Source organism: Phoenix dactylifera, chromosome 18 (genome assembly GCF_051530095.1).
Source record: "Phoenix dactylifera cultivar Ajwa chromosome 18, Ajwa_hap1_PhDact_Kaust_v1.1, whole genome shotgun sequence".
Lineage (NCBI taxonomy): Eukaryota > Viridiplantae > Streptophyta > Magnoliopsida > Arecales > Arecaceae > Phoenix > Phoenix dactylifera.
Window position 1 is genome coordinate 10,732,755 of NC_143207.1, and position 72,089 is coordinate 10,804,843.

A 72,089-nucleotide genomic window follows, 5' to 3' on the forward strand; every position below is an offset into this window, starting at 1 on the left:
TCCAGAGGAACGCCACCTCCAAGGGATATTCCGGTCCTCCCCAGGAGAAGGGGAGGGAAGGAATACAAGGGAGAAGAGCGCGAGGAGGCGCGATCCCGGAAGAAGCGTCTGGCGCAGAGCTCAATCGGGAGGCGGGGCTGAAAGGAGGGGGGATGTGATCCCGGATGAAACGCCTAGAGCGGAGTTCCGCCGGGGAGAACCTCCTTGTTGATCCCAGATGAAACGGCTAGTTGGCGGAAGTCGCGAGGGGCGCGCCTCCCATTCCTCCGGCAGGGGTTTCCCAGCCACACGCCGGAGAGGAGGTCCACGATCCATGGCAACCTGAATAGCTCCGGCTTGGGAGGCTCCACCGCACCTGCACTTATATTTATAGCCAAACTGTGGCCCCCCGGTCGTTCCGATGCGGGTGGCTCCAATAAAGGCGGGCGCACCGAATCCGGAGCCGTTCCAGCTCTCGAGGCGTATCCTCCCACGATCTCCTAAGCGTCGTTCTCCTTAATTGCATTCTTCATGCAGGACACTCCGGGCGGTGTGTATCCCACGGCCCACGTATCTCCGCTCGCGCCCAGGCCGCATCCGCCTTGAAGAGCGCGCGTATCGCGGCCGCTTAACTGACACTCCTTGCAAGCAGCAACTGGCGATCCGATTTCCCAGGTAACGCCTCAATTAGCATTTAATACCCTTCTGGTGTTCCCCAGGCGACGCTTGGAGAATAGGAGAAACACGACCGTAGCTGGCCACGGAGAAATCCCGTCGAGCGGCAAGCGACAGGCGCGTGGCCAACGAGCGGAATTTCCCGAGGCTCGGCCCTCGGATGCCAGGCTAACCCGATGATCATCCCGGGAGCAGACTAGCCTGAAGCCCCGACCGGTCACCTCGGCTTGCGCCAGCCTTGGCCGACCAACGAGCGGAATTTCCCGAGGCTCGGCCCTCGGATGCCAGGCTAACCCGATGATCATCCCGGGAGCAGACTAGCCTGAAGCCCCGACCGGTCACCTCGGCTTGCGCCAGCCTTGGCCGACCAACGAGCGGAATTTTTCGAGGCTCGGCCCTCGGATGCCAGGCTAACCCGATGATCATCCCGGGAGCAGACTAGCCTGAAGCCCCGACCGGTCGCCTCGGCTTGCGCCAGCCTTGGCCGACCAACGAGCGGAATTTCCCGAGGCTCGGCCCTCGGATGCCAGGCTAACCCGATGATCATCCCGGGAGCAGACTAGCCTGAAGCCCCGACCGGTCACCTCGGCTTGCGCCAGCCTTGGCCGACCAACGAGCGGAATTTCCCGAGGCTCGGCCCTCGGATGCCAGGCTAACCCGATGATCATCCCGGGAGCAGACTAGCCTGAAGCCCCGACCGGTCACCTCGGCTTGCGCCAGCCTTGGCCGACCAACGAGCGGAATTTTCCGAGGCTCGGCCCTCGGATGCCAGGCTAACCCGATGATCATCCCGGGAGCAGACTAGCCTGAAGCCCCGACCGGTCCCCTCGGCTTGCGCCAGCCTTGGCCGACCAACGAGCGGAATTTCCCGAGGCTCGGCCCTCGAATGCCAGGCTAACCCGATGATCATCCCGGGAGCAGACTAGCCTGAAGCCCCGACCGGTCCCCTCGGCTTGCGCCAGCCTTGGCCGACCAACGAGCGGAATTTCCCGAGGCTCGGCCCTCGGATGCCAGGCTAACCCGATGATCATCCCGGGAGCAGACTAGCCTGAAGCCCCGACCGGTCGCCTCGGCTTGCGCCAGCCTTGGCCGACCAACGAGCGGAATTTTCCGAGGCTCGGCCCTCGGATGCCAGGCTAACCCGATGATCATCCCGGGAGCAGACTAGCCTGAAGCCCCGACCGGTCCCCTCGGCTTGCGCCAGCCTTGGCCGACCAACGAGCGGAATTTCCCGAGGCTCGGCCCTCGGATGCCAGGCTAACCCGATGATCATCCCGGGAGCTGACTAGCCTGAAGCCCCGACCGGTCACCTCGGCTTGCGCCAGCCTTGGCAGACCAACGAGCGGAATTTTCCGAGGCTCGGCCTTCGGATGCCAGGCTAACCCGATGACCATCCCGGGGGCAGACTAGCCTGAAGCCCCGACCGGTCGCCTCGGCTTGCGCCAGCCTTGGCCGACCAACGAGCGGAATTTCCTGAGGCCTAACCCTCGGATGCCTGGCCTAGCGCCGGAAGAATTTCCTGAGGCCTAACCCTCGGATGCCTGGCCTAGTGCCGGAAGAATTTCCTGAGGCCTAATCCTCGGATGCCTGGCCTAGCGCCGGATGAATTTCCTGAGGCCTAACCCTCGGATGCCTGGCCTAGCGCCGGAAGAATTTCCTGAGGCCTAACCCTCGGATGCCTGGCCTAGTGCCAGAAGAATTTTCTGAGGCCTAATCCTCGGATGCCTGGCTTAGCGCCGGATGAATTTCCTGAGGCCTAACCCTCGGATGCCTGGCCTAGCGCCGGAAGAATTTCCTGAGGCCTAACCCTCGAATGCCTGGCCTAGCGCCGGATGAATTTCCTGAGGCCTAACCCTCGGATGCCTGGCCTAGCGCCGGAAGAATTTCCTGAGGCCTAACCCTCGGATGCCTGGCCTAGCGCCGGAAGAATTTCCTGAGGCCTAACCCTCGGATGCCTGGCCTAGCGCCGGATGAATTTCCTGAGGCCTAACCCTCGGATGCCTGGCCTAGCGCCGGAAGAATTTCCTGAGGCCTAACCCTCGGATGCCTGGCCTAGCGCCGGATGAATTTTCTGAGGCCTAACCCTCGGATGCCTGGCCTAGCGCCGGAGGAACTTCAAGAGTCAGGAGTCGGCGAGGCGCTACCGAGAGTTAAAAAGAGGAAGGATGAAAGTGAAATGAGGAAACACTCTGTTTGCATTAACTTTCGTTGCACCAGGGCCGAGACCCATACAACATGGCAAAACGCCAACATACAAAGAAAAGAACAAAGAAAAATACAGAGGGTCAGCTTGGAGGAACCCCTGGGTCGGGAACGGCGAGCACACCCGCAAGGGGTAGGGAGACAGTTGGAGAATCAGCAGGCAATGGCATCGAAGGGGAGTCGAGGAGGGAGACCCCACTCAGGTCAATTTCGGGGTATCTAGCGGACACCCTCGCCAGGCCTTCATCGAAGCCTAAGACAAAGGAGTCGGACCCCGCGTCCGACATGTCACGGATGAACTCGGCGGACTGACGATAGGCCTGTACCGCCTGACGCCCGATTTCCGCGCTCTTCTCGACCAGCGCCGCCTCCGCTCGCTCCGTAATCTGAGCTTTCGCCTCCATGACCTTCGCCACAATCCGGTCGTCCGCCTCGGAGGAGACCCTCAGCAGATCGGCCCGAGCCTCCATGTGCTTCGCCTCGGCAGCAACGCGAGCAGCCTCAGCCTCCTCCAGGCGCGAATGAAGCTCCTGGTTGCTCGCGCGGGACTCCTCCAAGGCCGATTCCAATTCGGCCAGCTTGGCTTCAAGAGATCGGGCTCGGTTGCGGGCGTTGTCGGCTGACTGCTGGGCCTTCTCCCACCTCTCCCGGAAGTCGGCAGCCTTCCGGGACTGCTCTTCGGCCCGCTCCTCCGCCTTCCTGATCTCGCCTTCGAGACCCGAGGCAACCTTGAGTTGCTCCTGAGTCTCCAACAGTTGCCTCTCGAGGGCGGCGAAGCCGAGTACCCGCTCTTCGGCCACCTGGAGCCTCGTCTCGAGGTCCCTGGTCGTCCTCCCCGCCGCAGCCTGGCCTCCCTCCTCTACAGCTTTCAGTCGGCTCTCGGCCCTCGCCAGAAGCCTCGCCTGTTCCTCGTGGCTCTCCTCCAGACGGATCATGTACTGGGCGAGCTAAGAGATAGGAAAAATGAGGGCGTCAGGCGGGGATCAATAGAGCCTATAAATGACGAAAGCGGCCAGAAGAACACTCACCGACATGAGACAGACGCAGCTGGCAGCTCCGACGTCAGGGATCCCCATCTGCCGGACCCGCCTACGGTCACTCTCCAGCAGCACCGTCTTGATGAGGTTTCGGGCGCCGGCGAAAGTGAAGGCTGACCCCGACTTCGCTCCGGAGCCGGACGGTGGTTCTGCGGCCTTACCCTTACCCATTGCTTGGGGGAGAGTCATGCTGACCGTGCTCGGGGCGGGGGCCGCTCCAGAAATCGACAGGGTCCCGCTCGGCCGGGGCCTCGGCGCGCTCCTTCTCGTATCATCCGAAGCCGACCGAGTCGAAGGCCGGGCTGGGGACCGATCGCGTCCGACCCGGCCGTCTCGGGCGCGCCCGGGTGACGCCTCCGGAAAAGCGGTAGTCTCATCACCGGAGGGCTGATACGGCGTCAACTGTCGGTCCGAGCCCGCGGCGTCCCCCTGATCGGTGGGTCCGGACCCGTCTGTCGGCGTCGGAGTCGCCTGCTGGCGGGACTTCTTCGCCGGTGGGACCCCGCTCGGAGGAGTCCGTTTCTTCCTCCGGACCGCTTCCAGTAGGGACGCCCTACTGACAGCCATCGCCTTGTCCGACCGCATGACGTCGTCGATTTCTGCAAAAAGGACGAGATGGTCGGAGACTGAGAAACTGATGGAAAGAAGAAACGAAAGAGGAGAAAAGAGCTAAAAAAGAAGTGGTGGTGGGCTCACGGTCGGCGGGGACCGAGCTCAGACCGACGTTCACCAAGGCATCCTCGGAAATAAGGCGGGCCACCGGGGGAAGCCGGCCCTCGGCAACCAGCCCCCTCAAGACGGCAACGCCATCGGACTCCTCCCTCGACAACCTCGATAAGCCGATCGGGGACTTCATCGGCGTCTCCCAGGTTGTCCCGATTCTCCAAGAGGGATCTACGTCAATGAAAAAGAAACGCTCCTTCCAGCCGTGAATGGAGGAAGGAGCATCCTTGACGAGGCCGCACCCTCGCCGCGCCGTGAAGCACCACCACCCTCTGTCCCGGGGGTGGCCGTTTAGGCCGTAGCATTCCCAAAAGACATTCAGGGTGGCGGGAACCTCATGCATGCGGCAGAGAACCTGGAAGGCCGTCAGGGTGCGCCATGAGTTCGGCACCAGTTGCGTCGGCGCCACTCTTAAACCCCGAAGCACCTGCACGACTAAGTCCGAGGGGGGAAAGCGGAACCCAGCCCGAAGGATGTCCTCATTGATGGCGACCTTCCCTGGAGGAGGATGGGACATCCTCTCCTCAGGCCCCGGGAGCGTAATGTTGCAGGCTTCGGGAAGGTGGTACCGGGCCACGAACCTATCTAGGTCTTCAGGGACCAGCTCCGACTGAATGCGGTCCGCCCTTACTTCGTCCATCCCTAATGGCCAGTGAACCTACGGTCAGGACGGGGTCAAGAGGGGGGAAGGCACCGGAACGACTGGAGTACACTAACACGAAAGGAGAAAGTACGGAGAGCCCTAAATTGAAGAGTGGGGCAACTCACCGGAAAGGAAGGAAGAACGGCTCCGAGAGCGTCAAAGGAGGAGCGAACGAACAGTTCGGTGGCAACGGCAGTGGCACAAGGGAGAAACTTGAAGATGCCTGTGAAGAGAAAGGCGGACGGGGGAGGGCCCCCGGTTAAATAGGCGGAAAGGCGGGTGATGCCTCGGTGACGCCAGAGGACGCCTGGCTGCCGAAAGTTTGTTCGCGCCCCAAAGGCGAATCGACGCCATTAAGGAAGGATGTCCGCCGAAATCCGCAGACCGCCAGATCAGCGACAACTGCCATACGCCATAAAGAAGGCGGGAAGCTCGGAGCGCGCGCGCCTTTCCGAGGGATGGCGGCAATCTCGAAGCATCACTCCCTTCACCCGTTCCCCTCCTGGTTCCAGGCTCGGGAGTGGAGGGCTACTGTTACGGGGGAACTTAGCCACCATGCCCCACGTGACCGGCACGCACGCCCAGGAAGACTACGGCTGCCCCTTGATCCAGCAATCCGACCTCGGGTCGGATATCTTCGGCTCCGCAGCCCGACCCCGAGTCGGCTGCCCCTTGATCCAGCAATCCGACCTCGGGTCGGATATCTTCGGCTCCGCAGCCCGACCCCGAGTCGGCTGCCCCTTGATCCAGCAATCCGACCCCGGGTCGGATATCTTCGGCTCCGCAGCCCAACCCCGAGTCGGCTGCCCCTTGATCCAGCAATCCGACCCCGAGTCGGCAATCTCTCGACAACAACAGACTGTTCCTCTGAGGCACGCCGCGGCCCCCTGCTCCACTACTCCCTGCAACGGCCGTATCCGGCGCTGCCCCACGATCCCCTGTAACAGCCGTACAAAGCGGAGCTCCACTATGCCCTGCCATGGCTGTACCCAGCGCTGCCCCACGACGCCCTGTAACGGCCATGTCAGTGGCAGCCCCATCGTGCCACACGATGACGAATCCCCGGAAAAACCCCCCAGCCTGATATATATGAGGCTGGGGGGAAGGGGGAGGGTAAGATATATCTTCCAGAGTATCATCTCACCTGCTACCTTCTCCTTCTCCTTCTCCTTCGATCTCCTCTGACTTGATCGTCGGAGGGCCCCCACTACCCCGGTGGTGGTGCGAGGCTTGCTTGCAGGTTTCACGGCGGAGGGCGGAGCGCAACCAAAGCAACTCAAAGGGAACCCCGTTCACACCGCTGTGCCAATCGTTCTCGGTTTGGACCACCAGCAACACAACCAATTTAAAAATCCTATTGTATATTTTTGTTATATTCATGATAAAGAAAGAGGCCTCTGGTACAACCAAATACATTTCCTAATAAATACTGAATTATAAAGGCTATCACATTAATTAATGTACAAATTCTTTCCATCTACTAGAATTTTTTTTGCGTATATACCCTTCTAAATATAGAAAATTGTATGAATATTCTTGCAAATTTACTATTTACTTGTATACCCTTATAAAAAATTTCTATTTGTATGCCTACCCATTAAGGGCATTTTAGTCATTTTAATTTGAAACTGTTAATTCTTTAACAGCGTTAGATGGTATGGGCATATATGCAAAAATAAAAATAAAAAAGGTAGAACAGCAAAATAAGTATTTTACAAGGGTATACATGCAAATATCAATTTTGGAAGAGTATTCACGCAAAATCTGATATTTAGAAGGGTATCCATTCAAAAAAACCCTTTAATATATTACTTCATTTGCCTTATTTTCCTAATCAAAATAATTATTAGTAATTAAAACATAATATATTATAAGTATAAATGAAAATATTAATTCTATAATAATAATAATAATTAATATATCTTAATAAGATTAATAATTTATAAGACTAATAAATATATTTTTTATAAAATATATTAATAATTAATATATAACTAAATATATTAATATTTATTATAATATATTTTATATGATTAATAAATATATTTTATGGAATATATGAAGAATAATTTTGGTATTATATAGTGAATGCTTGTAGAATACCAAATAGGTTACTCATAAATATTTGGAAATCTTTAATCATTAGGATGTAGCATTACCAAACTGATCTTAAATTATTAGAAATCAAATTATCTCTGGATAGGGATCACCAAAAAACCACCCTAAGTAGGGGTGCAAATGGGTCGGGTCGGTTCCTGGGTGACCCCGATCCGACCCGATTTTTTGTTCGGATTCTAATTTTGGATCTAGACCCGATCCAGTTGAAGATCGGGTCGGATCCAAGTCGGATCTGAATCCGAATCGGGTCTATTTATTTTGTGCTTTTGGGATAGAATTTGGGCAAATCTAATTTGGTCATATCATAATTATGAGGTGCTGGGTGACCCATGACACGAAAGACTTGCAATTGACCTCCAGTCGGATGACCCATGGCTTACCAACTAAGTGGGTCTACAAGCCAAATTTCATATCACACTATTTTTTGTCCATATGACGGATTGGACGGAACTTGGTGTCTCCCATCTCCCCTCTCACGAGGACAAAACAAATCCCAAACCTTCTTCCAAAATCCAATTCCATTGTAGAAAACTGGCACATGACCCATATTCAGTTCAGTGTTCCCTCACTTCCTCCCTGCAAAAGTTAAAAAAAACAAAAACCAAAAAACAGAAAAAAAAAAAAAAAAAAAGCCAGCTACCGAGACACCAAAGATATCAACAGTGTAATGGATCGAAAAAGAATCCTGGCAGACTAATAATGCCACGACCCACCAAAAAAAAAAAAAAAAAACTCTCTTCTGCTTTTCTTTCTTTCTCTCTCTTCGAGTCGGATCAGATCATGTCTATTTGGTAAATCCAGATCCGACCCAGAAAATGATTCGGATCCAGTTTTAGGATCCAACCCGACCCGCGGGTCCTAAAATTCGGGCCGAGTCGGGTCTACCCGGGTCGGGCCAGGTCGGATCTCAGATCGATCCGACCCATTTGCTGTCTTACCCTAAAGTTTGTTAATTTAATTTAAAAGGCCAATATAATTCGAGATCCGGCCCATTTACAGCCTTACCCTAAAGTTTATTAATTTAATTTAAAAGGCCAATATAAAACAAAGGCAATTAATTTAAAAAATCCCACCCCCGCACACCCCGGGGGGAAAAAGAACTGGATATAATCCGACCCGTCCACACTACCAAACGAAGCATTTGCATTCAATCTGCGCCGTCCATTGGGTGCAAACCAGGCTCCGCAGTTACAGTGATTTCTCTTCCGGAACGCGATGGTCCGACGCAACGGACCCGAGAGCCCAAGCGACCTCATACGCTAAATCCAAACGCATATGCGCATATCCGTCTCCGAGAGTCCAAACGCCCACGCCTCTGTTCGAAGACCCCTCTCTCGCTCAAAATCTTCATCGCAAGAAATCGACGGAATTGGGCATCAGGAATTCGCTTCCGGTAGAATCTCGCTCCTCTCCACATTTCTGTAGTTGTTTTTTGTAAGACAAAGGATGTCGAATTCCCGGAAATTCTTTGTAATTTCTGATCAAGATCTCAAACCGATAAATGCCCAGTGGTTTTAGAGGTGAACTCGAGGTGGGTTTAGCTCCAATTCGGTAGGGGGCTTTACGGTTTTGGATGTTTTGTTTGTAATTTTAGAATATTAGTATGCTTCAGGATGGGAGTTTTTGTGTGCGGTTGTGCAGTCCTTCCGTTGCGATAAGTTTCGGGCTTGATGAGGGTTTTTCTTTTTCATGTTCCTTGGTTAGATTCCTTTTCCTTTTCTTGGTTTAATTTGACGATGGCCCTCTTTGTTTGGACTACTTTTATTTGGCATTGATGGAATTTTGATATGATACCTATTGAACAACCAAGAAATTTCAATTCATTTCATGTAAAATGTAATCTTTTTAAGTTGTATGTCCATCACCTGTTTGTTTTCCCCGTTTGTTTAGATATGATGCCTGCTGCTTCCTAACCAAATTGGAACGCATGTCTGGAATTCGTGATGTGAGTTGTCCAGAAATTTATGGAAATATATCTTGACCGTTCTTTTCTAGGAACTCTTTCAGAATTTGTGTATTTTTCGTTGCATGGGATTTTATATCTATAACTGGAAATATTGGGTTTGATTGTTAACTCTTTTTTTTTGGGGGGGTGTTGATGTTTATTGTTATTCTGAAGGAAATTAAACTTTCATTCTATGATCTTAAGATTTCTTCTCTAACTGGATCTTTCAATCAGAAAACAACATAATTGGTTGATTAAAGGTTTTCTATTTTCACAGGCTTTCACATAATTTTTTTTTTTGTGATCCCTATATCATTTACTAACAATTCCTTTCTATATTTTTTCCTTTTTTTTTCTTTGTTGCATGATTGTCTCTTGATAAGTCGACAGATGATTTAGTAGAACTGATGATGCTATTGTTGAAAACATTGTCACATCAAACCAGCTCTCCCCCCCCCCCCCTTCCCCCCCCCCCCCCCCCCCCCCCAAAACAAAACAAAAATTTCCAATGGAGAATCTCACAGGGCATTTCCTAGGGTTTTTACCTTTATTTTCAAAAATGAGTGATGGTATATGACTTATAAATCAGTATCTCAAGGACCCACCTTCTGTGATATCCTTATAAACAATATTCAGGGAATTTGGACCACCAATGGTTAAAATGCAAGATCAACCGTGGTTAGCACATGTAGAAAATATGCTTTTCATTTACTTCTTTGGCTGGCATTAGAATTTTTGTTCATATCTCCATTCAAGCCAACATTTTGAATGTCTTACTTTTCTCATGATGCCTTCATGTTCATTGTTTCGCAGGACGTAACATCCACAGTTGAGTATGATAAGTACTTACTCTATGTCCCATATCTCCTCATTGAAAAAGCTTCAATTTCCAAACTCATTTTTTTTCATCACATTGCCTGACTTCTCCCCCAAACTGTTTAAGTTGCTTTTCTAGAGTTGATTAGAGGCATCTAGTAGTACCATATAGGAGATGGCACAACCTTGGAAGTTGTCCTTGATTTGCGCTGGTCCTTTCGACACCCATAGACTAAAACATGACGGCTCATCTTGTTTGAATACCCTCCTTCCAAATCTATGCTTCAAAGAGAAGGAAATCTCTCTTCATGTACTCAGCACCTGCACAGAAGATCACTTTTGCACCAGCAGAATGATGTGAATCCAGATTGTTATTAGTCCATAAAAAAAAAAGCCTCCAACTTTCCTTTCATCCTATCTCATGTAGCAATTTCACCTCTTTCATGTGCTTCTTTGCATTCTAAGTGCCAGTCCACCATGTCTGCTTCCCACCTGAGATGCTGATTTATGAGCCCACCATGCCTTTCAACTCAATCAAAAGATGCCATGCATACTCCTATCTGCAAGAGAACCAATCTAAGAAAATGTTGGGGTACATCTTCCATGGAACATGCAATTTTCAAATTCAACCCCTTTTAGCTTGACACATATCATTAATTCATAATCATGGATTTCAATTAACCACAAGGAAGTCCTTGGTAACATGCACATAAGGATATATGATGCCACGTTTTTGTCATTCTAAATATATAATATGTGCGTATTGCCTTTACCTTCAAAACCAATATTTTGCTGTTCATGGTCAACAAAACACCATCATTGCAGTCCCCATAAACAAACACAACAGTATGATGCGAAAATTTCTTTATTGTTTATGAATTGATGAACAGCTAGCTCATTGTTGTGCATGACTTATAAATTTTGCCAGGTGCTGTCCTTAGAATGAAATATCAGCATGTTTCTGTTAATCTGTTTTGATTGATCAACTTGAATGTTGGGCAACAGAGTTCTTTTTCCTTCTAAATTAATCAAAAAGAATGCACTTTTGAATTCAGCAGGTGAATTTTGCCTTTTATCATGAGAGAGAGAGAGGACCCATTTAATCATTTTTGTATTCTTGCTGATTTCTTTCTGCATTTTTGGTAGTAGTGCAGTCAAAATGTTGAAATCTCTCACCATGCTTCTTATCACAAATTGTTTGGTCACCATGTTAAAGAGGGTATTAGGTGCTTGCAATGATGGATCTTGCTTCGTAGATGCCAAACTGATGTAGAGTGATTGGTTTTCATATTTACACTAGTGGATAATTTGATTTCTCTAGACTTTTGATGAAAAACTACAAAAAATCCTAGACACCACCGAAGGTTTTTTCTGCAAACAAAAGGGATAATTAGAAAAAAGAAAAATATAAGGAAAAGCTTGAGGCAGAATATATTTGCATTGTTGTTCATTTGATATCTTTTTTCTCTTCAATATATAGTATTACATTCTATGTACATTACCCAAAGCCTTAGGTAGTAGGGTGCTCCCAAATAACCTACAAGAAAAAAAGATAGAAATGGGAATTAATAGAAACATTTTGTGGCTTGTGTTTAGAAGAAGAGAGGGAAAGATGTTGGGGCTATTCATGGGGTTCCCCAGTGGCCAATCCCCTAGTAAATTTCCACCTTCTCTGGTTGCTTTTAGGAGCCCTAAATATTCATGTAACTGGCCAGTCATTTTGTCTTGCCTAAGTGGGAAACCATCACTCTAATACTGGAAACCAGATCACATCCCATGGTTCCCAAATCAACTTTATTCCCGTGCCTCCATCAAAATTGGATCACAATTTGTAATATTTGTTTCCTAACCCCTTAAAATAAAAGAAAACTTGATTCTGACCCATCTTAATCCAGAAGCTTTAGCAAAACAGCTAACATGCTCAAAGAATATCATGTAGTACATGTTTGAAAAATGTCATCTATCTGAGTGGACAATAACGTGTTATTTTTTAACTCGTAAGCCTAAAAAAATAATCTAGGTAATTTTAAGGGAGGGAATCACTGCATCATGAATTACATTGTAAATGCACAACTTAAATTATGTTGATATTATAAATCTTTGATGTTGATTTATATGTATCAAGTATTGACAGTTGAAGACTGTATTACAAAACAAATTAGGTAAAAATTCAATTGAACCCAACTTTATCCAACCATGCTTTTATGATGTGCATAATTCATTCCATGGGTATTTTATTTTGTTGTTGAGAGAACTAGATTTTTAGAATGCAAAATAATTTCTAGTGATGTTTAAATGGAAAATTTGTACTAATGTTGAACTTGTGAGGATGGATGATAGACTTAAGTATATAGGTTACACTCAACCAATAAAATTTCTTGCTTGTTCAGGCTGACCAGTTATTTGCAGTAGACATGACTTTTCTAGTATTTTATTGGCCAGTGATGGCAACCTTACTCTTAGTTTAATATTTGAGATATCTTTTAGGTAGATTATATCTGGAAGTGGTCTTAATTTTACCTCATTCAATTGCTAGCAAAACATGTTCTATCCACTCTAGCTATCAATTACATCTCAAGCCTTGATCCGAAGAAAAAACTTATGATCTATTATGCTATGCAATTATGATTTTTCAATCCTTGTTAATGTTCTTGTTGTGTTGGAAACTTAACTTCTTTTAATGCTTCTGAGATTTGCAATCCCTATAATTTCTCTACATAATTCCATGTGGATCCAAATCTTCCATGTGAAGTTAATTAATATGACGAATATCTTTAGTAATTGATCTAATGACGTGGACAGAAAATAAATCAAAAATGATTGCTAAATTTTGGGTTCAAAAATGATCTTACCTTTATACTAGGAGGCAGACTGAGAAGGGGGATATGCCTACTCTGGGACCACCACTCTCTGGTACCCATGCTTCCCTGCCCTTGTGCAAGGATCCTCCCTTTTTGGCACAGTTTATAAAGCATGGCAAGGGGACTAACAGTCATGCTGGACCAATTAAACTTTGCAACCATTTTGACAATCTGGTCTGCATTAGACAAAATCTGGTTGTGCAAAATGGAGTTCTTTGCTTCTTGGATAGTTATTTCTGTTGGATTCCTGTAGCTAACCTTAAACTTGATGATGCCACCCACAAACAGTCCTTGTCATGCTATTGCTCTGCTCCTTGTGTTTGGCCAAATAAATCTTTACTGTTGTTGACGATGCATGATCTATACCTTCTATAGCTAAATTTTTTTTGAAATTGGCTTATGGATTTACCAGCTGATCTGAAATTATTGGGACAAGGCTTGGTTATGATTACGGTTATTACATGGATTAATTAGATCTGTCTCCCGACAAACGAGGTTGTCATTTTAAACATCAACTTCGACTGATCATCAAATTTTAATGACTTTTTTCATATAAATCCAAGTATGCTTTGTTAGGTGTATGCCCTTCTCTTAGTTTAAGTTTAAGCATGCTTGACTGATCGAAGGAAGCCAAACCACCTTAATTATCTTTCATGAAAGTGGTAATATTATTTTTCTCTTGGTTTACTACTTTGCTAACATATCCTATATGCTGAGGGGTATGCAACGAATACCCAGGTCAACTAAATGACCTTGAACATTATCCACATAATGTATCCAGCATTAGTGATCAACTTGTGCTTCAGACATAGCAGCCAAGAAAAGATGAGTGCAATATCTAGCCAATCATTATGCATCCGCCATAGTATTTGTATTGTTTATTAATTAAGTAGGCATGTAGAAAGTATCCTTAGGAAGCTTTTTTTTAAATTTGTTAATTCACAAAGATTTCCCTTTTATTTATTTTTTTTTATATGTACTAGAAATTTGGACTACCACATGCTACTCCTTTTAAGTAGGTTGCTGGATTGTTAATTTTTTTTTCTTTAGGTTCTTTACATGTGCTTCTATACTGTATGCCTTGTTGTAGGTCATTGAAGAGCCCGAAGTATTCTAACTAACATCAATAAACATGCTGGAAAACAATTATACATTTTGGTTTTTGGGTTAATTGAATTGAAATAGATTGTTGAAACAAGCACCTGCTTATTCTAGGTTTGTTTTATTGTTTCAAGTTAAAAACATTGGTTTCATTCAAGGACTAAATTTTATTAAACTAGTAAAATCTTTTTCAAAATGTATAAGATCAAATCTTAAGCCTAATTCAGTCATGATCGAGAACAACTTGTAGGAGATATAAATATTGCAAGGTTATAGTAAGAACAAGGATAAGATGATGAAGAAAAATGGGCTATTTAGAAGGCTAATGCATATAAAATACGATACTGTCATCTCTGAGAGGTTTTGTTTCTCAGTTTGAAGAAAAATTCTCTATGGTTACTCCTCTATGTATCTATCTATACACAAGGGGAGTGGATTAATATTGGAGTAATTTTTTGCTTTCTTTTATTGATTTCAGGTGTTCTCATTCTCTTGCTAATGATGGATAACTGTCTTTCAGAGTATAAATAATAGCTATTGCTAAAGTTTCCTATTTCAGCTGTCTTTATACTGATGAGCACTATGTCCCACTTTCAGGTTCTGTGCTTCACAAAGAAGAATTTATTATGATGAATTGTCTGAATGATTAAGGCACTATGTCTCGCCTAATTGATGGTCTCCCTGATGAAGTTGCTATCCAGTGCCTTGCACGTGTGCCTTTCTACTTCCATTCCAAGCTGCAGCTAGTTTGTCACTCGTGGAGAGCTGCCCTTCAAAGCCCTGAGCTCTTTAAGACTCGCTGCGAGGTTGGTGCTTCAGAAGAGCTGCTTTGTGCGTTGGCATTTGAGCCTGAAAACATTTGGCAGTTCTATGACCCTCTTAGAGACTGTTGGATGACACTTCCTGTCATGCCATCAGAAATAAGGCATCTTGCTCGTTTTGGTGTGGCCTCTGTTGCTGGGAAACTCTTTGTGATCGGCGGTGGCAGCGACCGGGTCGACCCATTGACCGGAGACCACGATGGAATCTTCGCTAGCAATGAAGTTTGGTCATATGACCCCCTCCGTCGTGAGTGGGCACGACGGGCTCCCATGCTTGTTCACCGTGCCATGTTTGCCTGTTGTGCATTGAATGGCAAGATAGTCGTAGCAGGGGGGTTCACAAACTGCAGGAAATCGATATCGAAGGCTGAGATTTATGATCCTGAGGCAGATGTGTGGGAACCCCTCCCGGATCTCCGCCATACCCATACCTCTACTTGCTCTGGGGTTGTCATTGGAGGGAAGATGCATGTCTTGCACAAAGGGTTATCGACCATGCAGATATTGGAGGACGGCGGGCAGCAATGGACTGTCAAGGACTATGGTTGGCTTCAGGGTCCGATGGCAGTGGTCCATGGGGAGCTGTATGTGTTGAGCAACGGCTGCATTTCAAAGCAGCCAGCAGAGAATGTGCCAGATAAAGTGGTATCATCTGCATCGGAGTTTCAGAGACGGATTGGGTTTGGTATGATTGGAGTGGGTGATGAGATTTATGTGATAGGAGGAGTGATTGGTCCTGGTCCAAGGAATCAATGTATCAAGCAGCTATCTGATGTAGATGTTCTCAATGTGAGGAGCGAGAGGCCAACCTGGCGCTCGGTGTCACCCATGACCCATTGCTGTGGGAGCATTCTGGGGTGTGCTTTGCTAAGGATTTAGATTCTGCGAGGTCTTGGTGGGATTCTTGTTGGTGACAGTTGCTTCTCTTTATTGGAGGATGGGAAAACAGAGAGCTTATGATTTGTCTGTGATTGTTTTTTTCAATTTCTCTGGGCTCTTCTGTTTCCATGTTGTCCTAATGTAATATCTTTGTGAGGCGTCGTTTTAGCCTCAGTGATGGAAACTTGGGGTCGTTCAGGCCCTGAAAGACAGTCATCTGTTGTTGTAACTCAATGTGAATCATCATACATACCTTTTGCGTTGGGCATAAATCAATCTATAAGGTTTGAATGCAAGAACTTATGCACGGGTTTGCGCCTTTATTTCCATCTATCTGTGATGCAACCTCGTGAAGACTGCTATTTTCAAAATGGACTTGCTCAAATGTTTGTTTGTTGCTGTGGTGCTCAGTTTTAGGAATGGTTGGTTCTTTGGAGTGGACGGCGATGCTATATTTTCGAAAATTAACACATGCTGGTGAAATCTTCTGATTTGATCAGATATGCATGCATCATGCCTCCTGTAATTGATACCTTCATATCTTTGCACTTTGTACTTTGAATGCTTGCAGTATATAGAAAAAATGCACATAGATAAATTTTCTAGTAAGAAAGATCAATCATTTTATTCAAATATGAGCAATGCCATAGGAAAACTATTTTATTTTCTGCATTATTAGAAAGTCTTTGCACAAAGAGGGGCCTTGTTAGTCCTACTAGGTTTATCCTAGCTAATACTTCCAGCTAGTGCATGTAACATAGAAGCAGCTGCAGTTTCTTGGAACCTTCAGCACCATCATCTTCTTCAGCCACAAACATGTTGCAACCCACCAGAGACATCGACAGCCGAGTTGAGCAACTAAAAGCAACAATGGTCACCTATCAGCTTGATGTTCAGACATATATATATATATCACCCTCTCCAGGATCTGTGAACTAGGATGGTGATGATGATGACCATTGAGACTTTTGAATAAATCTCTAAGCATTTCATTTGGAGGTTAGTGACTACAATGGGCATGCCGATCTAGCTTCCTTCCAAGATTGGATCCTTTCTATTGATGATTATTTTGCCTGGCACAACATTCCGAAGCCAAGAAAAGTCCAATCTGTGATGTCCAAGCTCAAGAGTTCTGCTTGCCTTTGGCGAGAGACCCTAGACCTAAATCATGTGATGACCTGTAAGCCCCCAGTTGCCATTGGGGAACACACGAAGAGAACGCTTCAAGAGCATTTCTTGCGATCTTATCATGCACAATAGTAATAGATGCTCTTCAAGCAATGTAGCTTTTTAGTCTACGAATATATTGATGAGTTCGAGGTCTTGACAATTAGAAATATGATAACCTCATTGAGGTTGAGCTGCAGAGGATTGAAAGACTTAGAAAAGGACTTCATCCTGAGATCCAGCAAGAGTTTTTCCTGTCTGATCCAGGCATCCAGTCATACCTGACGAATCTTATCATTTAGCCTCCTAGGTTGAGGACTACGTGAAAAACCCACACTAAGACGCTCGCCTTTTAGGCTCCACGATAGCTAGAGTACCGTGGGACCGATTTTACAGTTCTGATGGTAAGGAACCCAACCTCTGGCTTTCTCAAGATAAATTTTGATGGTAGCGTGGCGGACGATGGGAGATGTGGAGGTGTAGATTTTGTCATCAGAGATCATGAGTCCAGACTAGTGGCGACAGGTGGTCAACGGATCTTCGATGCCTCGGTGGTGTGTGCTGAGCTCAGAGCAGTCTGGGAGGGCATCTCTTTTGCCCGTCGGACTTTGGGTGTACATCGGCTTATTCTAGAGGGCGACTCAGCTACGGTGATCGATTGGATCCGGGGTCGGAGTCGTGCGGGGGAGGGTAGGCCACTGCTCCTCGATATTCGCAGATTGCTGCAGGTGTGTGATGCCCATCAGGCCACATATACCTATAGAGAAGCGAATGGAGTAGCTGATTAGGTTACCTCCTATGCGGCCCATCACTCTGGTGGTTTTGTGTGGATGGAGGGTGACAGATTGCCGACTTCTTTTTCTGCCATGTTGTTTTCTGATTTTTTTGGTCGTATCCATATCCATAGGGTGTGAACTGCCGCTGTAACAAAAAAAAAACCTATTTCTGCATCCAAAATGCTTATAAGGTGTGAGAATTGGGGGGGGGGGGGGGGGGGGGATTGGGCCCCCTTTCCACCAGAGAATGTTCGATGCATGCCGCAAGTTTCTGCGTACCCTTTTTGATCCGTGGGCTCCCTCCACTGGGATCAACATCCACATGTGAGTGCATTATCCCAACGCCACCTCAGTATCAGTAGCACTTCCATCGAAAGCGTCCAGGCGTAAGGCATCCGGTCCCCAAATTTAATCGATGCTCGCGCGTTTCGAACCTGGACCAGCCCGGTGGAAACAAGCCTTGTTCCATCTATGCTACCGCCTTGGTAGCTAATCCCCATTGGGCCCCCTTTCCACCAGAGAATGTTCGATGCATGCCGCAAGTTTCTGCGTACCCTTTCCGATCTGTGGGCTCCCTCCACTGGGATCAACATCCACATGTGAGTGCATCATCCCAACGCCACCTCAGTATCAGTAGCACTCTCATCGAAAGCGTCCAGACGTAAAGCATCCGGTCCTCAAATTTAATTGATGCTCGCGCGTTTCGAACCTAGACTAGCCCGGTGGAAACAAGCCCCGTTCCATCTATGCTACCGCCTTGGTAGCTTTAGTTTGCTTTCTTGATTCTAGTACATTAGATTTTTTTTACATTTATATTTTTCTCTTTTATAATTATTTGAATTTTCAAAAAAAAAGAAAAGTATGCTATTTTACTTTTTGCATTATTAAAAAATGCTAATTTCTATCTCGCGCAATCCCAATGGCGAGAATACCATAAGTTGTCTCTTATCTGTAGGTAACTATTGCTGAATGCTTCTGCAACTGAATTAGAATAACATTTTTACTTCTGCAAACGCACCCTCACTTCACACAATAACTGTCCTGACCAACGTCGGTGAGACAAAAAATCTACAGTATCGTTGGCTTAAAAAGTAAATCAGTGCCGTCCACAAATTGTAAGGACAGAATTTCCTTCAGTCTCCCAAATTTCTTAGCCTCCGTGAGGTATATGCCCCACTAGCAATTATGCGGACATCAAAAGAGAGGCGACCGATCTTTTCTAAGAGAAAGTAGAATAACATTTGGGAATGCAAAAGGTGAAAATATGAAGAGGCCTGCTGACGAAGTTGAAGCAACAAACTCCTATTCAAAATGTGAAAGCTTGTCTATAGATTTAGAGTGTTTAAGGAGACTATTTTAGGAGAGAAAAACAAGGGGCTTTGAGACATATTTTCTCCACTAATTATCCAAGCAAAAAGAAATATGATTCCAATCAAAAGGGATCATACAAAGTAAAACAAAGCAATGGAAAAGCTAAATAGGCAAGATGTAATCAAAGAATGGCTTCATTCATCGAGCAAATTAGGGATACATGAGCAGTAAATGAAAAAGTAAGCAGAAAAGCATCATATAGTAATCAAAATAAAGAAGGAAGAATATGATAGCTTCAATTAGATGGGCTGTCGGAGACAATTCGTGTAGAAAAAGAAGAGGCCCCTATGGGCCCAGCCCCTTAAGGTATTACTGTAGATCTCTTGCATTCTTGGTTAACGGCTCCCGAAGGTAGTAGAGAGGTAGCAGAAGTACCGGAAATCAAATTAGAATAGTGTGGGGTGCTAGATCAAAGGCTTGAAGGCATAAATGGTGTGAGAGCCGGCCCAATTGGGCCCGTCCTAGATTGAAGTCGGCAAGGCCCACTGATTTCAATCGGAAAAAAAATTCAAAATTTTTTTTGGCTTGGAACAAAGGAACTGCGTTCCTTCACCCGATGCCCTGTTCGTCAGAGATAAGGCTGCAAAGGATGGCTGACGCTGCTTCCGCAAGGTCGGTGCCAACGACGGTTAGCCGTTAGGCTTGTTGCCAACTGACAAACGACCGACGTTACCGCCGTCAGGCCGACCTTATCTTCTCCCCCAAAATCTCTATTTAAACCCCTCCCCTTCGATTGATCCCTCACCACTCACGTCCTTCCTTCTTTCTCTCTAGTGGTTGGCATGCCATCTCAACCAAGCACCACCACCCGAAGCCCTTCATTTTTCCTCTAGTTCGAGTGCCCTATTTCGAGAGCCACCCCCTCTCTTCTTGTCGGATTCTGCTGGAAATCACCACCGCCGACCGACAACCGCCATCCACACCCCTTGCCGATGAGTCCTTTTCCCTCGTCGAAGTTTCCTAAGGCTGTAGGGGCTGCCACCGAGGCAGCTGGGGCATTGCCCCTCTCCCTTTCTTTCTCTGTTTTGGCCAAGCATGGCTCTTTCCCCAACCATTGCCGGCTACCACCTGCCACCAACATCACTAGCTGCCACCTCGCCGGACCACCCTCATCAGCCGAGTCTGCTCTTTCTTCTCTGTTCATGAGGTTGATGATATGAGTCTTTGTAGAAAGAAGAAGAAGATGATAAGAAGAGGAGAGAGAAAGCCATCCTTCTCCTTCTCTCTCTTCTCTCTCTTTCTCTCTCTAAATGATCTAATTCTATGGACTTAAATTTGATCCTACAAAGAGACTCTGAACTGCCCTGGTGCCCAGACAGCCTATTGGACCGATCATTCTGGCCCTATTAAATGTTCCTGAAACTTCTATTGATGAACTTTGTGGATTAATGTTGGCCTTTATTGAATCTGTGTCCTTTGATTCATTGAATGAATCATCTAGACCTGACCCACTCAAAACCACTATATGCCCAATCAAGACTTCTCTTATTATTTTATTAAAGTTATTAAATAGAAATTAATATTGTTGTTAATATTTTAAATAGGTCTAGTAGAGTCGCCTAGCAAAATCTGGTAGTTTAAGACAAAAGAAGTAAATAAATCTTATACTTCTTATTTATTTTTTAAAATTATCATGTTTTTTTTGCATAACATTTGCTTGTAAAAATATTATATATATTTTTTAAAATTATGGATCAGCATATGCGTTATGAAAATCATGTTTTATTATGAAAAATAGTTCCATGAATGTTTAAAAAAATAGTTTTGTTATGAAATATGAATCTGATTATGCCATTTAATATTTTTTATTTATTTATATGCATGTTTTAAGAAAAAGATATACGTATTTGAAAGGCTATCATCTGAAAAAATTGACATCCGGAACTGGCATCCTTACGAACACAGGCCCCGCTAGCGGGTATAAACTTGACATATGAAACATGAATCTTTGTCGATTACGAACACGACCCTATCATAGGTATAAAATAATTGTAGCATGAATATTCGTAAGTAATATTTTGAACTATGATGTGGCTAAATGATAAAAGAATAAATTATAAAATTATTTGCAAAATAAACCTGGAACCAAGTTTGTGAAATATGGATGATTTATGCATACATGATTGGCATTATAATATATTGTACTATGAAATGATTACTTTTATAATAACTATTATTTTTCTTAAATGATGCATGGATATAGAAAAATGTATGCATGATCCAGTAAGATAGTGTAAGTTTTACTTACTGAGCTGTGCCGCTCACATATCTTTATTTCTCTCTCTCTCTCTCCAAATGGATAAAGTTAGTGAGGACGAAGGATGGTCCAGGCTTGGAGTCCGCACTGATAAGCTTGGTGATTATGTAGCAAGGTTTTAGTTCTTTAATTGGTCATGGATTTATAGTTTCATAATTTTTCTAAGTATTGCAATTTATGGGTTGGGTATTTATGTTTGGATTTAGACGCTCTAAACCAGTATTGTTTTTTTTAATGATAATGAATTTGGATTCCTATTTATTATATTTTGAGTTGAATTTGAAAGCTAAATGTAATATTAGCTTCGTATTATCTTTAGTTGTACCTCTTGATAGCATAACTATATTATGTCTCAATTTTGGGGCGTGACAAATGGATGGTTCACCCTGTTGTCCCGAGGCAAAATGAAGAGATATGACAAGTATTTCAATAGAGTTATGGTGATGTTTCTTAATTTCTACATGTATTTTATATGATTTTCATAATTCTTTGGAGGGTTCTTGTAAGGGAGAATGGGTGGAATGGATGGTGCATGTTAGAGGTTTTAGGGAGTTCTTTCAGATTGTGAAAGCATTTGATTGACCCATTTTAAGTGTGATGGAATAGCATACTTGGATGTCCAAGATACTTCAAGAGAAAGCAAACCTTGAATCTTATGGTCAGAAATCAAACGGCTTAATTAGGATAGGAAAAATCTTTCTTGGGGGCCAAGAAGTCAGATGGGGTTTTGCCGATTAAGGGACAGGATTTGAAGCCACCACAAAAATCAATCTTATGGCAAGTTCCGAGTCTAGATCCGTCTTTAGCTGGACTCTCTCATTCTTCCAGTTTCCTTCGATTCTGTAAATGAGTCATCTGGACTCCTCAGTGTTGTTGGTAGCCCGTAGTTCCTTTTCCAGTCTCAGGGAGGGATTTAGATAGAACCGATTCCACAACATAGAAAAAAACTTGATCTTCAAAGGAGGTGGGAAGGGCTTTCATCCCAGACTCATTCTTCTAGGTCAAATTCTTTTCCTTCAAAGAGGACTAGGTCCACTTCAGGTTCGGGGAGCTCCGGCAGGGGGACTTGAGTCTCAGCAGAACCTTCCCTTTTCTTCTCTCTCCTTTCCCTCATCTTCCGGGTCCTCAACCGAATTTGCTCCATTTTGCTCAGTTGGGGAGCGGGGGTACCCTTGAGCGGTGGTTGGGTAGTGATCTTTGTGGTAGCGAGGGTAGAACTCGGAAGGCTGGCCGGAGTTGTGTCCTTCCGAGCAGACGAGGTCGGCTCAGTGACCGAGGGCTTGCGTGGAGGCGACATTGCGACCACGGGCTTGGACGTCACTTCTTCATTTCTCTGCTCAAACATTAGCCACCTACTACCGGCCTTACCTTTAAAGGCACCTTTGGGCGGTGGTTCCTCTGCATCTTGACTCTTTAACCTCGACTCTGAAATCGGATCCTCTTATGAAATTCGAATACAGAAATTGATCTTGTTCAGTTCCTTTGCCGGGAATGATTTGAAATGATTTTTGTTTCATTTTCAACGACGATCTTTGCTGATTCATGGATTTTTCAGAATGCCAGTTGTAGTTGTGTTGTTAGGGGAAGCAGCCCTATTCCACATACCTACTAAAGGGTATTTTTGGTTGTAGGATTATCAAATTGGGCTGGAGTGGGTAACTAGGTGGAAAAGAACCCTATAGTGCAAACTCCGAACTATTTCGACCATGGTCAAGTAGATGCTAAGAATGGAGTTGGTCAAATTCAGGGCTAGTTTAGCTATAAATGGCTCAATTAGGCTACAAGTCTTTGCATGATCCAAAAGTCTAGCTGAGACATAGGAGAGATTTTGTATTGGGAGTTTCTCTTTGTTGTAGTCCTCTACCATTAGCGAGCTTTCTCTAATCTTCTTCATCCATGGACATTGATCGCAGACTAAACCATGTAAATCCTTGTTTGTTGTATATATCTCTATTTGCCCTATGAATCATAGATCTAACTTCTTTGCATAACACAACAATATTTTTGGAGCCTGTTAACAGAAACTCCTAGCATCTCGGGTTTTGATTAAATCTAAAGAGGGTTCATGGCTACCTCAAAGTTGGCATAGTGAGAATTTTGGAGACATGGGGAGTGAGCAGAATGGGGAAGATTACTCTCATGACTAGACTCAACAATTCATTACTTAGCAATGGAAATTTGGGTTTGATCATGAGATTTGGTTTGTGGCATCAAAGGACCTGCAATTGGAGAAGCTCCGAAAGGACATAGAAGAGGGTCTAGGAATGTCATCAAATTCAGAGAAAGAAGCCATCTAGAACTTCTGAATGAATTTTTTTTTTTTGCTCGTCGATCGATGGCCTTTGGGAGAAAACAGAAGGTGGTGATCGCTGCAAGATCTGAACAGGTGGGAGGCATCATGGAGGCAGATTACAGGATCGAAGTAGAACAGCTAGAGGCGGAAACCATGGCACTGCCAATGATCTTATAATGTGTTTAATGTGGCTAGATTTGATAGATAATTTTGATTGCATAAATGAGACTTTGGATGGAAGCATGGACATTGGAGTCTAGTAAAAATGGAAGAGAAAATGCATCATGTTATGCAAGAACTAGCACTATGGATGGCTTCACAGTGTGGGAGGAAGACGAAGAGATGAATTGTTAAAGCAAGAACAAGGTTGAGAGAAGCATTGACAGCAGAAGAGAAATGGCAGTGGCAGAACAAATATTGTAGAAAAGGATAGTGCAACAAAAGTCACGCTAGCACAAGACCGCCAACCACAATGTGAAAAAAAAAAGGAAACTACACACAAAGAACTCCAAAGATGAATAAGTGTGAACAATTAATTAAAACAACTCAATACAAAGATGGAGAACAATCAATTTGTGGTTATGTTTCCAAATACAACTAATAGAGAAGTATTTTATAGGCTTTATGAAGACTTCTATTACATACGTTTACATTAATTGTATGTAATTAAAACTGCACAGAAAAATAAACAGACATTATAGCAAAATGTAAAGATGGATAAGTACATGAATATATTAATGATCCTTGCATGAATCTAAGATTAATATGTATCTAAACTATTCCAAAACATCAACTTTACTAATTTCACTAAGTATCACTTAGGTGGTCTACGCCAGCAACCTCTTCACTGTCCCAAACTCTCAACCTTAAGCCTTCAATCAAACAGAATCTTGAAGATCCACATGGGCTCTTAAATGCATGCCACCTGTGACATCTTGGATCTACCTCACACTAGCCCCACGGAGCCTCCGGCGGATACCACCTCTCTAGTTGAACTCAATATGTTAACCCGTCCAATGCAAACATATTACCATTATCCACTGAATTGAGGCAAATCTCAAAACTAAAGCATTTGCATTTCTAAGATATAGTACATCAATCCACAATACCTCATGGGTGCAACAACTGAGGTCTTCACCAAAAAAACTAGCTGGAAGGTATTATTTAAATTTTTTAAATATAATCCTATTTCGGAACCCAAAATCTACATAAAGCATAACTGATGTGGATCTAAACACATGCCCACACAGATCCTCTCACTCCTGTTTAAGCTCTAGAGTCCTCGCAAGGCTAAGGATCCATATCCATTCATAAATACCATAAGTCTAATCAGAAATATCAGCCCAGCCCCAAAAAGACCGCATGGATCATAACCGGATCTACTTTGATACCATTTGTAATTGTCGAGAACCTCGCCCATCATCGAAGCTACGGGTACCAGATGTATCTCTATATGGGCAGGTAGGTCGAGAAGAGTTCACTTACATGGGGATTGCTGACAAGCTCTTAGAGTGAGAGCCTGTCTCAATTCCCGAGCGATCGCACCAAAAACTCGAGTTCCTTTTGGATTTCCTTCTTGATCAATGAAGACGGTTTAGGGCCAACAAAATACCCTACCAGAGTAGAATCCCACACCTGCATCCCCTCGCTACCCTTGACGGAGGGGCTACTCTCACTCTGCGCAATGCTTCAAGCGCTTCAAAGAATATCTCATCCAAGCAAAACATGGCTTGGTATAAATGATTTACAAATAGAGACCACCCTTTTAACTTCAGCAGTTAGGCTATAGAACCTTGGGATGCCTCCAAGTTGCAATGCCTAGGAGGAGGTGGTGGCAAATGTAAGCAGGGCTATAGGGGAACCAAAGCATCCTCATCTACAAAGACTAGAGATCCTCCAGCTCTATAATCATTGGGAGTTAAGGGTATTATTTGGAGGGGACCGCAAACAAGGGAGCTCTTTCAAAGGCTTCAACATTTCGGGATTACCTCATGTCACAAGTTGAAAAATGTTAATTGGCTGCAAGGACTTCCATGCCCTACTGAGCTAAGATTGATGGTTTGCTTTGGTATGGAGCAATTGGTCATGCAGAGGATGAAACTGGCTTGAGTCCCAGAAATAGAAAGAGAAGAGGTGAGCCCCATCCTGCGTAGGCTCAGGAGACTAGTCTTGGTTGCATTACCAAGATTGCAGAGCATTTGTGGTCATGTAATTTATATCCCTTCCCTAGAATATGTTACCGTGCTCACTTGTCAAGAGATGCAGAAGCTCCCATTCCAGGCACAACATGACGACAAACAAAAGATTGCAAATTTTTGGTTTCAGGAAGAGTTGGATAGTTTAAACAAGGAGGAGAGCATTCATTTTGTATTTGGCTTCATTAGACAAGCATATTTAGTTCTTCTCTTCCTGCAGGGACTTCCCGAAGAGCAACTTGATCCAATGGGGGGTTAGATCGTGTTCTTCTTTTTTAGTCTATAGTTCTGGGTTGGTTAGACCTGGCTATAGATTTTTACTCTCACTTTCTAAGAGCATTTTCTTTTTTCCCTTTGGCAGTTTATAATGTCGTGGCTACTTTATATTCAAATATATGCAAGTTCTGAAAGAAAGTTTACTCGGGCTTTTATTTTCTTTGAAATCTGTTTTTCCTTTTTCCCCTTCCCTTTCCATTAGCAAATTATACCATGAGATCTCTTCTATGTTTTAGAAGTAAATTCATAAAATTTAGCTTGTATGATGCTTTTGCTGTGGTAGAATGCACTTCCAATCAAGCATATACTAAAGTTAGTCATAAGTGCAATTGAACACTGTACTTCAATTCGGCAATGCTATGCTTCCTCAACAGAAGCTCCCCAGCAGAACAGGTGAAATGGAACATCCTGCAGTTATATAAAGATTGGTCTCTTCTCTGCAATGACAAGGAACTCTTAGGTTTTGCAAAATTGGCTGGAAAACTGTTCAACATGCGATCTTGAACTTATTTTTTGGTTCTGTTCTCCTACATTCTTCTTTTGTTCTTGGCTTTAACAGGAAGCTTTGATAGTTTTCGTTCGTATCTTGAACTCCTGAACTTCTCTTAGACTCCATGTATATCCTACTCTGTAAATAAATTTCTTATAATAAAGCTTTGGGTGGTTCTTAGCCTCCCTTACAATCAGAAAAAAAAAAAAAAGCAATACTAAGCTACCTAGTTATTTGACTTAATCAAAAGAAAGTGCATGCTGAACATTAAAATAAATTAAGTTTTCATTAGAGTATTAATTACATCTATGCATAAGTAGAGTCCTAAATGAGTAGAATTTACCTGAAAAATCTTTTAGAGATTTCAAGTAGTGCCTTTTAGAGTTTTCAAGTGGCTACATTTATAGTTCATGCAAGTATTTAACAGTTATCAATTCGGAGTGCTGTATTAAAAAGTCACGATACATCTATATACCATTCTGGTGAATCATCCTAAGAGAAAAATATAAAGTGAATGGGAGTGTACCATCTCTCCATGTATCCTCTCTTCCTCATTACCTCTACATCCACAAATAGAGTGGTATTGAACATGTGAAAAAATTGTCATGTGAGGCATCAATTTCTTTCTCCCAATCCAACAAACATAAGCAATGACAAGAATATTAAAACCCACTCTTAACCTTTTTCTTATTGCTTTGTGCCATGCTAACCATAAGTTCTATCTGGATACACTGATATACCTCAAGAAAAATTGGAAACCTGACCTGACCAATTTATACAGGAATTATGCACATGATTAGACTCACACCTATAGAAACTAAATAGTCTGTACCTTGCACCCACCAACTAATGTTCTAACATTCTTCGCCACAAAAGTCTTTCAAATTGCAAATGTCCGACCATCACTGATCCAGCCATGTTCGAGAATCTTAAAAGGGCAAAAAAAAATAAAATAAAGAGAAAATGATAATGTGTGAACAACACCTCCATTCAGAACCATTCCCATTTGAAGAAAGATTCACCCATTCCAAAAAATTGAGTTATAGATAATCAACAAATTGCTGCTCACTGATATTCCTCATTAGAGCTACCTGAAATGTTCCATTATAACAATCTGTCAGCACCACTGTACCTTCATCATTTAATTGTAGAGAAAATACATATGAAAATAGATCAATACTAGGCAAATCTTCCAACAGTCTACCCTTCCAAAGAGACCATCAGCCATTACCAATAATACAATTAGTACCACAATGAAAACCATCTGCAATCTTAAGGCTTCCCTTCCAAAAATGAGAATTGGATTTAGGTTATAAAACTTCCAAAGAATGATGCTTCTTGGTGATAAGATCTCAAAGGGTACTCTTCCTATCTCTTCTCTTTTCGGAAATATCTTCCGTACCAACTTCTGAATAAAACCAAACTAAAATCTCGGATCTATGATCACAGTCACCTTAACCTAAGGATTTATAAACCAATTCCTGTTTTATAAACAAAAACCACTACCCATGACACCCTGTTCATGGCCAGCTGGGTGGAGATGGCTATGATCCTCGCCGCAAGGGAGGCAGAGCCGCGCAACATGGCCGGAGCTCTGCCCCTCTTCTTTCCTTTCCGGCGGGCACCGATTTTGAAAGAATAGCATGAGGAGATCGCGGAATTCACAATCTCCTCCCTCTATTTCTTCCCTCCCCATCTGCTTGGGCTCACTGAACCCTTCTTCCTCCTCCATCTCTCTCCGTTCTCCTCTCCTTCCTTTCCTTTCTCCCTTCCCTTCTTCCTTTCTCTGCTTGGCTTACTATGCCCTGCCTTTGTGCCACCGGATTCGTCGCCACAACCCCTCCGGAGCAAGGTAAGCCCCTCCATCTCCTCCCCTGTCTCCCCCTCCTCCGAATCGAAACGGCAATGGCCATAATCCGGCCAAGGGGTTGCCGAGATAAGAAAAAAAAAGAAAAGAAAAAAGAAGAGAAGAAGAAGAAGGGGGGAGACCACTTATCGGTGGTTCCTCGGCCGCAGCGCCGCCGGTACTCGGCTGAAGACGCCGTCGGGCCGGAGGCCCTTCCTCCCCTCCCTCGGTGGGGCAGGCTCTCGCCTTTCCCCTCCTAGGAGATGAGGGGAGAACGATAAAGAAGAAGAGAAGAAAAAAAGAAAAGAAGAGAAGAAAAGAAGAAAAGAAAAGAGAAAGAGAAGGAAAAAGAAGAAAGCGGGAAAAAAAGTGGAAGACCACTTACCCGGTGGTCGTTCCACTGAGCGTTGCGATCCTCGACCGCAGCGCTATTTAGGCCGGAGGCCCCTTTTCCTCCCCACCCCTATATCTTGGTGGGGCGGGTTCTGACCTCCTCTCTCCACCTAAGAAAAGGGGAACGGGCGATGAAGAAGAAAGAAAGAGAGAGAGAGAGAGAGAGAGAGAGAGAGAGAGAGAGAGAATAAGAGAAGAAAAAAAGAGAGAGAAAAAATAAAATAATAATAATAATAATTAAATAAATAAATATATAAATTAAAAAATGAGAGAGAAGTTCCCTTCTGGGTGCAACCATTCTCTCTTTACCTAATTTGTAGATCCTAGTCCGATTTACCCAATCGAGACTTGAGGCCTGCTCAAGTCCATTTCGGGTTGCTTAGAGGTTCTTAATTTATATTTAAATTTTAAATAGTGAATAACAAGTAATTTATTTTTAAATAATTTTGATAGGTGCAGCAAATTTGCCCAACTGAACCTAGTGATTTTTGGGCGAACAGTGGTAAGTGACCCTAGCACGAACCTTACTAATTTTTGAATTATTTAAATTATATGCATTGCGAAATATAAATATAGTGATGTAATTAGTTTTTCATCCATGATTTATGAATAATTCATTATGCTTTACTGTAGATAATTTATGCATGAATTATGTTCTCTAAAATTAAAATATAAATTATAGTGATGTGATGGGCTTTTCATTCTCTTAAAATTTAGGATCAAGCATATGATTGTAAATGTTCCATATTTTAGCCAAATAGCATCCTTACTGAATACTTTATTGTAAATAATTTACGTACGGATTATGTTTATGAAAAATTGCATAAAAATAATATATGTGGCATGATTATGCATTTTAAACTTTTGTGACGCTATTTAGCATTTTCTACCTATTTATAAAGGTATGATTTATGAAAAATATGAAATATTTTACGAGCTCTCAGATAGTATGACCGCCTTTAGAAATGGAGGCCAATCGACACCTAAAGCTAGTATCAAACAAAAACGGCCATCTGCCAACAGGTTAAAGTTGGTAACGAATATAAACTATGAGATTTTATCGATTACGAAGACGACCCAGTCATGGAATTATAGTGACCGTAGCACAAAAATCTGAGCACTGTTTTGATTAAAAGTATGGATAAATGGCAAACATTTGACGATTATGGATATTTTAAATTGCATCATTAGATTAATAAACTTGCATGATTTGTGCATACATGATTGGTTTGTTGCGACAGCTTGTTATTATGATTATGAAATGTTTTATTTTACAGTATAATTCTACTTTTCAAATGATGCATTGAATTATGTAAAAATTTAATCTTGATCCGGTAAGGTAGTGCATGGTTACTTAGTGAACCGCAAAGCTTATTCATCTATTTATTTATTTTTTTGTTTTGGATAATTAAAGTTGCTAGGAGCGGAGAAGAATAAATAAATGAAGGATAAAAGAATAAAGCTTAAAGCATAGTTGCAAGCTAGCAATAAGTGTAGTTATGTCTATGAATTCATATGTTAAATTTTAATGCTATGTAGGCGTTTCTTTTTGTTTAGTGAATGAAATTGGACAAATTTTATCATGCTGTATATGAATTTTATTGTGGGCTTCGTGTTATTGTAGGCAATACCCTACGGTAGCACGGCCATGTCATGCTCCGGATCTGGGGCGTGACACTACCCACCACATTGTTTCCCTTCCAAATAAAAGCTCATCTTGCCTATGTAGCAACTAAACAAGATGTTTAAGAAAACAGGCATGTGACAAAATGAGGATACCAGCAGATGAAAAAACTCTATGTTTCCACCCACAATCTAGATTCTTGTAAATTAGTGGTAACCACTCACTTTAAAGAAACACTCGTAATATGCACAACATTTAACACATTGCAATTGGATAGAACTGCCAAGCACTCTGGATTGGAGTCATCTTCTCCAAAAAGTCCTAAAGATGGAAAACCAAACACTTATAGCCAAATTAACCTTCAAGCTTTAAAGGCATTCATAATGGTAAATAATGAATGGGAGGCATGCAAATGAGCTCACAAAATAAAATGGTATCATCCACAAATTGTAAAGAGAGAACACCCTTGAATCTCCCAATTGCCAACTCCTGCAGGACTTACTTGCTAGTTGCTATTAATCAGGTTGAAATCTGGGACAGATTTATGGTCAATTTGGTTGGGGTAAAGATTACATAGCTCAGCATTCTATCTAGCGGGCTTGAGCTATCCCATAACCTGTGCCAACTACCCAAGCTGCTAGCCTACTATAAAAGAAGCGTTTTTCTCATTCAAAGTTTTCTAAGGCCAGTTCTTTAAGCTTCTCTTCCATAGCATCAGGATTTAAAAAAACATCCATTGGAGGTGCATGTCATGTTGGCATCTAGCCCCTTTCTATCGAAAAAAACATAAAAAAGCGCATGTCCTATAGTTGGATGAACTGGATTATTATGAATGTTAAGTTTCCTGGCTTATTTTAATCTAAGGACTTGTTTGTTCGCAAGAAAAAAAAGGGAGAAAGTGTGGTCAATGAAAAAAACAAAGAAATGCCTCTTGTTTGGTTAGAGTTTTCAAAGAAGAGAGATGAAAAAGTAGTATTCCCATGGCAATAAGATTCCCATGTTTCATTGGAAAGAAAAACCTATAGAGGAAATGGAAAAGCTACTTTCAAAATCCATCGATAAAGTTTTCTCCTTTATTAAAGGTGTAATACGTATTTCATACAACTTTTTCAGAAAAGTAGATGCTCAACCAAACATAAGCCACTCTGGAATGTGCCACTTTTCCATGATCAACCAAACATGCCAAAACCATTTTCTCAGACATCATATTCTCAAGAATCATCTTTCCAGAAAAAACATTCCAGTAAGAAAAAAGTCTTTCCGCGAACCAAACGAGTCCTAATACTTTAGTTTAGTACATGCATGTTAAGTCTAGTCCCTTTTTGTAACAAAAAAAAAAATGTGCATCTCATTTAGTTGGATGAACTGGACCATTATGAATGTTAAGTTTCCAGACTCACGGTAAACTACTAAGTTTGATGACCAAGCATGATAGTGGTATTGACCCCATGTCAAAATGCAAACAATTTTAGGGGTTATTGTAAACTATGCTTGACATTTAGTCAAAGTTCAAGCATTCATTGCAACAGCTCCCTTCATATATTTAGTTTTTACCTCTGGTTTCCTTGAAAGGTCTTTTACTTCTGTTCCAAAGAAAAATAAATATAAAGAAAGAAAAATGCTCGTTGTCTTGGTCATAAGATGCCTAAGTGGATTAACTTATGCTAAGCATGTAGACAAGATGCCTCATGTACTTACATATTTGGAGACTACCTCATTCATTCTATAATTTAGATAGATACATCATGGCATATACTATGCAAGAAAAGTTCATAAAATAGATGCTCAATCTATTGCCTAAGCAAACCATTTGATATTGAATAGAGAGCACCTTTAGTATTAAATTTATTGTACATATACTGTGAAATCTGCTGAAATTATTTATGTTAGAATTTAAGTACACTTGAAGTGCAAAATATGTTTTACATGAGTTCTACACCATATTAAATCAAACTCAGCAGATTAAATCTCTAGAAAGGATTTATGCTCTATTACAAGTCTATCTAACTCCATTTTAAACTCAAAAAAAAAAAAAAATCGTCCATAATCTTGGTCTTGATAACGCTTGCACATATTAGCTTTATAGTGAGTGCCCAGATAAAGGTGTCCCTTGCACACTTAAACATCAGAATGTTACGTCATCTATTCTGTAACTAAACAGATACACATATATAAATTCTACTTAGTTTGTATGATACAAAGTGTGTTTGTTTTAATGCCTCAATAAAATATCTGATTAATTGTTTAATTGAATGAAAACATACCCTAAGGAGAGGACGTACAGAAAGATATTCACTTAATTCTTTGTTATAATAAGACATTTTTTTATAATAAGACAATCTAATAGGACAAAGCAACTCATGGTAACATAGCCGATTATTTAATATCAAATGCATCGACGCATACTATTTCACATATATAATTAGACATATGTAAGATGATGGTGTGTAGTGCATAATTTTCATCCTATTCAATGGATACTGGCATACTGCTAAATTGATTATGCTACCCACTTCTTACTGTCATGATTGGCCAGCAGGAGCAGAGATTGCAAATTATCTTGACAAGGATTTTCCACTGTAACAGATATCAGTAATAAAAAACATAAATCTGGAATTCATAAATTTCTCAGCCAAAAAATGTCGAAAAGTCCAGCAGCAACCAGTATATTGTCTCTACAATATAACTCACCACCAGCCTCTTCTATTGGCAGCAGAAAAGAAACTGATGAAGAAGGGAAAAGAAGACCCAGAAAAAAATATATAACAAGATAATTTTTCATAATACTGAAAACTACATAATAACTCAAAGAAATTTATAATAAGAAGCAACCAGAACACTCGTCTGAGGCTGCTTATGGATGCTGCTTATGGATTTCTCTCATCCGTTAGAAGGAAGATAGCACGCCAAAAAAGGTTACCTTCTAGAGGGAATCTGAGAGGTCTCCTGAGCACTTCTCCATCTCTTCGTCAAACAGCATCTCCTGGTCACGGCACTCACGGCTGCAGAATGCCTTTTCACCTCTGAAAGAAAAAATAAAAGCACCTAAGTTGTCACGCTGTGTCATAAACTCTTCCCAATTTAGGAGAAGGAAATACTAGTAAACAAAGAGAGACACTGTAACAACCCAGGACCTCACCCAAAAAAGCTAGCCAGAAGATATTATTTGGGTTCCTCAGTCCTGTATAAGTACCCAAGATCTACCCAATACATAACCAACGTGGAACTAAATACATACCCGCACGAATTGTCTCCGTTTAAGCCATGGCATCCTTGCCAAGCTAAGGGTCTGAATTGATTCAAATCCAATCACAAATACCACAAATCTAATCACAAATACCACAATCGGCCTGTGCTCAGCCCAAACGGGCCCGTGCTACAATGTCCCCTAGTTCACATGGGCCATGAGCCGGATCCACTCCGATACCATTTGTAACAATACAGGACCCACCCAAAGAGACTAACCAGAAGGTATTATTTGGGTTCCTTAGCCTTGTATAAATACCCAAGATCTACCAAATGCATAGCTGATGTGGGACTAAACGCATGCCCGCATAGGTCCTCAAAAACAAATTAAAGAGACAATGGATTGTGGTATCTAGACCTTTACTAAAGTACAATTGAGATGTACATGAACATGGAACCTAACGGCAATTTGGCAATTCAGATAGAAAATTATGTTGTGAACACAAAAAAGGAGGAATGTCACATAGATAAGATACCAAGACAGTCAAGCAAATTACAACATCCATGGATTTAAAATCAAGCAGAAGAACACCAGAATAAAATGTAGGTCACTTTCGACATAACCCCAACTTGAGGCACAAGCTTATTAAGTTCTTGATTGTGGAGAAGAAAAAAAGTTGTGATCAAGGGTTACATGCAATGCCTGCCCAGAAATTTTTGCACCCCATCATGATCAAATGGAGTGAGAATCTCAAGTGGGATCTCAACATGACTTCCACATGGCAAAAAAAATCTAAAGTTCACTATTCTTGGATCCTAAAGCAAGAAAGGATTAAAAGTCTGCATCAGCCAATAATGAACATGAGCATACCAACTAACAGTGCATATGGCCAATGTAAAACAAGCTATAAATTTCAGAACTATACTAGAAAAAAAGCAGATTTTTCATTATATGTGACAGGTTAAATCCAGGCTGTGATGGTCTTACAACTCCATAGAAGTCTAGCTTATAAAAGAAATTCCATGGCAGAGTTTTCCTAAATAGAGTACCAAGTTATAAGCACTATAACTAGATTAAAAAGCAACCACAAGTATTCTCAGCAGCATGACAGCTAAGAGAAGATTATGTTAAAATTAGCATACTTACGTATACACGAAAATGTCTTTCCCCTGCCCCAGATTCTTCCTGCAAGCATAGCAGAAGCTCAAGAAATCATCTGAAGTATAGCCTGAATTATTAGCCAAGGGCCTGTTTTCCTTCCTCAAAGCAACAACTCCATCACCACAGCTCTCCACAATGCAATTGTCAAATATGTGAGTGGTCCTTGGGTTCGGACCATGAGAGATCACACAAGTATAGTCCTCTGAGAGCTCCATCTCACTAGGAGTAAGGCAGCCCGTAAAAAGGCGAGGAGAAGAAGTTAGCACAATAGCTTCCATGTTGGTCGACCCCATTGGAGATCTCCGGGCAGGAGAGTACAAAGCCAACTGGGAATTCTTAGTCTTGATGCCAAATTCTATTGGTGAATGAGGAGACTCGATTGAACGGGATGGCGAAAAGGAACTGGATTGGATAGGAGGAATCTGAAGTTTAAGCTGCGAGCCAAACAGCACCATCCTACTCTCTGGCTTACAGGCCTGCTTATCAATTTTTTCATTGTTGAGAGCATCCACAAGGCCAAGTCCAATGGCTTTTGAGTCTCCGTTGTCCCAAGGGTGATGTCTGCTCCGATTAGCAGAGGTGGGAGCAGTAGCATCTCTGATGGACCTTCTTTGGTTCCCACCAGTGAAAAAGGGGTTCCCAATAGCAGAGAAGGGTTTGGTTTCTAGTATGGAGGTTGGGCTCATGGCAGCCTCACAGTCTGAGGGACCCTTTGGAGAAAAACCTGAAAAGAGCCTTGGAGAGGGGAAGAGAGAGGAAGCTGTGGGCCTCTTATTATTGGCAGTGGGAGACGGAAGGCAAGTGTTATCAGACATGAGGTCTTAGTTGTTGCTAGCTGCTCTAAACCTCCTCCTCAATGTAATGTCTTGGAATCTTTGATCTCAGAAGCATAAAAAGAGAACTGCAATGGCAAGAGAAAAAGATTTAATACTTCATATAGAGAGTAAATGGAACAAAAAGTAGAAGAAAATAAAAGACTTGGGTCTTCTCAATCTTCTCTCTTTCTGTAACTTTTTTCTATCTTCAAAAGGTGAATGAGAAACAAACAACAGCAACTCAATTGGAATTAAGACAACAAGTATGAAACCCATAAGCTCACCTAGGCTGGTTCGAGAATCCTCCTCAGTGCTGCTCATCAGAGGTGAGCAACCATATACAAGATAACAGAAAAGACCCAAAGGTCTCCTTTTTATTCTTTCTTCTGTTTCCCCTTTTAGGGGTTGCTTTGATAAAGACCTCCTCAGTGCCTATGATTCAGAGTTTTAGAACAGATGAAACTGGATGTTTAAGATCTTATACGAGAAGAACAGGAGAAAAAGAGGAGCTATAATTACAAAACCAACAGAATCCCCTCTAATACTCCCTCTTTCCTAGTTCAGCAAGGCCCTCCTAAACTTCAAAGGAATATCCAATTGCTATAAACTCCTAAAAGAAAACCAGAAATCTAATATAAAATTACCAAGCCACTCGTTTATTTTATCTACTGCACCTGAAATACTAAACAAAACCCAAGCCTTCGCACAAAGAAACATCAAATTCAAAAAAAGTAGACAGATTTTGTTGGAAAAAAGTTATCTCACACCAATAAAAAAGACAACCTTTTTTTTTTGGCTACACAAAGATCAACTAGCAGCCATAAATACAAAGAACAACTAAAATTCTTCACACTTCTCTAAGATTTTCCTCTGCGGCGACTCTTTCCCTCTAGAATCTAACACCGCCTGACCGACCCATCAAAACCCACTAGCAGACCAAACCAAATTACAGTAAAAAACAAGGGAGGAAAAATCCAATAAAGACCAAAAATATCAGTACGTATTACCGAAAAGACAAAAAAATCCAAACTTTACGACGAAAAACCCATAAAGATCGCACCTTTGCACTTCATCCCCACCCAACAACTACTAAAAACCCATCAAGATCGCTCCTTTCCTTTTCCTTCCCCCTCTCCTTGTAGTCCCCTTCTCACTCTATGATCAGCATAGGGAGCAGTCCAGCCCTGCTGAAACTGCTACGGGGCTCGCAGGGCCTAAGTAGTTGTTGATTCAGCCTCGAAGCAGAGCCAATTTAAAGACCAAGTCAGTGTCCTGTAGAGAGGGAGACAGAGAGAGAGAGCGAGGGAGGGACGGGGAGACAGAGGAACCGAGTTTCCTTCTTCCAAAACCGCCGCTCTCCAAAACGAGCATGAAAAAGTAGCAGTTTTTTTTTTCCAGAGAAAAGACGTCTCCTGCTTTCCTTGGGGCCCTCACAAGTTATAGCAACAACAATTTCAACAAGTAATCTCACAACCCCTCGCTATTGGCACACCAACCTTCTTCATGACAGGTGGGGACCACCACCAGGCAATCCATTCATCTTCCTTCCTTCAGACAGATAATTTTGTAGATTATTTGTCGCAAACTTAGTCATTATAGTCCATTCCTTTGCTTGGTTTCCTCCACCTTGGCTCCTTATCTCCTTCCGTGTCGAGCTTTTTTTTTTTTTTTGGCTTTCTCTGATTGGAGATCTGGCCACTCGCGGTGTGGTTACCATCATATACAGCGAACCGCTCCGCTTGCTGCGTGGTTTCTTAATTCGCAGGCTGATATAGGGGTCGGGTGGCAAGTGATGTAACTACTAGGAGGTGAGCGTATCAGGGGAGTGAAAGCAAGTCTCTATTTGCTTTCTTATATCTTGACCAGGAGGAGGGTGAAAGTGGGACCCCTAGCACCAGTGACACCGGCTAAAGAACATGATTAAAAAATAAGTTTTATTTAATTAACTTTTATTTTTTTTATTTTAATATATATATATATAATTTTTTATATGAGTTGATTCTTCTACTAGTTTTTGTTAGCTGAATCCTAATTTAGAATAACCAAGATTGCAAAAGAATAAAAAATGAAATAATCTAGAATCAAAGTTTAAAAATGCATGAATTTTTTTTAATAAAAAAATGTAATATATTGAGATCATGAAATTGAGAAAATTACAACACTAATATCTAGATTACCAGTTCCTACAACTGTACTTGTTGCCGGTGTCTAACTCGTATATTTCTTAAAACCTAATTGTATAAAATGATATAAGATCATCTTCATAAAACAAAAGGACTACATATCCTTCATGATACATTCTTAATATTTTGCAATTTAACATAATTTTTTGATCTTGATATACAAAGCTCTATTCCAAGTATACAAGGTATGGCCCAAATGCAACAACTTAGTATAATCAATAGATCCAGTTCTATTTGTTAAGAAAAATTTTAGCACATTAATTTAGAGATGTTAATATTACAAATCCAAATAAAAGAACTGAAAATTGCCGAATAGGCTCACTCTCATGATACAGTATGAAATAGGAGTTATGAGTCAACATATAAACATCACTAAATCAGCCAACAATATTGTATCAAGTCGCGATTGAATGATTATTCTATCTGTAAATATAATGATGCAAGATGAAAATCAAAATAAAATATATAAAATATTTCTTTCTACCTATTAGACTTAGTCAAGCAGAATAATTTTAAAACTTTGTTTTGGCTCTATATTATTGTTCGCTCATGTATCATGATCAAATTAAAAAAAAAAAAGTATCCAATAAACTTTCTGCAGAGCTATAACTATCCTTACAAACTAAGAGATTGCCATGACATATATTTTTCATGATATCTTAATTTTCTCTTCTTTATCATTTAAAATAATATTAATATAAAAAAGTTATTAGCGATGAGAGCAGTAGTAGATAACAAGTTACATTTAGCCCAGCAAACGCCAAGTGAACGACTCCTATCCTGCACACTATTTAGGTGCTTTTTTTTTTGAGAGTGTTGAGTTCTTTTATTTTTTTAAAAAATTTTATTGGTTGTATTCATGTGTGTCTACTGTAAGTTGTATAAATAAAAAAATAAAAAAATAATTAAAAAAAAAAAAAACAGAGCTCGGCACGCAAATACGGAGCCGGACGTGGTGAGTTCACGGACTTTCCTGCAGATTCGCACGGTCGCAATCCGCCTCCAAACTCCAAGCCGGGTCCCACTCAAACGGGTAGTTCTAAATACACCCCCCCGATTGCTCAGGACACCCCCCAAAAACCAAAAAAAAATACCCAAACTAACCTTTAGTGTAATTACCATATTGCCCTTGAAATTTTCTCAGTACACCCCCCTTCCTCCTCCTCCGTCTCCTCCTCCGTTTCGTTTTGAAAAGGAAAAAAAAAAACCACCCCTCAAACCCCCCTTAAACCCCTCGATCCATTTACATCGTTTAGGCGATCTTTGAAGGAGATTTAAGCCCCATTCGAAGCATGGACAAGCAACTAGTGATTTGGGACGAAGAATCGGCCGCAAAGGTACGTGTTCCACCTTGTTTCGAAAGTTTTTTTTTTTTCACGGTTCGTGCTCCGTTCGGCACTGGATCGCCGAACAAAAGGCTTCTGTTCGGCTGCATAGTGCCGAACAGAAGCCTTCTGTTCGGCAACGCTCTACCGAACAGAAGGCTTCTGTTCGGCTGCACAGTGCCGAACATAAGGCTTCTGTCCGGCACACTGAAGCCGAACAGAAGGCTTCTGTTCGGCACTCTGCAGCCGAACAGAAGCCTTCTCGTGCCAAATCGCGTGCCGTGCTGAATTTTGTGCCGAACAGATCCTCTGATTCATTAATTCTTGGTGATAAATTATTTTATATGTAGGGCTATGCTACAACCGAATCGAGTATAATTGGATCAGAATTTGTACTGGATTACACAAGCGAATTTACAACTTACGAGGTATTATAATATATTGTGCAATTTTGTATTAGTTTAGCGAGCTATTTTTACAACTGTGTACTTACATAAATTGTTTAATGTATAGATCTTCAAGAGTAGAGAGGACTTGTGTAATTGGTGTCGTGAAGCTGGGAGGCGAAATGGTTTTGTTGTTGTAATCAAATCATCCGATGCAGGTACCATTTCTAAGAAACCCAGAATTACGTTAGGTTGTGAGAGGGGTGGGACGTACCGAACCACAAAAGAAAAGCGAATAAAGACTGCCTGTGGGACAAAGAAGTGTGGATGCCCTTTTGCATTAAGAGGAAAGAAATTGGATACTGCGGATGATTGGATATTACTGGTCGTATGTGGAGTGCACAATCATCCCGCTGCAGAGAATCTGGAGGGGCACTCATATGCAGGGAGATTATCTGAGCAGGAGACGGAATTGTTAGTGGATATGTCGAAGAGTTTGGTTCGTCCAAAGGACATATTATCCACATTGAAGGAAAGAGATGCCCTCAATGTTACGACTATCAAGACTATCTACAATGTACGTCAACGGTTTAAGGTTGCAGAGAAAGCCGGGAGGTCTGAAATGCAACATCTATTAGGTAAATTATCAGAGGCTAAATATATTGAGTGGCATAGAAATTGTACTAATACGGATGTTGTGCATGACTTATTTTGGGCACACCCTGGCAGCATTGATTTGTTCCGTGCATTTCCCCGTGTGTTGATAATGGATTGCACGTACAAGACGAATAGGTATCGTCTTCCGCTCTTAGAGATTGTGGGGGTGACATCTACTGACATGACATTTTCAGTTGCTTTTGTATACTTAAATTCTGAGGGGGAAGAAAGCTATACTTGGGCATTAGAGAGATTGCGCAGTGTCATAGCTGATGATGTTTTGCCTGAGTTGATTGTTACAGATAGAGACTTGGCTTTGATGAATGCAATTCATAGAGTATTTCCTACTGCTAGACATTTATTATGTAGATGGCATATTAGTAGGAATGTTTTGGCCAAGTGCAAAAAATTTTTCGAATTGAAGGAGAAATGGGATAAATTTATTATGAGTTGGAATGTACTAGTGTTGTCCTCCACGGAAGACGAGTATAATGATCGCTGGAGTGCACTGCAGAGAGAGTTCGGTACCTATCCAGATGCACTACAGTATGTGTCAGATACTTGGCTGAGCAAATACAAGGAAAGATTTGTTGCGGCGTGGACTGATACATGCAGGCACTACGGAAATGTGACGACAAATAGGTATCACAAATAAAGACTCATTTAATTTTAATTTGCCTCAATTCTTATATCTAACTTTCATTTGTTTACTAGGGTCGAGAGTGCACATGCAAAGCTCAAAAAGCAGCTTGGATCAAGCCAAGGAAGTTTCGAGTCATCTTGGACTAGAATACATGGATTGATTGAGTTGCAGCACAGCTCCGTTAAAGCCTCATTGGAGAAGAGTTTATTGGTAGTGCAGCACAACTTCAAGCCAGCTGAATTCAAAGAGTTGCGAGGTTTCATATCTATAAGTGCGTTAAATCATGTCCTCGCCCAATCGAAACGAGCCAATTCAGTTGGATTTGATGATTCAAATTGTGGGTGCGCTATTCGACGCACACATGGTATACCATGTGCTCACCAGATTGCGCGGTACAGGGTGGAAGGTCGGCCCATTCCTCTCGACTGCATAGATCCTCATTGGAGGAAACTTGATATTCTGCCTACCCCCCCCCCCGTGCAGCCAATTCAGTTGAGTTGTGATGCAGAGTTAGATTTGATTGCGCTACGATTCAAGAAGTTAGATGGGGCTTCTCAATTGCAGATGATCAAGAAGTTACGAGAGATTGCAAGTCCAGATAGTACACCTCTTTTAGAGCCTGCAAAACGGAAGACCGGTTCACGTGGGCGCGCTTCACTGAAGGTTGATACGTCTACTCGACGTGACCCGTCTGCGTTTGAGTTGGTTCTATCTGGACAGGATAGTTATTCACCTGGTGTTGAGAAAGTTACCATCCGCAATCCATCTACTCAGATTCAAAAGAGACGGCCCAAGCAAAAGGTAAGTACCAAATATTTATTTCCTTACAATAGGTATCACAACGTCTACGGGACGGTCCGTGCCGTGCCGGTATGTCATGTGCCGATACGGGACATGTCGGGACGTGCCGTGCCGAGATGTGCCGATACGGGACATGTCGGGACGTGCCGTGCCGAGATGTGCCGATACGGGATGTGCCGTGCCGAGATGTGCCGATACGGGATGTGCCGTGCCGAGATGTGCCGATACGGGACATGTTCTGCCATTGTTACATATTTTCTATCATTTGATATTATTTGCAGATTTTTCGTACTAGAGCCCAGTCACATACGCCCATTATCTATATTGATGCTATTCCTTCTGCCTTGAGACCATACATCCAGCATATCAAGGATGTAAAAGCTGATGGGAATTGCGGATTTAGGGCAATAGCTGACTTACTGGGATTTGGAGAAGATGACTGGGTGCGTGTTAGGAAGGATTTATTGCAAGAGTTGCAATGTCATTCGGACCACTATCGCACATTATATGGTGTGGAAGGGACGATTGCTGAGATCACTCATGCATTATCATATTATGATGATTGTCCACCATATGACAGATGGATGACTATGCCGGACATGGGTCATCTTATAGCATCCTGCTATAATGTTGTCCTATACCATCTCTCGTTGCAACAATGTCTGACCTTCCTACCTCTCCGTTCTGTGCCAGTACCTCTTCTATCCCGCAAAGATATCGCTATCGGATTCGTAAATGGAAATCATTTTGTTGAGGTACTACGTTCACAACACTTGCGAATATTTAATTTTGCTTATTTAATTTTGCTTATTTATAATTTTGTAGCTATTAATATTTTCTTATTTCTAATTTTGAAGGTGTTCTTGTTGCCGGGACATCCCGTTCCGCCAGTAGCGACCAACTGGCGAAAATATCATCTTCCTTGTGCTACCGGATGGGAAAATTCATATGAAGCACGGATTCAACAGTTCAAAGAGAGCATCTCACCTAATGTTATAATTAGCGAGACAGTAGAGTTAGATTGATTATTTATATATGTACAATTTTTGAAAGTTGTAAATTTTTTTGGCCTCTTAGAGTCATGTACTGTGAAACTCCATCATCAATATAAATCAAAAAATATCTGTCTTCGCATTGTTAGATTGATTGTTATGTGCACTGTTATATTTGTGTAAAATAGAACGGGCCAGGCTTTACAAAGATTACACGTAAATGTACCAAAAATATATATTTTTCATTAATATCAAAGGCTTTACAAAGATTACAAAGGCTCCATCATCAATCCCTATGACGCCATCGTCGACGCGTGTACTGCTGTACGTCCGAATGAGAGGGTCCTGGATCCGAATGAGAGGGTGCTGTACTCGGGCCAGGCTCATCACCCAGAAGTACCTGATGCATCTGAGAAATAGCATCATATAGGTGCCCGGCACCTAGTGACGTAGCCTCTGAGGGACCCATCCGTACAATGTCGGTACTGATACCGAGTGCAGCTGCATTACGCCGCCGGTGCATGTCAGCATCATCATGACCTCCCCTAGCTCCAGAATGAGTACTCGAGCGCAGATGAGGAGGCTGAACTGCAACGTGCGTGATACGGAGATACCACTCCATGTATCCCGGTACGCTGTCTGATGGCCGGGTAACTGGGTGGCTCCTGCTCGCCTGGCTCAGCACGTGGTCCTCCCACCGCTCCCAAAGCTGATCCATATAGGAGTAATGTATCCGGTACGAGCCTGCTGTGGAACCTCTGTTGGCTCGCGTAGGGGCTAGTGGCGCTCGAGGGATGGTCTGAATACGACCAAACTGTCTAAGAACCCTTTCTGGATGATAGGGTTCTACGATATCAAGGCACTTGATGGAGCCACTAAAAAATGCGACGGGTATATATGGGCGATCTCCCCGAAGCCGATGATGGGGATCCCAAATAACCTGTAAAACAAAAGGTCCATTTCAGTTTAATACTATATCGCATATTAAAAGTACTGACAAACACAAGCAAATGGTAATATGATACCTCATCGATGCTCAAAAGGTCCAATGACTCACGTAGAACCACTAAATGGTCCATCGTGGTACGGGATGGAGTACCGGGCATCCAGCGGTGCACGCGGGGACTGGCATCAGTATACTCGAGCGACGGGTGAGGACTGAGTGCTGGAAAATGCTCATAAATCCATGCATGCAGAAGCGTCATATAACCACTGATCTGTCTCACTGATGACCTCGACTCAATCTCCAACTGCCGATACAAATATGCTAAGGCAGCTGTACCCCAGGCATATGTGCTCACCCTATCCAGATCCCGCAGTAAACACAGATACGCTATAGGCACCCTGGTCCCACTCTTATCAGCAAAGAGTGTGCAGCCTAACAAAAATAACAAATAGGCTCGTGCTGCACACTCTATCCTCTGCTGCCTGTCTCTATCAGATACAGAGTGAAACTGAGTCCTCAGCCACTCCATCCTCACAGACTGACCGCGCGATGACAGTACCTCCTGACGCGCGTCTCCAGCTGACACCCCCAACAACTCCACAAGTAGCTCCTCAGCATCCCGATCACTCATCCTCTCAGGAGAAACTGATACTGAGGAACCTGCGACAGGAATCCCTAAAATGGCGGATACATCATCCAACGTGATAGTGATCTCGCCAAATGGTATATGGAAGGTGTTCGTCTCGGGCTGCCATCTCTCTACGAAGCCCGAAATCAGAATCTTATCGATGAATCGATAAGAGCACTGTACTAACTCTACGAGGCCCGACTGCCTCAATAGTGCTCTGAACCTGGTATTTGGTTGGTTTGAAGACCACCACTTCCATTCACCAACCTTGGCAGTATGGTTCATGCACTTTAGTGGAGCTCGTTCCTGTAATATAAATGTATAATTACTACTACTTTATAAAACATCAATAAACAAAATATAATGCTATAACAAATAAACAATACCTGTTGCCTCCAGATGGAAGCTGCTATATGCGTCCTGAAACTGATCAGGACGGACTCATCCTCTGGACCTCCTGGACATGGTCCGACGGACTCATCGTCTTCGCCCCTAGCGGGCATATCATCATGCTCTGACTCAGGAGAGTCCGATGGCATATGAGCAGGCTCGGGAGAAGCAATCCTAGCACGACGTCTCCTAGCTGACGCCGTAGGTCTAACTCTGGCAGGACGGGGATCCATGTCTGAAAATATAGAAATTCAATGTTAGGCTATATCAAAGAAAATAATTCAATTGCATACATAAATGTTCGGCACAAAATTCAGCACGGCACGCGATTTGGCACCAGAAGCCTTCTGTTCGGCTGCACAGTGCCGAACAGAAGGCTTCTGTTCGGCTGCTCAGAGCCGGACAGAACCATTCTGTTCGGCACTGTGCAGCCGAACAGAAGGCTTCTGTTCGGCACCGTGCAGCCGAACAGAAGGCTTCTGTTCGGTTGAGTGTTGCCGAACAGAGGGCTTCTGTTCGGCACTGTTCAGCCGAACAGAAGGGTTCTGTTCGGCGATCCAGTGCCGAACGGAGCACTGGAGGCGGGGGGGCGGGGAGCTACCTCGACGTGGTCGTGGAGGCGCCGGCGAGGTGCTCGTTGCTCGGGAGATGGCCGGGGAGGTGGTTCCGGGAGAATGCCGGCGACGAGAGGGAGAAGGAGAGAATGCCGGCGACGAGAGGGAGAAGGGGGAACGGGGGGGTTTTGGGCGAGGGAGAAGGGGGAGACGGAGGGGGTTTGGCCGCCGGCGAGGTGCTTGAGGTGCTTGAGGCGAAGTTTTTTGGGCGGAAGGGAGAAGCCGGCTGGAGTGGAGTTTTGGAGGGGAAGAGCGGGGTTTTGGGGGGGGGGGGTTTGGGGGGTGTAGAGAGCAATTTAGGTGAGGGGGTGGGGAGGGTGAAGGGTAATTTAGGATTTTTTAATTTTTTAGGGGTGTCCTTAGCAAATGGGGGGGTGTAGAGAGTATTTAATTTTTTTTTAATTTTGGGGGGGTGTCCTGAGCAATCGGGGGGGTGTATTTAGAACTACCCCACTCAAACTCCCAGTTTTAACATCTACCCTCGAGTCTCCCCATAATTACAAGATTATCAAAAATGGTCCATCCGTAAATTCCTCCACTTCTGCAACCATAGGTTCCCACCGGGTCCCAGCGTCGTCCTCTCGGCTTTTATCCTCTCGAAGGGATATCTTTTTGTCGTTTAGCTCCCATTTACAATTATACCCCTCTCTTTTTTGGCGTCCCCACACGCGTGCAAGAGAGCAGTCACATTGCCACGTGTCCCAGGATACGACGGCATCGAGCTCCCCAATTGGGGCCACCACTCGCACACGTGTAAGGCCCAGGCCCGGTCCACGCCGGCCCCCCCGCACGGACCCGGCTCGGTCTGACCGCATGACAGTGTGAGACTAGTAATATTTTAAGGCCTGCATTCAATAGTGGGGAACTGCTACCCATCCTTGGGACAGGGCATTAAAAGTGGAGCTGATCAAATATTACATTATTTTAAGAGAAATGGGATACTTAGTGCCAGTTTTTGGGTTAATATTTGTTCAAAAAAGTGGGTTTAATGTGTACTTATGTGGATTGTGAGAATGATTGAATGCTCCCTCAGATACAATTATTGCTTGTCTAGAGAATACAAATGATACCTTAGTGCCTAGGTCATAGGTATTGGAGGATGGGGGAGGGCCATCCATGGCTGTCTCTTGTGTTGGTAGTACTTACTGTGGATTTTGGTGGATGTAATGATATCCAATAATGGAGTTAAAAGAATGGTTGGGTTTTTAACTTGGGTTATGATGTATTGGTGGTGCAAAAGGTAACTCAAGTTTGATGAGGTTGAACTCCATGAAAGGTTGTTTAATTCCTTGATTGAAGAGAAAGCTTGGGCTCTAATGAGTAAAGGGTGCTCATTATCATAACATGCCACACAAAGTGGTTGGCATTGGGCCTTGCTTTGCTTTAGGTAAAATAAGTATCCTTGTTGTTAAGCAATATTTCCCTGAGCTACACAAGTATCCTTCTTTAGTAGGGTAGAGAATAATATTTGTGTGTTACTTCAATTGGATTACTATCTTGCTTTTCCATGGGGGATTTATTTCAAATAAAGACTTATATTATTAGTCAAATTATTAAAAGGTAAACTATATATACAACTATATGCTTGCAAAGGCATGAGCCATTGTCCCCAATGAATGGCACTTGCATCTAAACCAGGTAAGGCCTAAAACTTTTATTTAACTCTGTGTTATTATATTTTCTCACAAAAAAACTTTGTATTGTGATGTGACAATGAATAAATAATTAAGCCTATTGTTGAAATTATTTAAATATAGTTGCATCCTATATAAATATAATAAGCTTAATTTCTAGGCTAAAGTTTTGAGGAAAGCCTCTCATAGAAGTATAACTTCCCTAATAATGCTACAGGAGTCGATATAAGTTGTGATCGGCAAAATAGTTTTAGAAAATTGATAGATAATTATCTTCATTTCAAGTGAAATATTGCAAACTTCTAGAGGATACAAATAAGCAAAGGAGACCCATGGTGAGATGAGATAATAAAATGAAAATAGTAGCTTAAGAACTCTATATATTACCTTACAATTGTTAATGATGGTAATAGAAAAACTATGCAATTTTGAAGTTTGATATCTATGCTTTACTCCACATTTGATGTGTAAGAAAATATAAAATATATAAATAAATCTACCTCATCTTATAAACTTAAATTTTTGGGATAAGTGGTGATTTTAACATGGTATCAGAGCAGAGATCCTGAGTTCGAACCTTGTCTCCGCACTCTTTAACCCCATTATTAAAAATTTCACATGTTGGGCTTACCCATTAAAAGAAAAGTTCAACCCACATGTGATGGAGAGTGTAAGAAAATATAAAATATATAAATAAATCTACCTCATTCTATAAGCTTAAGCTTCCGAAATGAGTGGTGATTTTAACATGATGCAAGTGTCAAATTTTATCCATATTTGATGCACAAGCTTACACAATTTTACACAACCTGCATGATGTTTTCAAAATTAGAAAACTTTGATCCATTAAAATTGCTGCATGAACACAAAGCAAAGAATTCATTTGCATCAACTCTTTTATGGTTATCTCATGATCCAGGTAATTTAAAACCTAAGTTTATGAGTTTACATCATGGAGCTCTTAATTAAATGCTTTAAATTTGAGTGATGGTAATGTTTCCCTCTAGCATACGATCGATGTCCTTGCTTTGTAGTATCGTATCTATATTTGCCTCCTATTTGAGAAATGTTGCTTTTTGGTGTAACCATTATAACACAGGAACCCAATCTTATCTGAAAATTACATTTAGGTCTTGCTCGTAGTTGTTATGTGGATATGGTCATTCTAATATATTACATAAATTTATTATTTTTAATTAATCTACTACTCCAAGGTCTAAATGAGCATCTTCCATATTAACTTAAGTTCAAAATTCTATTTTTAAGGCCATAAGCCACTAATGGTCTAAAATACAATTGCACAGCAACAAACCATCTGAAAGGGATCGAAGATGGTAACAGTGATTGCATGCTGAAATTTAATAACTTTTTCAAAAATCAATGGTTGTACCTGTTCGGGTTGCCTACGTACTCCTTCACAAGAGGGATCAAGCCACACATAGTTCTTTTAATTTTGAAAAATGTAGCGGAAAACTGAATTAAATATTTTAATTCCAGCATGCATAAGAAATCAAATTTCAATTTACTACTACAAGTATTTATGATCAATATACCAGGATCGTTAAAACAATTATACTAAAATCATTGCATGATTAAATTCAGATCTGAAATGGGACTATAAATTAAGTCCTAAACTTAATTAATCTAATCACGCACTGATCTTCGAATGCCCATTGAATAGGCTTTGAAGATTACTCTGTGAAGAGCCCCAAAAGTGGTTTAACCCTCGGGGATTGGAACTTATAAGAGATATCTTTGAATTTAGTTTCATACCTCTATGAAATCAGAAAATATTGGATCTGATGCTAGAGCTTCGTAGCTACACACTTATCTGGCCTCTACGAGTGATCCACGCGAAGCTTCTGGAATGATCCAATCTCGCGGAAGTGCTAGCTTGTGCAGAATCTTCCTTGTTGCTGAATATTGATCTTTCCAATCGCGATCAACCTTTGATCCGCCTTCTTGGAAGAACTTGGAGGAATGGTTAGTAAGGATTGAAGAAGACTTAGATCTAATCTAAAGGCTCTTTAAGGGATCCTTACTAGCTATTTCAAAATGAACTTAAAAGGGATTCAGAATGGTCGGAATGGAAAGGCTGAAAACTCTTTTTCTTTTCTTTCTTTTCCTTTGGTTTTTCCCTTCTACAATTTTTCATGATTTTGGCGACACAAGGTACTCTTCCTTTTATAGCCACGCCATCTGATTCTTTGAATTCGAAATTCAGGTGAAATCTGGTATCTTGTTGGCGTATGAAAGGGATGGTTGCAACAAGATAGATCTTATCTAGTTTGAATTCAAAATTCAAACAACATATGTTTTATGCGGATAAGATAGGATCAAAATGTGGGGTAATGATCTTCCATCATCATCTACCCATTCTCCCACATGTTCCATGATCCAAATCCCACGAGATTTCATTGAAAAACCACTTCTGGATTGAATCCCGGAAGTTCAGAACATCTGCGAACTCCAGATTTTTCGAAAGGAATCGACCTTCCCGATCTTCGAGTCGACTCCTTCCCCTTCGAGTCGACTCCAAAGCTTCGTGGGTCGACTCCGGCTGAGACGATATAGAACAATTTCTCTGATACGCCCAGCGAGTCGACCCCTTCATAGCTCGAGTCAACCCCAACTTGCTCGAGTCGACTCTAAGGAAACTCGAGTCGACTCCACTTGGAAAAATAGAAGACGTTTTCTGTGGATTCTAAGAGAGTCGACCCCAGCCCATCTCGAGTCGACTCCGAGGAAACTCGAGTCGACTCCAATCAGGTCAAAAACTTTGATTGAACTCAAAATTGAATTCAATTCAATTTGGCTAATCCTTAGTCCAAACACTCAATCAAATTGAGTTTATTAGTAATTCAATTACTATTAATCCTCCAATAATTATCTTAATTATTTTATAGGATAATTTGCTAATCGAATTCACCAAATTATCCCAGAATGATTTTCAATCATCCATCAACTATCTTGATCAATCAGGAAACTTCTATGCGTGTGACCTCATAGGTTCGAACCTAAGCCGGTAGTACAGAAACAGCTTCTTGCACTAATCGATGTGACCATCTAGCAATGGTACCCGATGTCCGGATAGGCCGAATATGTGTGAAGCAAATATTCTGGAATCCTGGACTATGGTTACTGTATAATTCATCCCTTTGACTCCTAATGGTAGGATGACCTCAGAGTTCTGTCAATTCTCTAATCAGTACATCCACTATGTGATCAACTTTAAAAATCCTGCGACTCATCACAAGGATTACCATGGCCATGGTTTTGCTAAATTGAACACAAAGCATTATCTCCTGTTTTTCAGGAGGGGTCAATTCCATCTTAACTCACGCACCGACTTCGCAAGTACTTGACTGTACCCAGTGACCTTCCATCCCAGAATTAGAAATTCTGTTAGTCCGGTACTAAAGTACAATGAGTTGCTTGCTAATCACTATGGTGATCTTAGGTCTGAAGGATACTTATACCCATATCCACTCGGAACAACTTTTGACAGTAGAGCGTTCCGGAATTGATCACGTTCAGTGAAATGTACTCCTACACTTCACCTGTGTGAAATATCAGTGTCTCCACACTTCTTGGTTAAAAGGACAACCAACGTATATGTCAAACAACGACCTAATCTCGATAATGTTGTCGTCCTATTAACAGCATATCATTTGATCGCGAACAGGTTTAAGGACCTGAAGATAAATTTTCTTTTATCATAAATTAAGTCCTAAGGACTTCATCATATAAGAGTTCATTTGAAGATGTATAATGAAATGATGAATAATGCCAAATAACACTTTATTAATTTATCAATTTATTTTATAAAATTCAATCATCAACATGCTGACGATTGATATTTAGGATACAATTTCCAACACCATCATCACATGGTATCTACTAACAATGATATGATATTTTATTTACTTGAACTATTTTCTCCCAAGATATGCCACACCAGCCAGAATCGAACTGTACGGAGCATACCGTATCATACTGGTTCAGCACTGATATTCAGTAGGAATAGTGTACCGATACTCGGTCAAAAAAAATTTGTACCGACATTGTGCTAGTATGGCACGAGTACGGATCTGGTACCGAAACAGTGAATCTTGATCTCTCCTGTATCCAAATGCCAGAAACGGTACGAAGCTATTGTTCATTAGGAGAGAGCTATTGTACCTACAGGCAAGATGTAATAGAAGTTGATAATGTCAATCTAAATTTGCCTAAATGAAATTAATGAATCATTATTAATCAACCGTTTAAAAATTATGTTTGATGATATGATGGATAATTACCTGATCATAATAATGCGATATCCAATACTTACAATTAGGATTAGACAATATTAGTAATTTATCAATGTCGTGCTTCTTAAAAGACATTTTTACTGATTCACTTATTCTACTGACGGCATCACTACTTTGATGCATATTTTATCACATCATTTTCAAATAAAGCTCTACAATTCGTACTAGTTTGTTCGAAGTTTAATGTTTGAATTTCTTCCCAAATTATAGGTCACTCTACCTCCATCTAGAAAACCTTACAGTATTGTTGATATTTGCTACTCCTTCAGTCAATTCGTAGACTTATACCCAACTAAACTCTCATTGAATCGCATAATAAATTTCTAGAACTTTTATAATTATCTTGTAGTTTAATGCATGATTTTATAATTATCTTATAGCCAACCAAGTGTTCCAGATTTGAATGGCATGGTATTGAGTTTTGTTCTTTAGTTACAGATCACTAAGATGATGACAAGGTTGCTTCTCTAGCATCTAATTAATGCTTAACTATAAATAATCATTTTAATATTTGTGTTAAGACAAAAAAAGGCTAGCAATGAGTAGATAGATATAGGATCATTTGAAAGAAAAAAGAACAAATCTAAACAATATAAGTCATTCTTAGTCATCTTTTGAGAAGGAGATTTGGTGGAGGAGGTTAAGGTAGCTATGAGACAGTGTTCAGATAAGAGGATGCAAGAAAGCTAAACATGTCACCCATCACCAATTGGAGCATTTTTTGTCCACTTTTAAAGTGTGGGCCTCAACCCTAATCAGGGGAAGGGGGTCAGTATGACCATTATGACATGCAGATTAAAATATTAGAGCAATAGAGTAAGCATGACAACATCCTAGTTAGGAAAGTGAGGGCAAAAGTAGTCCTTGGCAAGGGTCAAGAGATAGAAATCATGTCATCATAGTGGGTGCAAATGGGTAGGGCCTACTTGTCTGGGGGGCCAACTTAAATTGGTTGTGGGAATTTAGCTTAATCAAACTTATATACTATAGTATTGAACCTACTTTTTAGATTTCAAAGGAACCTATGAATATAATTTTAAATCTAGGTGGAGCCTAAATCAGGTTGGATCCTAATCGAAAACCAGTCTACAAGACTAACCGCAATTCTAATCGTCATCATGGGTCACATATTATTGCTGGATTAGATGTGTAAGTGGGCTTAGCACTTGCATTTCATGATCATGTTTTGCTATAGGGAATCCAATGGAAATTGAGTAATTAGAAAGTCATATAAGCCTCAACACTTTTGGTGAATGACAACATATATAGAGATGGGCAGGAGAATCACATCTTATGGGGTCCCCCTGCCCCCTCCAATTGGGTATCCTTTGTTCATGGTTCACCGTTTTCGGGCTTAATCTTTTGCGTAGGGGCTGATGGGCTTGCTAATCATTCAAAAGTGTGGCCCATCATGGCCCACTTCAGATTGATCATAAATTCAGCCACGATCTTAAGTAATGAAGGATGATTGATGGGTCCACAATTTGTAAGAATAATGTGAGATTGAGTTAGTAACATGCATGAGCATTATGTCAATCTCATTCGGCTCCCAAGCTTAAAAAAAAAATAAAAGAGGAAAATCTTCTATAGCGGCAAGTTTGATATTGTGTGGTCATTTGTTTTTCAATAACGTAAATTTATTTGTATAAGTTACCAAGTATTGTGGTTCTCTTTTAGACAGCATTTGCTTTGTAATATAGATTATAATTCCATTCAATTGTTTTCTAAATATCTTTACTATATTTTTAAGTAGTAGTGCAAGAAAAGCTCGAGCTCATTACTTAAGAGAAGAAATGTACATGCATATGCATTGACACACACAAAATGGAAAAAATAAAGGAAAAGCTAACCAACTTATTTTCATTCACCTATTCTGACTGTTTGAATAAGACATGCACATCCCTTACATCAAGAAATCCATGTTTGAATATCATATATTTACCATACTAAATAGTATATAAATTGATAGATGGATGGATGGATGGATGGACAGATTGACTAGGATCTGGTTGAATGGATCTTTCTCAAATTCGGTCAGATTTTGATCAGATAATGGAGGTCCCAAGTTGATGATCCGAGTTGCTAGATATGATCCACTACTTTCAAATTACTTGCATATTGAAAATCATATAATTTGGAGGCCCTAGCATACGTATCAAGTAGTTAAAAATTAGACAATTTAAATATGAGTTCTAAAATCTAGAAATATTCCTTCTAGATTTTATTTGTCATTTTTTGATTCCAAAAACTTTCTTTCACTTTTTCTAGATCACCTATACAACCTTAGCTATACAAATAAGAAACAAAATTAGACCTAGTTTAAGATAAATAAAAAGATATCTAATTGCATTCATAACAATAAATGAGCAAAAAATCAAAAAAAAAAAAAAGCTTTCAACAAAATAAGAAAAATGTTGAAAAACTATTTACAAACATTGACTACAAAAATCATGATAGAAATAAATAAGGAAACATAAAAGATACGATGTACAAATATATTAAAAAAATATACTAGAATATAATTTTTTGGAAATCATAACAAAAAATACTTCTTTTTGTTATTCTATTGCCAATATTTTTTGAGAATAAATAATAAAAATAAAAAAACCAGCTGTAAATGGATAAGGAAATATGTATTCATAGAACTTGTGATAGTAGATAAATATAGAAAAGTACAAAAAAGTATGCAAACAAACAGGATAATATAATTATTTTTAATATTAGTATTGATAATATATATTAATATCTAAAATGTATATTTTTCAAGCATAAATTTCAAGTACCTAAATTCTATGAATATATATATATATATATATATATATATATAATTTATTCATTGTTATTGTTGATTCATCTATTTGACCAATAAAAGGCCTTCACGTATCTAGAAGGAATTGCTGCACTAAATGAAGGTAAGTTCACACTATTTGACATATATATAATAGATATACTATAACCCTAACATAAATATCATAATTACATATGCTTAATTTCATTCATATAAGTCGTTTTGCTTATTCCTTCTCAAAACATAAAAAGTGTCATTGCCTAATGTTTTATATAAATTGTGGTCACCTAAGTGCCTCTAATTAACCCTAAAAGGCACACACTTCCTCTTTCAAAAGGACAAAGGAAATGAATAGCTAGGGTTCCTCCTTTTCTTTGATGGTGCCTATAACAACATGCGCTAATAGTTAGTAGATATATAAGTGCTACAGCCTTGAGAATCTACTAAAGAAAAGTGCTCATTTCCTCACATAAAAGTCCCTAGATTTTCCTCTCCAAATTTTTCATGATACCCTTGCAATTACTTTGTTGCACACCATATTTTTATGGTGCCCAACTCTATGAGTGCTATGTTTGTCTAGTAGTTGGTTCCAACCATGCTTCTTTTGTCTTGCATAATCATATCAATTTCCAATTGGAAAAAGCTACTGCCCCTATTGTGGTGCCCTAGTGCCTATGTCCTTGAGAGGCTAAGACTGGCTTCCTCTATCAACTTCATATGAGCTCGCCAAAAAAATTCCCCTAGTTGAATAATATGCCTGAGCTCCTCTATCTCCATGCTCCTTTATCATTATCATGTCAACCAAACCCCCTTTAATGCTTGGACACATACCTTTCAACTTTAATGGCATATGTTAGAGAGGGCAGAGTCCCACCATTCCATGACCTAAGGGCTTCATAGGACCTATCTTCAACTGCCCAAATGGATGTCCCTTTCTAAATGAAAAGTGTTGGGGGCCACAAGAGGCTGGGCATCACCTCTCATCTTTACCCACCTTAATTTTATTGGGTCCCATGCTAGGTTCAAAGAACAATATGGCCTAGACTTCACAATATTAGGCCAAGGCTTCAACGAGAAGTTGACTCCCATCATTTCTAAAGAGAAAAGACCTCCCCAATGGCCACCTCCATATCGATCTAGGATTGTCTAACAATTTGCACCACGGAATGCCGTGCAGAACTGGTCGCTACAATTAAAAGATGCTGCATATGGTGCATAAAATCATCTTATTTAATAACTATTCATCTCTTGATGGTAGTCATTGAGTGCTTCACAGCAAACCGCATATGCCGAGGATCCATGCTCTTCCACATGTCCACATAGTTAGCCATATTACAAGATCGCCCATCAAAATGGTGCTTCATGTAAATCCTATGGGTTCACAAAACCCATAGGAAATGTATGAGGTTCATGATCAGATAAGGAAAGGAAAGGAAAGGAAATGTATGAGGTTCATGATCAGATAAGGAAAGGAAAGGAAAGGAAATGTATGAGGTTCATGATCAGATATACAAAACCTAATTTTCAATAATTAATTTTATTTTTCTCAAGAAAAATCAATAATTGATGTACCGAACATAAAGGCAACGGGTTAGGTTAAATAGGGCTTGAGTTAGGTCAAGTCTGAGTTAAGTTAAAAATCCTCTATTCCATACATTTATAATTAGTGAAAGGAATCAACCATGTCCAGTCCATTTAATTCACATGAATCCATATCCAACTTGCCAATTCGATTAGGGTTTCATCTGTCATTTATATATTTTAAGAAATTGAAAAAAGAAAAGAAGGGCGGGATTGGACATTCGGATAGTGCTAGGGATGCTATAAAAGAAGTGAAAGAAAAAATAACACATTCTAAAACCTTATTCACTGTTTTATTCCCTATAATTTTTTTAAATCTTCTTCTTTGCTATTAGCTAAATAATCTCTGATATCATTTGAATGGTCTTAATTAGTAGCTCACCAATGCTACCACCACCATCTTGAGAGACTTTTTTTTTAGTGTAGAGGCAACGAGTATATTGCACCAGCTCGAAATCTAGTTTGTCCACGTTGAATTGCCTCCAAAAATTTGATGTCCAAATAAAACTCTGACACATCTATAATTAGTTTAGTCTTAATTAATCTAACTCAACTCAATTAGACAAAATCCTTACTCAGACCTATTCATTTTAGATATATTCAAACGATGATCTTTTGGGTTAGAAATTGCCACTCTTGGTGCTGATATTGTTGTCATTGGTTTGAGAACAAACATGGTGCCATTGATACCTACAACATCAGCATATAGATGGCAGGCACTGATGGACTCACCTAGAGGCTGTCACATATTGCTATCACTGTGGACTTTCTAGGCTTTGATATTAGAATGGAATTCTGAAAGGGAATAAATGTTCTTGCTTTTTATCTTCAAAATGACTAAGATGTGAACAAGGTGAGAATTGAGATGGCAAAACCTATGCATGCGTAGAAATGACACAAAATTGAGAATGTCCATTTTGTTTCAAGGCAAACACATATGGTTGGTAGATGATGGAGCTAGTGATTGTGGTCATGGAATCAATTCAACCCATGTTACGTACTGTTTTTCTTCTCAAACCTAGCGTACTTCCTAATTTTGATGGCTTCTCATTTAAATGAGTGGGAACCTTGAAACTTCTAGTCAAAAAAAGGTTAACAACCTAATCCGATACTTCAGTGGACTAGGTTATCAGATCATTAACCTATTGTGGGTTGACAATTATGTAGCATATTGTACAATAGCCGATCGACGAAAGGTCATAATTCAATAGACGCAAGCCAACTTGATCTGCTAGGACATGTACTTTAGGAGTACTTTTTTTCACTTATTTTGTCGTAGATAAAAACAAAATTACATAAATCATTGATAGATGCAGCCATTAGAATCCATCAAATTAAGATATGCAAAGATAGGGAAGGATTATTTTTCTAGATTGAGCTACATTAGCAGTCTGTTGATTTGTTAAGGGGTGCAAATGAGCCGAGTAGCTCATGAGTTGCTCGAGCCCGACTCGAACCCAAGCTTGATCAACTCGACCATTATTGAGCTCGAGTAGCATAATACTTGACTCAAAAGCATGTGAGCCTAGCATATATACATTTTTAAAATATTATATTTGTTATAATATATATTATTAATTTAATTTGAAAAATATAATATTTATATTTTTTAATCTGATCTAACTCCTAACTTTTAACTATATTTTTTAATTATGATTAAGGCTCGAACTCAATTTCGAGTACGGCTTAGTTCATATTCGAATCGATCTCGAATATTACTTTTTTTTTATCGAGTTGAGCTTGAGCATGGATATTAATTTTTGATCAATCCCGAGTCGAGTTTTGAGCCTAAATATTTTGAATATTTTAGAGATACGCGGCTTGTCTCGGCCTAATTGCACCCCTAGTCCACTGGTTGGTTTGCCTCCTGTAGGACAAGAGAGACCTGAAAATAATTCAGTGACTGAACGAGACGCCATATATTGAACAAGTTAGCTAGCAAGTTTTCAGATAGAAGCATTTGAATTGTCAATTCTAAAAACTAAACCTTTCAAAAAATTAACGGAGTCAGTAGATACAGTTGTCTGACTACTGGACTGAATCTTAAGTTCTATAGAAGATATGGTTGTTGTTTTTAGCTAGTTCGGAAGTGTTGACAGTAACATTCTTGTGACCACCCTCAAGCCACATGATTCACACCAAATATGTTTTGACTTCTTTGAGATGAAAAACTCTATCCAAATCAACATTCACAGCATAGGGTGTAAGCTCCAAAAAATAAAATATGACATTTATAAGCATAACTTAGTGCATACTCTAATGATGATTACGGTCAGTTGATGAACTAGTTACGACTTAATGAAGTTGAAAGATTTACTTTATGAGGTCCAATAATGATCAAGTCAATGCACAGGCTCAATGATATGGGGAAAACCAACAAGAGAGCGCCATTCACAGAGATTGTGACACAGCATTAGGACAATAAAGTAAGAACCACAGTAATAAAGATGCTCTAATGTTCACCCTATCAAAGGTTGAATACTTACACCTAGCCCTTTTTCTATATAGTTCTCAATTTCCATCTTAAAGCTTCCGGCATGTCACAGACTGCTTTTAATCCTTCTTATCAAGGAGACAAGAGAAAGGTTGTGATCATTGTAGAATTGCATGAGCAGAACTGGCATCTTTAGGTGAGACTTGTCATTGTCCAGTGTCCATTAGCTTTTAAGTTCACAATAAATCTGGAAGGGCAGTGCCACACCTCTTTTTACTTCATCCATGCCTTTCCATTCTCTATAATCCAAGAGCAAGAACTTGTTTTCTCCATGGGCTCTAAAGATGGGGTCTCTAGAAGTAGATTTCAGCCCCTCAGGAGTTTTAATCAGTTTTATTGAGATAAATGTGGACATCAACCAAAAACATGCATCAGAATAAAAAAATCTTTGCTTGGAAGTTGTTTTCATAAGTTTTCGATATTTGTCCAAAAAAAACTAAATATTGATGGTAATTCTATGTATCTTTAATTTTTATTAGTGAATACATTTCTATGAAATATTATGTTGTGTAATTTGTTTAGGAAGAAACTCTGTTAAAGGAACCAACTTAAGCAATAGACCTAATGGCATTTCATTTCTCTAGTTCACTTTCAATAACCAAACTGTCCTGATAAAATCTAAATATTGCAAAGCAAACTTAGATATCTGAAGACCAATTGTAGATAGGTGGAATTTGGTATCAGTCCTTGGAGGATTGGCATGGACTCCTAGACATGAAAATCTGCTATGGCTGACATTATTTTGACAGGACAATGCTTGGATACATAATCTAAACTTCTAGATTGATGATTCTTTCCCCCCTTATTTTCGTTTGAGAAAATCCAAACTGATGATTTTTGATCTACTTATACCCTGTAGGATAACCTTCCTACTTCATCATGCTGTACATGAGGCAATCACAATTCTCAAGCCAAAGATCAACAATAATGAACGAGTACGAACTACTCGAGCATCGATGTCAGCATTGAGCTTGACTCCAAATGTAAACTTGAACCCAAATGCCAAGGCCAATCTGAAATGGATGGAACGAGGTTTACCATCCCATTCGTAACCCTATTTGTCTCTCTATATGTATGTTCTATATCTTCTTCATGAAAGCTTTGTACCCCTCACCCTTTCTCAGGATAGAGATCGAGATGAATGAGTCACCCTCAACAATGATCCATTGCATATTATTTACAAGGTCCAAAATGGAGATTATTGGCTGCAGCTTATCTTGATGTTTGCACAAGAAGGATGGTTGTTTCTTCCTCAGAATCCTTAAACCAACCAAGGGATTATTGGCTGCAGCTTATCCCTTGATTTGTCCAAGTTGAATCAACACACGCGAGATGCATAATGAGAGAAAAACTTGCTGATTTGATTCCGAAAGAAAGAAAGCCAAGAACAATCTAAGGAGGGATTGGTTTATCCCAACCTTAGCCCAAGCCCGAAGGCCGATTATAATTGACACTAGGCCTCCCAAGCCTTTGCGGCCAACTCACACTCTAGATAGATAAAAACAATACTTCCAAGATACCTTTACTAATCCTATCCTACGTCTTTTATAAACCTTATCATGGACACATGCAGAATTTTTAAATAATTCAAATTTAAATTTAAAATTTAAATTCAAAGAAAAGATGGAGAGCAACGCGTGGCATGGAATGTGGCTTGATATTTGCTGGGCGTGATCAATAGGCGTCGGTCCGTGTGGATTGCAGAATTCAAATTCAAAATTTGAATTCAAATAAAGACTGGTCAGTTGGGCGCATGGGGCAATTGTTGCTGGATTTGATCCGCCAAGTTGGCGCGGCGCAATGCTTGACTTTAATTGCTACGGTGCTTGATGGCTGCAAAATTCGAATTCAAATTTGAATTTAAGCTACTATGGGGGCTGAATGCGATGTGTTGGCATGTGCTCATGCACAGGTGGGGCAGATATCTGGGCATGGTCCATAGTGGAATTTGCAAGGGTTCTTAACACAGCATTGCGTCAACCCCGAATCCATTCGATCACCGTAGCCGAGTCTTCCTCGTGGAGAATGCGGTCCGCACCCAAAACAAGCCTCATATAGATAATGCCTTCTCATGCTACTCTAAGCTCGGCACTGATGATCAAAGTATTGAAGATCCGCTGACTCTAAGCAGACATGTGGTTCTCCCAGAAAACACCTCCGAAGTGATGAGCTGCGTAGAAAGCAACCCAGTCAGCAGCACTGCTCGTCTTTCGATAGATATGAGTGCCTGAAAAGAGTCACGCTTTCTCAAGAGTCTGCACATGTCGTAGAACAGCATCATCCTACCAGCAGCGCTACGTCGACCCCAAATCCACTCGATCATCGTAGCCGAGTCCTCCTCGAAGAGGATGCGGTCCGCACCCAAAACATGTCTCGCATAGATGATGCCCTCCCATGCAACTCTAAGCTCGGCATTGATGATCAAAGTATCGAAAATCCACCGACCCTCGACCACTACCAGTCTGGTGTTGTGATCTTTGATGACAAATCTACACCTTCGCTGTCCCTCTCTCGCCAATACTTCCGTCGAAGTTCACCTTAAGAAAGCCAAGAGATAGGAGCTCCTAGAAAACAAAAATAGTTCTGATCGCTGAGCAGAATGAAAATCCTAGATGTCTCTAGCCATCTCAAAGAAAGCCATCGCAGTCGTACCAATAATCTCCGCCTCATGAAGTAGAGCTCTATCCACTACCACCCTCGAATACATCCTGTTATCCTCGAAAATTCGAAAGGTCCTGCTCTCATGAATATATAATTTAAAAGTTCAAATGGATGCATCAAGTTGCGACCATATACTATGATATTTATTTGAAAAGAAATGTCAACAGATCAAACATATGATAAATAACTTGATGTCTCCTGTCTCCATCATTAGAGGCTAACTTTTTTTTTTTTTTTTGCATCTACATCCTTATGTTTTCCCTAATATCACGCATACTCTATCCACTCAAACTTTAACACGCTTGGTTACGTTTTGATAGCAGCTTTGGAAAGTTTGCAGATTATTTTGCTGACAACACCGACACAGAATTAAACACAATGTTCCTACCATCTTCCAATACGCAGCATGACTACTTCCCAACAGGTGGCATGATTCCATGCAGTAGTCACGCATCAACATGGACACTAAAGCCAAGATTATTTACTGAAGCTGTCCAACGACACTTAAGACGCCACCAGTAAAGGTCACAAGCATTTCTCTGAAGCATTCATACCAAACACCACATAGACACCAACCAAACCCCTAAATGATCACAATCACAATAATCATAAAAGGCGATCTAAACGCATCCATATCCAATAAACCCACTATAATATAATAATAATAATAATAATAATAATAATAATAATAATAATTGAAAGGATCTGTGGTTTGCACACAAGCCAGGGCCGGCCCGAGCCCTAGGCGACCGAGGCGGTCGCCTAAGGCCCCAGGCCAATGAAAGACCCCCGGGAGGCTGATCAAAAGGAAGCAAAGGTCCCATATAAAACGGGATCTGGAGCTGGCTACGAATCTTCCCCCTTGATGGAAGGGAGGTGGAGAGTTTCCTGGCCTGCAGAGGGGCAATTTGGAAAGTTGGGGACAGTAGTTTTGTTTTGGGTGAGGGGAGAGAGAGAGAGAGAGAGGAGGGGTTTGGTTTGCTTGATAGACGCCTGAAGCCACTCTTATCTTTCATCCCTTCTCTTTTTTGGTTTTGGTCTTGGCTTTCCTTCCATCACAATACTCCTGATCCAGCTGGGCCATCCGAAAGAAAGATAGGGGAATTGGAGATGGACTTCTTGGAGGATGGATATTCTTTTAGTTTTCTCCTCTCGGTTTCTTCTCCCCTCTTGGGTGGTAGGGAGAGAAAAGGAGGGAGGGGGTTGAATGGCTGCTGTGCTGTGATGTTGCAGTTGCCGCTTGGGCACTCACTTGAAGGGGAGATGGTGGGATGGGACTTTTATTAATTAGATGGAGTGAATTTCCCATAATAACCCTACTTTGAGAGGGTTTTTTATGGACAAATTCTTGTCCTTACCTTGGCCATGAAGTGCCATGGGACGACCTTTTCCTTTTCGCTCTTGCTTCACGTGGTAAACAGTATAGCCAAATCAATTTCATGACCGAGTAATTATTTTTATATACTTCTATTTAAAAATTATAATAAATTTTAAAAATTATATTAAATTGAAAAGTGATGACCCAAAGATTGATTCATAGATTGATTTTGATGATCACAAAACCTTGAAGTATAGATACTAATGTTTATGTTGCAAGGAGAAAGATATTTATTTTGCAAGGAACATAGCAAGTTGGAAGAACATAAGAAGGCCTCCAAAAGCTCTCAAGAAAAGTTAGAAGAAAGCTACAATTCATTGGCCCAAGTTTAAAGTTCAAAAGGTTCAAATTGGAAGAGTAAAATCAAAGGAAAAATTCGAAAGAATAGTCTTCGAGTCGACTCCTGAGGAATTCGAGTCAACTCCAATGTTTACCGAGTCGACTCCGGGGAAGTATGAGTCGACTCCTAGGAGTCACAGGCAGAAAAGTCAGAGAGCAGTTTTCGGGTCTGAGATTCGAGTCGACTCCAGTGGAACGCGAGTCGACTCCGATGGTTGGTAGGTCGACTCCGAAGAAAGCAAGAGTCGACTCTCAGCGGAACACAAGGAAAAAGTCAGAGAGCATTTTTGGGACTCTGAGATTCGAGTCGACTCCCGCATTGCACGAGTCGACTCCGAGACTCCGCGACCATCAACAGACAGAAAACCAAGTTACTGCCTCTGAGATTCGAGTCGACTCCCAGACAGCTCGAGTCGACTCCAAGGCAGCGCTACACCAAGATGGCAGAAGGTTGTGTTTCACAAACTGAGAGCCGAGTCGACTCCAAGGAAGTTCGAGTCGACTCCAAGACTGGACGAGCCAAAAGACAGAGGATCGGGAGTTCGGGGTCTGAGATTCGAGTCGACTCCCAGGACAGTCGAGTCGACTCGAGAGGACAAAATTCAAAATTGGATCCACGGACTTCAGTGGATGAGCCGACTCCGAAATTGCCAAGTCAGCTCCAGAAGTTGGCGAGTCGACTCCGGGTTAAGACGAGTCGACTCCCAGTCGAGGATGCACCATAATTCAAATTTGGAACAGTGGCCGAGTCGTCTCCAGTAAAGCACGAGTCGACTCCTGCAACAGGCGAGTCGACTCCTGATCGCGCGAGTCGACTCCGATCCCAACGGTAATATTGTCAGGAAGTGCAGACTGTGTCCAACGGCTCTATTTTTGTCTCTAACGGCTAGATTCTTGTTTCCACGCCATCTAAAGCTATAAAAACAAGAGGAGAGCTAGGGGAGAAGGCATGGAAGTGGGAGAGATCATCTAGGAAAGAGATCTCAAAGAGATTACAAAGGAAATCTCCCACAAGCACAAAAGGGCCATCCAAAACGAAATAGAGAGAAGAAGAGCATCCAAGTGAATCCGAAAGCTTCCTCTCCATCCGCGTGCTGCCTCAGTGATCCTCTACCTCGTGCCAAATCAGAAGAGGATCAAGTAAAGAAGAAGCCGAGCTCCTCCATCTTCAAAACTCGTTTGAGGGCTTCTCTTTACTCTATTTGTTTATATTGTCATATCTGCTTGTTTAAGAAGCTTTGATTTGTTTTTATTCTTTGTTTTAATATCTTGTAACTTGATTCAATCAAGGGATTGAATCAAGGGGTTAAAGGTTTGTTGGTGAGCCAAAGGGAAAACCAACGGTGTAAGGTTTGTTGGTGAGCCAAAGGGAAAACCAACGGGATTAAGGGTTTGATTGTGAGCCCGGGAAAACAATCGGGGTTGGTTCTAGTCGGTGAGCCTGGGAAAACCGACCGAGTTCGTTGTGCGCTCGTAAAACAACAAGTTGGGTTGTGAGCTTGTAAAACAACCGGCTGTAATCGGTAGGATTATAGTGAAATTCCCAAGAGGTCTTGGGGAGTGGATGTAGGTGCTGGGGTGCACCGAACCACTATATGTCCTTTGTGTTTGTAATGCCTCTAGTTATTGTCTAACTAACACACTTACTTACTTAGATAAATTGCTTGCTTAATTCTTATCCGCACATCCTTTAGTTGCAAGCATATTTAATCAAGTCGAAGTCTATACATCAAACCCTTGCTAAGTTTAACTTTCACTGTGCATCTAGACAACTTAGCATAGTTAATCAAAAAGTTTTAGAAGTAGTTTAAAAGTTTTAAAAGACCCAATTCACCCCCCCTCTTGGGTTGTCACCTTGGGCAACAAGTGGTATCAGAGCAGGTGCTCAAATATTATTTGTAGTCTTAACCGACTAGAGCCAAAGATCATGACAACTCAAATAGATAGTTTTCTAGGAGAAGGACAATCAATTGATACACCACCACTATTTAATGGCATAAACTATACACATTGGAAAATACGCATGCGCATCTTTATTCAATCACAAAACTATTATTTATGGAAAATCATAATAAATGATCTTCACACACTCTCTCAAACTTTTAATGAAAAGGATTTAGCACAATTGAATGCTGATGCCATGAACCTTTTATATTGTGCATTAGATAGGAATGAGTTTAATTGCATATCTTCTTGCATGACTGCTAAAGGAATATGGAATATGCTTGAAGACAAATATGAATGCACTAACAAATCTGAAACATCATGTGTAGAAGGAGAGCAGTATCATATTGAAAATCCATGCTTGGTGGCACATGAGGTACATGCTGGAACTGAAAGCAATTTTACATTTGATGAACTCCACGATGCCTTTTCTGATTTGTATTTAGAATATAAGAAACTTGTTTGTAAGAACAAGAACTTGAAGAATGAAAATCAAATTCTAATAGATGAAAAACTGAAACTAACTAGTAAAACTGAAATCTTAATTAAAGAAAATCAAGAACTAAATCAGAAAAACCAACTTCTCACTGAAAGCCATGATAAACTTAAGAAAAATAATGAATTGCTTTCAGAAGATAACAAAAGATTAACTAAAGAAGTTGACAAATTAAAACCTGTTGTTGAAAGATTTACTTTGAGCTCTGAAAAGTTGAATCTAATGATAAATAATCAAAGAGCTGAATTTGATAATATTGGATTGGGATGTCAACCTTGGTACACCCAAAAATCTTTCAAGAATATGTTTGTTAAAACAGTTTCTAATCATTTTAAAATAGATTCTTATAATGCTGATAAACAGGAACAAAGGTTATGCAAAATCTCTTCTGTTCCTAAATCTGTACATTACAAATTTGATAAACCTAAAAGGCAAAAACAGAAAACTGAAGGATTATCTACCACTCATGTTAAATCCATGTTTGTTAAATTTAATAAGAAGATGCAGAAATACACTTCTTGTAGTCCAAAAATCTGCAAGCCTATGGACAAAATAGCTATTAAGAAAATATGGGTTCCAAAAGGAACAATAATAGCTAACCTGCAAGGACCCAAAAGAGCTTGGGTTCCTAAGTTGAAAATCTAAATATTTTCTGCAGGTGTGTCTAGCACTCAAGGCTCCAACAAAAGATGTTAAATTGGACATTGGGTGCTCTAGACATATATTAAAGAATAAAACTTAAATGTAATCAAGAAAAATAATTAAAATAGAAGAAATAACTTCAAATTTCTCCATCTTTCTATATTATACTTTACTTATTGTTGGATAAGTTGCTAGATGATTAATCAATTTATTAAGATTAACTCTATGAATTCTCTATATGCTTGATTGAGAGCTTTTATCCATGGCATTATTGTTTATTGATCATAGATATGAAAATGTGTACTTGGTATGCCTTTGAATATTGCACTATAAATACCAAGATTAAAGAAACCATCTTTGGCATATAATATCAACTCATGCGAGTATGGATTTAATTTCAAAAGACTTTGGCATTGGCTTACTTAGAGTATCTTCTGAAAGGTCAAAGTTTGCTATGCATGTTAACTAAGGAAACAAACAAGAATCAATTTCTAAATCTAAAGATGTTGTTTCTATCACTGAGTTTTCAAAAGCTTACATTGGATTTGTTCTTGGCAAATAAAACTGAAGTATTTTCTGTATTTGCTAAATCCTGTAAAAGTGTTTCAAATGAAAAAGGTTTCCAAACTGTGAAGAATCATGACACAGTGTTGAAAACCAAAATCCTGATAAAAGTTATACAGAAAATAATATTAAATCCAATGATTTCAGCACCAAGGACACCATAAGTAAAATAGAATTAATAGAATTCTTGAAGAAATGAAAAAGACAATTATGTATGATAGTCATCTATTTAAAAGACTATCATCACTGCTTGTCATACATATGACTTCTATTAAATCTATTTTTGATGAAAATTTTGATCTTCTGAAAAATGGAAAATGAACCATTGCATATCCTTTTCAGTCGTACATGTTATGCTTGATATGCTCTTATGAAAATAATGCCAAATCTGATAAAGATATTTCTATTCTTGGATATCATTCATCAAGCAATGCATATAGAGCATTCATGAAAAGATTCTAGTTGTAGAAGTATCAATTCATTTTGATTCTTTATGAGACTAGTGATTTATTATCAAGATACTAAAATTATATGGTTAATCTTTTACATATAACAATCTGAAAAACTTGTTAATAATTAGAACCAAATTGGATTTTTCAGATATGCTCTTAATAAAAAAATTTTTGACTATTAAAAGACTAAATTAAGAAAAGATAAAATAGATCTTGATAAGATTCTTGCATAATTAGAAGTAAAAATCACCTTTATCATTTATTTGCTTTACGAGCGTTATTTTCTATCAAATGAATGTGTAGAACACACTCTTGTGTGGTTATTTCATTAAAAAGGAGATCTATGTAAAATAACCACCATACTTAAAAATACACATTACATATATGATAAAGCAATATGAGATTTGATACAAGCATCAAAAACTTAATATATAAAAGCTTAAGTAAATTTTTTGATAGAAAGCAATAGTGATAAATCTATGGATCAAAAAGAAGAATTTGTAATATTTTATTTGCTCAAAGAATGCATTGATGACATCAGTTTTGGTTCTACTAATGAAGAGTTATATGAAGATTTTACTTAGCTCATGTAAGGTGAGTTTGAAATATGTGTGATGAATGAATTAACATCTTCTCTCAAACTCCAAATTAAGACAAACAAGAAAGGGGATCTTCATTGACCAATGTTAGTCCACAAGAACACTCTTATAGAAGATTGGCATGAAGAAGGTACATCTAAGACCCCATCTTGTAGAATTTGAATAGGATGAGCAAAGTAGATCTATTGTTTAAAGTTGTATTGAAGATTGATAGAATAATTATTTCATCATACAGCTAATAGACCAGAATGTATGCTCATTATGTGCACTTGGGCAAGACTTCAATCTAACTTTAATGAATCTTATTTTATTGATAACAAATAAATCATAATCTGAATTTCTGATAGAAACAACTGTTTAAGATAAAATTGATTAAAACTTAGCTAAAATATCTTATTGATAATTATCTTAAACAAATAGAATCTAAACTAAATTATTTTTGAAAATAAGAAATTGAATTGACCTTGATAAATCTTCTATTGCCTCACATGCTTGTCCTTGAACTATCTTGGTTAATGAAACTATCTCTTTAGTTCAAGTGAAATGTGCTTGCTTATATTTAGGCAATCTCTTGAGTAAAGTGATTCAACATTTGATTATTGTCATATCTTATGATTGAGTCATCTAGTTTAAATAAAAATATGTTGGTTGAATGTTTTGTATCTTGAAGAAACTAATGACCTCCTTTCAAGAAAGAAAAGGAGTTTGTTAATAATGCAGGATCCTTGAGCAAGAAAATGAGAGATCTCAACTTGAAGGATATCTCCATGTAAGATACAATAAACATTCACATGCAAACAAGAGAGAGGACCTTCTTCAGCCAAAAGTTCATACATAAGAAATCTAGTAGGTATTTGACTGAAGAATGCAGAATGAAATGGTAATTCTAGATACTTCTCTCATAAATTAATTGAGCAAAGTCAATAACTTAAGTCCTATTATGGCATGATTAAATTCTTTAATTATTAATTTTTGATATCATGTCTATATGTGTATTGACTGACTTATACTTTTAGAAATTGTTTCATGGTTTGCCCAAACTAAAATATATCTTTGTCTGTGTCATAACCATGAAATACACAAGTATATGCTTAAAATTTTGATGTAAAATAACTTGTGAGAAGTTATGAATCCTTGAGCACAATGAAAATGTTGTTTGCATATTCTTTATTCTGCTCTTTCATGTAAATTACTTGAGAATAACAAAAAGAGAGAGAGATAAAGAAAAGAAAATGGATGTTATTCAAGAGAAGTAAAATCTAAGTAAAGGCAAATACTTCAATCTTAAGGAAAAGCAAAACGAACATAATATATTCGGCACATTTGTGAGACTTGTGTGAGCATTCTTTTGGAAGGGATAAAATCCATAATTAATTACACTTAAACAGGGAGAGTTTGAAGTGAACATTTTAACCTTTCTATATTGCTCATCATAGGGATGGTGCCAATGGGGAGGCTAGTGGTAGTACCCGGCACTATTTGACCCAACTATTCGGTGTAGGGCATATTAGGGACGGCACAAGAGGGAGGCTAGTGGTAGTACCTCGTGCCCCTTCCCAACTCCACCGGATAGGGAGCAAATAGAGTATAAAGCATAAGAAAGTAAAAATGAATGACAAAGTAAATGAAAGTATATAAGAAGAATCAAGTCAAGTTTTAATCACTTGGAAACACACCTTAAGGATGAAATTAGTGGAAGATTATATTTAAATAGGGGGAGTTAATTCGAAAAGAATTGATTTCGATCCTTGACATGCTTGTTCTTAATATTTTAATGTATGACTTAACACACACTATATTTTGCATATAGCATGATATTTTAAATTATGGGTTCTCAATATTTTTTGTAGTTCCCCATACTTGGACAACTTGATTGAATGAAATACTACATAACATCTTTGTTTAGTTTTATTGAAAAGAAATTTCAGATTTGTCATTCACAATCATTGTTAAAATCTGAAAGCTAAATAAAATTGTAGAAAGGAGAAGAGAAGAATATCTCTATTTAGGGAAAATAAATTGATTTTGATCTATCTTTCTACTTACCTAACTTTGATACATAATGTCCTAATACTTGTTAAAATATCCTTTATTGTGTATCGAAACTCAAAATTAAACACAAAGATTCTGAAAGTGCTTTAATGTTATTGAAATATGTATTTTTCAATCGTAACAATTTAAGATGAGCTACATTGTGAAAGATACATATCTCATATTATGACTTAGAAAGCTTTTATTGAAAATCCTATGTAATTCAGAATCTGATTTTGTATAAAAGCTTAAACTAAATGTAATTTTAAAATAAAGTCTTACTTTAAGAAAAACAGAATTAATTTTGATGCCTTTGGTGATTGCTCCGATACGCATCCGAAACATATCATTTCTTATCTTCAAAGTATACTAATATTGGTTCAAATGATGTGTCTTTCGATGATCTTGATTGCAAACAAAAATTTCTAAATATATGATTTTATTTTGATATTAAAAAGATTTATTGTGATTCATGTATACATCGCTGAAAAACTATCATTAAGAAATTGAGTTCTATAAATATATATACCTCAATGATCATCTATATGTTTTTCTCTCCTACATTCTTAAAGATTTCCATCAGAATATATATAGAGTGAATGATCTAAAAGCTAGAAATATTTCACCTCACTCAAATGACTCTAAAAGAAAGAAAATGTAAATGCTGTTGAAAGAAACTGAGCGTCAAATGAATCATTTTCTGATTAATATTTCAGTACATTTTCTCAAAGATTAAGAGGAAGCATAACTTGTTCTTGATAGATTAAAAAGGATGATTGCTATAAATTTTGAATAATTCTTGATCACTCTCCATTCTCGATATCATAGAATTTCAGTTCTATTCACGTTTGTCATTAAAATCTGAAATTCAACAAAAGAAAAGAATGATTAAAGAAGTATGCATCTTTTGAGGGGGAGCTTTAGATATTCAGTATCTTATCCTAAAGTTACTTCAATTTGATGTATACCTTAAATTTTATGGATTGATTTTGATGAACCTCCTTATATTACAAGACACGCTTTAATTACCTTGAGATGAGTTCTATAAAGGTTGTCTTATCTCAAACCTTGAGTCTTGTGAAAATAAGCTGAAACTTATAGAAAATATAGTTTTGAGATTGACAATTTTATTGAACATTATTTTCAAATTCTAAACTCTTAAATGGAATGATCAATAGAGGGGGAGAAAGAAAATTTCAGAAGGAGAGGTCTCACGGAACTTAATCACGTATATCTATAACTAAAGGAGAGAGGAAGAATACAAAATGAAAAATGATCCTAATACTCTCCAATATGTATCATCTGAAATTTAATCTGAAAATCTTTATGATACACCTTGAGGCGTGTTATTTGGTTAGTATATCTTATGCATAAATCATGAACCAAATTGCAAGTTGAGCTTAAAGAGCCTCTAACTTAATGAAAAAGGGGGAGAATAACGTGTAAAATTTTCTTGAGCATCTCTTAGAAAACCTATTTTGATATTCACTAATGAGTCCTAATTGACTTGATCTTTAGAACTTAAATTGTGTGCCAATTCATATTTTTATGTATCAAATTGTTTTTTTTTTGGAATAGAAGAATAAAGTCTTTAAAAGAGCTTTAAAAGAACCTTCAAAGCCTTGAACTTTATGTATACTCTAAGATATATTATAAATTGCATGAATTCATATTTTGGTATTTATGCCACAATATTTTTACACCATAAAAGAACTTTGCAATCATACTTAATATATTGTTCTTATACTCAGAAAATTAGTTAAATTGCTCTCATGTTGATAAAATACTTAATAGATTGGGCACAAGATCTTAAATGAACAAGCTTTCACACTTATTATTGAAGAGAGGTTAGATTTCCACTTCTTGAATTAACCTAAGAAAGATCCCACCTACACTTGATTAGAAAACTATCTGTGGTATCAACTTAGAAAAACTTCTTGAAAACTATCTTAATTGGCTCTGATCTGTGCTCACTAATCTGATTCCAATATTATTGCCTTAAGTTATATGATTCATATCCTTGCAATAATTTAACATTCAAATCAGAGTACAATAAGGGAAAGAAATATTTGAGTGTTCTTATCTTTGTGCTTAATGTTTCCCTATCTTTTTGATGTTGTCAAAAAGGGGGAGAAATATCTAAGTATATGCAAATATCTAAGTATATGCTCATAATGCCTTTATGCTTTGAATTGAATACAAATCAGCTTAAATTGAAATATGTTGATTGTGTTAAGCTGATTAAATCTAAAGCATTATCATGAAGTATGTTTTAAAAATATATGTTTTCTACTTCATGCAACTTTGCTATGTATTACTTCTAGAAAACAATATCTTTTATATTGCATATACTCCAAGTTTTGTCATCATCAAAAAGGGGGAGATTGATGACCCAAAGATTGATTCATAGATTGATTTTGATGATCACAAAACCTTGAAGTATAGATACTAATGTTTATGTTGCAAGGAGAAAGATATTTATTTTGCAAGGAACATAGCAAGTTGGAAGAACATAAGAAGGCCTCCAAAAGCTCTCAAGAAAAGTTAGAAGAAAGCTACAATTCATTGGCCCAAGTTTAAAGTTCAAAAGGTTCAAATTGGAAGAGTAAAATCAAAGGAAAAATTCGAAAGAATAGTCTTCGAGTCGACTCCTGAGGAATTCGAGTCAACTCCAATGTTTACCGAGTCGACTCCGGGGAAGTATGAGTCGACTCCTAGGAGTCACAGGCAGAAAAGTCAGAGAGCAGTTTTCGGGTCTGAGATTCGAGTCGACTCCAGTGGAACGCGAGTCGACTCCGATGGTTGGTAGGTCGACTCCGAAGAAAGCAAGAGTCGACTCTCAGCGGAACACAAGGAAAAAGTCAGAGAGCATTTTTGGGACTCTGAGATTCGAGTCGACTCCCGCATTGCACGAGTCGACTCCGAGACTCCGCGACCATCAACAGACAGAAAACCAA

General features: G+C 40.3%; 3 protein-coding genes across 11 annotated transcripts; 2 read left to right on the forward strand and 1 right to left on the reverse strand.

Annotated features, from left to right (window-relative positions):
- Positions 1–8,584: 8,584 nt before the first annotated feature.
- Positions 8,585–16,096, forward strand: LOC103698915 (F-box/kelch-repeat protein SKIP30-like). Of its 2 annotated transcripts, none has more exons than XM_039118200.3 (2): positions 8,585–8,770; positions 14,698–16,096. In XM_039118200.3, the coding sequence occupies exon 2, from the start codon at positions 14,757–14,759 to the stop codon at positions 15,798–15,800; it is 1,044 nt and encodes a 347-aa protein (XP_038974128.2). In that variant the 5' UTR covers positions 8,585–8,770; positions 14,698–14,756; the 3' UTR covers positions 15,801–16,096. The 2 variants fall into 2 exon arrangements, with proteins under 2 accessions (XP_038974128.2, XP_038974129.2); XM_039118201.3 differs by having other exon boundaries at positions 8,668–8,908.
- An 8,210-nt stretch (positions 16,097–24,306) lies between these two features.
- Positions 24,307–37,078, reverse strand: LOC103696099 (FCS-Like Zinc finger 8-like). 8 transcript variants are annotated; one of them, XM_088714504.2, is made up of 5 exons: positions 36,712–37,017; positions 35,936–36,083; positions 34,822–35,737; positions 33,409–33,511; positions 24,307–26,763 (listed from the first exon to the last, which is right to left on the reverse strand). In XM_088714504.2, the coding sequence occupies exons 3-4, from the start codon at positions 35,649–35,651 to the stop codon at positions 33,412–33,414; spliced, it is 930 nt and encodes a 309-aa protein (XP_088570630.1). In that variant the 5' UTR covers positions 35,652–35,737; positions 35,936–36,083; positions 36,712–37,017; the 3' UTR covers positions 24,307–26,763; positions 33,409–33,411. The 8 variants fall into 8 exon arrangements, with proteins under 8 accessions (XP_088570630.1, XP_089784481.1, XP_088570629.1 ...); XM_088714503.2 differs by lacking the exon at positions 24,307–26,763 and adding an exon at positions 27,286–27,716; XM_089928355.1 differs by having other exon boundaries at positions 35,936–37,014.
- A 1,803-nt stretch (positions 37,079–38,881) lies between these two features.
- LOC149750912 (protein FAR1-RELATED SEQUENCE 5-like) lies at positions 38,882–43,640 on the forward strand. Its single transcript, XM_089928505.1, has 6 exons — positions 38,882–39,171; positions 39,510–39,587; positions 39,673–40,844; positions 40,917–41,646; positions 41,928–42,401; positions 42,504–43,640. The coding sequence occupies exons 1-6, from the start codon at positions 39,127–39,129 to the stop codon at positions 42,669–42,671; spliced, it is 2,667 nt and encodes an 888-aa protein (XP_089784631.1). The 5' UTR covers positions 38,882–39,126; the 3' UTR covers positions 42,672–43,640.
- Positions 43,641–72,089: the final 28,449 nt, after the last annotated feature.

Coding starts and splice junctions, on each gene's coding strand:
- LOC149750912 (XM_089928505.1), top strand. CDS start 39,127: ATGGACAAGCAACTAGTGATTTGGGACGAAGAATCGGCCGCAAAG. Junction 40,845..40,916: donor GGAAATGTGACGACAAATAG/GTATCACAAATA, acceptor TTTGTTTACTAG/GGTCGAGAGTGCACATGCAA. Junction 42,402..42,503: donor ATGGAAATCATTTTGTTGAG/GTACTACGTTCA, acceptor CTAATTTTGAAG/GTGTTCTTGTTGCCGGGACA.
- LOC103698915 (XM_039118200.3), top strand. CDS start 14,757: ATGTCTCGCCTAATTGATGGTCTCCCTGATGAAGTTGCTATCCAGTGC.
- LOC103696099 (XM_088714504.2), bottom strand. CDS start 35,651: ATGTCTGATAACACTTGCCTTCCGTCTCCCACTGCCAATAATAAGAGG. Junction 33,512..34,821: donor AAAGACATTTTCGTGTATAC/GTAAGTATGCTA, acceptor TTTTTCTTTCAG/AGGTGAAAAGGCATTCTGCA.